The 72,089-nt window shown below is 35.5% G+C and overlaps 1 long non-coding RNA gene and 3 pseudogenes across 2 annotated transcripts; 2 read left to right on the top strand and 2 right to left on the bottom strand.

Annotated features, from left to right (window-relative positions):
• Window positions 1-3,203: 3,203 nt before the first annotated feature.
• Window positions 3,204-3,322, top strand: LOC118610112 (annotated as a pseudogene).
• An 18,588-nt stretch (window positions 3,323-21,910) lies between these two features.
• On the bottom strand, window positions 21,911-22,288 carry LOC107514214 (annotated as a pseudogene).
• Window positions 22,289-29,550: 7,262 nt separating this feature from the next.
• On the top strand, window positions 29,551-50,985 carry LOC107510880. Of its 2 annotated transcripts, XR_004953648.1 has the most exons (6): window positions 29,551-36,808; window positions 37,612-37,643; window positions 38,087-38,160; window positions 47,239-47,397; window positions 49,818-49,995; window positions 50,763-50,985. It is a non-coding gene; the product is annotated as an uncharacterized LOC107510880 (long non-coding RNA). The 2 variants fall into 2 exon arrangements; XR_004953647.1 differs by lacking the exon at window positions 47,239-47,397.
• On the bottom strand, window positions 41,395-41,513 carry LOC118610643 (annotated as a pseudogene).
• Window positions 50,986-72,089: the final 21,104 nt, after the last annotated feature.

Here is a 72,089-nt window from a genome sequence, read left to right on the forward strand (position 1 = left end):
TACTTCTCTTGCAGCAAAGGTAAGAGTCTACTATAAGAATCGGTGCAAGTCATTTAAGATGACAGGCATACCTCAATTTCCTTTAGACAAATTGTTGATTCTTAAAATTGTCATATTTAAGCCACTTTTAGAGATAAGCAAAATATTTATTTAATAAAAGCATAGTAATATGTAGTGAGACTGTTAAGGGAGATTATAAAGTCAAAACTAATTGTGACCAAGAGAATAACAATAAAAACATATCACTTTCATTTAGAAATCTATTTTATTAGTATTTCAAGGTTTTGAACTTCTGCGCTATATGCTTAGATGTCTTCTGTGTCATTACTGATAGAATTCTCTGATACTGATATAAATAGTTATTCTTGCAATATTTGTAAGAACTTTTGAAATGACTATGTTCCATTTCATGTCTCAGAAAAGAAGATTCAGACTAAAAGACACTTCCTCCTTTTCTTCTTCCCTTTCTCCTTCTTTTGTCAGTTTAGTCTAATTCAACAAACTGAAATTGAAAGCCTATCACATACCAAGTCTTATTAACACAAGTTATATTTGAACTTTTCTTGTTCTTTGTCAGCTAGTCTATTGGAAAGAAATTAAGTCATTTTTGTATTATCGAATTAGATGTGAAATTTTTTCCTTCCTATAAGTGGTTTACCTAGCTGTGGCTTTGTGCCTGGTTGTCACCACTGTTTCAGATACAACCCATCTCTCTATACACATAGGTTATCATTGCCTTCATGTTTATACATACAGGTATGTCTTTGCTATTGACCAATGTAAATGTCTGCATGAGAAAGGAAGCTTGGGATGATTTATAAAAGCAATGGAATCAATTTATATTAGCTGAAAATCTTTCTGCTACAAGGGAGGGACATCTCTTTTAAACTCAATTCCAACAGGAAATTTATTGGTCTAACTAAAATGTCCAGGAGTAAACTAAATGTGATTAGAACTTGAATCAGTAGATCTGTACATGCTCACATGTTTTCTCCCTCCCTCCCTCCCTTCCTTCCTCTCTTTCTCTTTCTCTCCTCTTACTTGTTTTCCCTTTCTTCATTCACATGTGAATTCTCTCCCATATAGAAGAAAAACAGCACCCCAGAATTGCCAATATGACTTTATTCTTAGCACCCACAGTCACTGAAGGGAAAAAGAAATATCCTCTTCCCAAGAGATACATCAAAAGTTGTGAAGCTGACATGGATCAGCCCAACTTGGACTATATGTCTTTTTCTGCTCATCACTATGGCTCTGATTGGCCAAGTTTGGGTAACATGCTTATTCCAGGAATGAGAAGTAAGATGAGTTCTATCTAAAACAAATAAATAGAAAATGAAAAGGGAGAGATTCCTCTAAAAAATAAGAGAGAAAGAGATAGGTCCTGTTTCTGGAAGAAGAGAGGGTGGCAGTAAAAACTATCAATATTTACACCAATTAGAATTTGGTTCAATTCATGTATTCCTCCGCTAACAAGATTTAATATTACATGTATTATCTGGAATAGATGCAGAGTTGTGAAGAAACAAATAGTTTATTTTGGGAACATGCTTAACACTTGAATTAGTAAATCAGCACTTCTTTTATATCAACTAACATATGTATCTTTATCATTTTTACTTACACAAACCAGACAAGATGAATTTCTCTAATTAGTTGGAAATTCTATTTTGTGAAATATGTGCTACAGCTAGCCATCAGAATAAAGAGCAGCACAGTCCTTTAAACCTACTACAGAGCTGTCCTAGAAAAAAAAGTAAGCAAACAACATCGTTTACATTTTAACAAGTAAATAGTAAGAACAGCTGCATATACCAAAAGACTGAAGGGAAACTTGCCAGACAAGACCACCATCTGTTTAGGCATGGAAGCTCTAGTTTCACACAGCCAGTTACAATTAAATAACCTGGATCACATTTTGCATTTAAGGAGGCTGGCATTAAGTAGAAGAAAGTAAGACCATAGCCTGTGGTCCCCTGTGTAGAGTTTCCTGCAGACTTTTTTTTTTTTTTAAACTTTGTGCTCTGGCCATGGTGCTGAATTCTGGAGGGCCACATCTTGGGCAACCCCAGGCAGATTTGAAGAATGCAGGTTCAAATTCTGAATTGAAAGCCACAATGTATACTTACTTTTTTGAAGGGCAGAGGTATTACCGTCTCTGATTTTGTTGAAAAACAGGTAGGGTTGTGACATGGGATAAGGCAGGGTCTTGGCTCAAAGCAATGTTATAATAGTGACTCTAAATTAGAGAACATTTATGTTTGCCTTCCTAGAAAACTATGGTGAATACTTCTTGCTTAATACTACAGAGAATCATTAACTAGTTTGGAGAGTAAATTAATTATAGGAATTCTCACTATCTTAATGAGTCAAAAAAAATTCTTTACTTAGAATGTAAGCTCCATGACACTAGTGTTTCATTTTTGTTGCTTTGTTTGTTTTGTATGCTCCTATATATCTCTAGTACATCAAACTGCACCTTATACATAGAAAGCACTATTCTGAACTATCTCTCTAAAGAAGGTATACAGATACCAAAAATATCATGAAAAGTACTTGATTTCATTAATCATTAGGAAAATACAAATCAAAACAACAAGATACCACACTTCACATTCACTAACATTGCTACAATATAAAGATGGACAGTAACAAGTTTTATCAAGCATGCAGGGGAATTGCAACCCTCATTAATTGCTGGTAAGCATGTAAAATGAGACTGTTACTTTGCAGAAGAGTTTGGCAGTTTCTCAAAAAGTTAAACTTAGAGATACCATATAACCCAGCAGTTCCACTCCTAGGCATAGACCTAAGGAAGTTAGAAACACAGATCCATGTAAAAATTGTACACCAATATTCACAGCAGTATTAGTCACATTAGTCAAAAAGTGGATATAACCCAAATATCCATTAACTGATGAATAGATAAACAAAATGTGGTAAATCCATACAATAAAGTAATATTTGGCAATAAAGTATTAATAAATGCTACAACATAGATAAACCTTGAGAACATTATGTGTGTGATAAAACACAAAGGCTGGCATTTTGTATAATTCCTTTTGTATCAAATATCCAGGATAAGTAAGTCTATAGAGACACAAAGTAGATTAGTGGTTGCCTAAGGCCAAGTCAAGTAAATAAAGAATGACTGCCAATGGGTGCAGAGTTTCTTTTTGAGATCATAAAAATCCTCTAAAATGGTCTACAGCCATGCCATCCAGAACATATTCGATCTCATCTGATCTCAGAAACTAAGCAGGGTCGGGCCTGGTTAGTACTGGGATGGGAAACCACCTAGGAAAACCAGGTGCTGTAGGCATTTAAAAAAAACTTCTACAATTTATTTTAATAATGACTGCACAATTCTGTAAACATAATAAAGAAAAATATCTGACCAAATAGGCTCACAAAATGTATGCAAAAAAATTATAAAAACTGACAATATAAGTCAAAAAGGATATAAATTAATGAAATATTTTGTTTCATTATTTGAAAGATCTGATATCATTTTTCTTAGCTTAATATACAAAATTAATGTAGTCCTGACCAAAATCCAAGAACTCTTTTTTTGTCAATATTGACAAACTGATTATAAAATTTATATGGAAAGTTAATGGGTCTATTCATGCCAACACAATAATAAAGAACAAAGCTGGACGACTCATATTACCTGATATCAAGACTTACTATAAAAGTTATTCTAATTAAGCCAATGTGGTATTGGCAAAAGAATAGATGTATTGATAAATGGAACAGAATAGAGACAAGAAAAAGATCAGTACAAATACGGTCAACAAATTTTCAAGAGAAGTGCAAAAACAATTCAATGTATAAAGAATAATCTTTTCAAAATATTGTACTAGAGCAATTGGACATCCATATGCAATAAAATAAAATGAAATAAACATAGACTCTAATCTCACACTTTACACAAAAATAAACTCAAAATAAATCAAAGACCCAAATGTAAAATGCAAAATGATAAAACTTGTAGAAAAACAAGTAGGAGAAAAAATTCTGTGTGACTTTGGGTTTGGCGATGATTTTTTATAAACAACACAAAAAAGTGACCCATGAAAGAAAAAATTAATAAGCTTGATTTTATTAAAATTAAAACTTTTGCTCTGTGAAAAATACTGTTAAGAAGTTGAAAAGAAAAGCCACAGACTATAAGAAAATATTTGCAAAATGCTTATCCAATACAAGATTTGTGCCAGAATATACAGAGAATGCTTAAAACTCAGCAATAAGAAAATAAATCAATTTAGAAATGGACCGAAAATCTAAACAGATACCTCATCAAAGAAGATATAGAGATATTGGGTGACATATGAAGAGATGCTTGCATCATTTGTCATTAGAGAAATGCAAATTAAAACAAGATACCATTAAACACCTCTTAGAAGGCTACATTGAGGTAGTGGGGTTAGGGGGTGGGATTTGGCAGTACCAAGCATTAGCCAAAGTGAAACAATGGGAATTCTAATTCATTGGTGGACAGAATGCAAAATGGAGCAACCCCTTTGGTAGATAGTATGGCAGTTTCCTTAAAGCTAAACGTAATCTTACTATATACAATCCAGCAACTGTACACTTAGGTATTCAACCAACCGATTTGACATCTTATGTCTATGCAAAAACCTGCATACAAATGTTTATAGAAGCTTATATTACCATAGTAATGCTAACAATAGAGGAATCTGGGTGCAGGGTAGTTGGGAATTCTGTAATATTCTCAAACCTTTTCTGTAAATCTATAACCACTTAAAAATTTTTAAGTTTATTAAATGTAAAAAGTAAAACAATAAGTAAAAATCATTTAATTAAGAAAAATTCATTTTTATTGTCCTTAAATCTTGGCACTAGACAGAAACTGTGGGTTTTGTGGTATCGAGAAAAGGTTTGGGGTCGACTCACTAATAATAAGTCCATATTTCTCATTGATATAAGCTTCTCCTCCAACATGTCATTTGTGGTTGTTCAAGTCATCTGCAGGCAAGAGATGTGTTTATCATTTCTTGGTAATAAGTGAAGCCATAAATCTGCCCATTAAGAATGATTTGCTGTTTAATAACTTATTTTTGCTTAACATTTTAAGTCAACGTGGCATTGCACCAACAAGTGTAAAGGTTCCAGACACACAATTATGAATATGATTCCTGCCTAAGAGAAATCAGACTTTATAAAATATGATAATGTGCTTCTAATAAATACTTATAAAGCACTTACTATGCACCAGATGCTCTTGAACACTTTACAAATGCCAAATCATTATAATCCTTATAAAACCCTTCTAGAGTAGGTCTTAGTATAATCTTTATATTAGTATAACTATATATTTGTATACTTATATATATTTATACATTACCTATATCTTTATTAAAGATCTACATTACAGAAAGAGTTCAATTGACTTGCCCAAGCCCAGGTACTTTGCTTCCAGAGTCCCTTCTCCTTATCAGGATGCTGTGATACTCCTTAACTTGAAGCAGTTTTTTCAGAAGCACTTAACCATATGCTTGGCTGTCTTTGAGCACTCTTCTTCTGAATTTTTTTTTATGTTTATTGACAGAAAATTTAAAACCCTAAAAATTAAAGAAGTATTGATTTCTACCACATCATTAGAACTCACAACCTCAAGGAAACGTAAATGTATCTGAATAAGTTTCCAAGAGACAGCAGAGAAGATGAAATTAAGGAGTGTGTCATTAACGAGCATTCCCTCACCAAGTCAGAGTCTCATGGGATTCTAAATACATATGGCCTCTAATATTTAGAAAGTTGTAAATAGCAAGATGTCTTCAAGTGAGATACCAAAAATTATTAGAAATATGATAACAAAGCATTAAAAAGATTAAGACATAACTTAGTAACCACTTAGTAAATACATAAGTTATTGTTTATTAATTTATGTTTCTAACTTTTGTATTTCAGAGAAGGTAGGAGAATAATAAATCAATTGAAGGGCAGCTGTGACACCGTGATTTATAATAAGACATAAATATTTGGTCTCTGTCCAGTTTCTGACACAGAGCTCCTAAAACCTTTGAAATTTCCTAAGTGATGAGAGTTATAAAGGTGTCTTAGTTATATTAATTAGATGACTTTAGACCCTACCAAGGATGGGGGCTGGCTTCCAGGAGAGCAAACCACTAGATTAGTGTTGGAATATTCAATCCAACCCTTCCACCTCCTGGGAGGAGAGAGGTAATGGAGATTGAATTCAATCACCAATGGCCAATAATCTAATCAAATATGTCTATGTAATTAAGTCTCCATAAAGACCCAAAAGATCTGCTTTTATCAACACATTGCAATTAATGTGTTTTTAAAATTTTTAATGTTTTACTATTTCATTTGCTGAAAGAACTTCCTTTCAAAACTGTACTGAAATCTAATTGTTTTATATCACTTATGTACTGTAATATGTGGAAATATGTAAAGCTTTAAAGTAATTTGAGAATGTTGATAGGGTAGATGGTGGTGAACCATCTTTTACATGTTTTGTTTTATTTTTAGAAAAATTTAATATGCATTTTAAATATTATTAGATGGGTATATAACAGCATTGTACACAAAATCTAGATTAACACGTGATAATATTTTTTCAGATTTGCTTCAGATATTTTATTCCTTTTTAAGAAATCAAATCACCATTCTCAACATTTCATCACCAGAGCTTACTACTATCCTGAAATTGGTGTATACTATTTTTGGCATGTTTTTATACTATTGTTATATGCATGCATTCGTGAACAATGGAAATGATTGTTTTGTAAAATTTTAACATTTTGCATGCATGCTTTTGCACTTTTTTGCATCATTTAATATCATACTAATTTAACTTACATTTTCAAATGTATCTATACTGATATATTTAATTTTTAAAATTCACCTTAACTACACTAAAATGCTCTATTGCATAAACAAGCCACAATTCACATTCACATTCCCCCCCAAAAAAACAAAAAATTAGGATGCTTGTTATTTATCAAAATTATAAGCATTATTGAAAGAAATATGTATTTTTAAAATCTTGTAAATGTTTCCTTGAACATGTGTATACAATTTTCCTAGGTTATTTATTTAAGTTGAATTGTGGGTTATAAGGTTATATGTAATCACAACGTTGCTAATAATTGTCCTTCTAAGTGATTTTATTAATGTATATTTTCACCAGAAATGCACAAGTATTTCATTGTGTGGCAAGAGATTCTGCATATTTATCAAGTCCTATTTTCTTTTCCGCCTAAGCATAAAGGTTGGCTCTATTTTCTAGTCTTCCTTCCAGTTGGGTGTTGCCAAAGATCTGGTCCTGGTGACATGAGTAGAAGATATGTCTGGTCCCTTAAAGTTGCCTTGACCAAAAAGTCAGCCTTCACTGTGACCTCTTTCCCCATCTCCCAATTGCATGGAGAGTTCTCTAAACACCTTGAACAGAGTCAGACTACAAGGCGAGAGAGACTGGGCCTCCTGAATGACCTCATCAGAAGCTGTATGACCAGAGGCATGTCCCCTGGACTGGGGCACGAACAATATATGAACTTTGTATTAAGCTACTGAGATTATAAGTTTTTGTTTCAATCGACATTATTACATTTTACCATAATTAGTGAACACTTTCTTCCATCCTTACCTCCTTTTGAAGTTATTGAACTTATAATATTTTTATTTATTTCAATTTTGATAGACAAATGACTATAGATGTCAGTAATGGGTGTATTTGTATTTATATGTACTAGTGAGGTTAAGTAGCATTTCCCATGTTTATTGTCATTTGGTTTCCCCTTCTCAGACTTGCCTATTCATCTCTTGCCCATTTTCTCTTAGGCTATTTATTTTTTCCCATTGTTTTGGAGGAAAGCCTTATGTATTTTAGCCAATAAGTTTTCTGTGACTATGTTCATTGTTAATATCTTCTGCCAGTCTGTGGTGTGGATCTCAACTTTGTTCATGACATTGTTTTGTTTCCACAGATTGTATTCATTTTAATGTGGTCAAGTTATCATTCATTTCCTTTATGGTTTGTACATTTTGTTTTGTTTATGAAATTCTACTTTGTAGCCACCAAGGGATTCTCTTATAGGGTCTCCCAGAAGTTTCAAAAAAAATTTTCGCATTTAGAATTTTACTCTGTCTGCAATTTATTTTTGTGTATCATATGAAGTAGTAATATAATTTTATTTTCATACATAATGCCATCTCTGTCATAGAGTAAATACTCATAAATGTAAATGTAGGCCTGTTTCTAAGGCCTCTATTCCATCTTGACAATTGCAGAAGTAGTGAAAGCATCTTCTCTGACAGTCTTCAGCCGTGCCTCCTAAAGAATCTCTCAGACTACAGTGCGAAGAAACACATTCTCCGTAGCCACCCTCCTCTTGCCACTGAAAGGCACATGTATTGCTATGACACCAAAACAGCCTTAAAGTACATGTTTTTAAAATAGCTAACTAATGTGGGGATAATGGTAGGTGAGCAAAGGAGAAGGTATACAAAGTGTACCAGGAAACAGTATGGTTCCTTAGATAGAGCCCTCCTTTTTCAGGTCTCATTCTTTGCTATTTAAAGAAAAGTTTAGAATAATTTTGCAACAATAATAACAATACTTTGTCAGTGGTCTAGTTTTACACCATCAATTTTATCTAGTGTCTATATCAAAATAACATTGTCTGAATAACTAGAACTATCACCAGTATTAACAGGTGGTAAAACAAATGCCTTTTGTTGTTCTTTTTCAAATTTATCTTACACATCTTAAAATCTACATTATTCTATACAAGTGTTAGGATCTGTTTGTCAAAATGCGTGGAAAACAATCCAATAATTTTTATGATTTTAATTATTAACAATTTTAAGTTAATATTTGCATGGAAAGGTATTATATCTATAGATTATTTTATTGAAATTAACAGTAAATCTTTCTACCCATGAACAGGGTATCTCTTCAAATATATTAAAGTTTTCTTATATGATTTACAGTAAAGTTTAATAATTTTCTTCATAAACTTGTTTTACTATATCACTCCTAGATACCCCCTGGGTTTTGCACACATCGTCAATGAAATCTTTGTAAAATGTATTAAATTTTCTAACTGCTTTGAGATGGTATTTTAGAAAGCTATTGATTTTTATATTTTGATTTTATATTCTCAAAGCCTCTCAATATGTTATTTTCTGTACACTTTGATTTCTTCCTGACAGTTATTTCCAAATATCCATTGAACATATTTTTCAATGTTTCTGGCCTATCTTACTTTTTGCTATTAGATCTATTGTTATTCCTTCCTAGAAAATCAATTTTTCTTTCCAAATTCTTATGCTTTTCTTTGTCTTTCATGTTCAGTGGTTTCACTACTATGTGTCTAATCATCATATGATTAACTATATACATGACTATCCCTCATGGTGGATTGGTTCTTTGTGTCATTTGTAAGTTTTTGCTATCAACTCACTTTCATCTCAGACTGGTAATTTAATGTTTTCTGTGGAATTCTTATATATACTCTTTACTCTCTAAGGTTGCTACAAAGAACCCATCAGGTTCTTTATGTCTTTCATACGTCAAATCCTAGTTTATAGTACTTATAGTTTACACATTTTTAGTATAAACTGAACTTTGAACACACAGAAAAAACAAATAGTCCTAAGCCCTGCATTTTTCATGAGATTTTATTGCATATAGAGATCCAGGCAAAGAGAAACTTTCATTTTTCCCTTCTGTGGACTAGTGAATAAAGTTAATTTACTCTTCCTTTACTAAAGAGAAAGTTCTTGCATGATCTTAGTTTAATGCAAAGATATTGGTTCCAGTGATACACCTTCTAACAAGCACAAGAACAAATAATCTGTCCTAATACTGCATTTGAAGAGTCCAACTCCTCGTTAAAAACCTATGCATAATTTTTCAGGCCCAATCATAGACAATTACAAAAGCTTTGTCAGGCCTCACAGCAGAAGCTGTGCAACAGCCTGGCAGTGTCTGAGGGGAGTTGCAGTCAAAATCTTAGGCCCCTCCACAGGCCACACTCACATATTTGCATTCCTCATTCAAGCAATTTCATTCCTAAATCTCTCAATGGAAGGCCTTGCCACAGGTCTTCTGCAGGTATCCCTGCTAAGCCTCCTTTTTGGGGGAAGAGGGTGAAATCTTGCAGGCTCTTTCCCCACTCTCAATCCCCAATACTTTTTCACTCCTAGTCCTACCCCGTCTGTTGCCCCTCACTGCAGGGGTCCAGAGCTCCCTCAACAGTGAGACAACTCCCACCTCCATGGCTGTGCTGATCTACGTGATAGAACAGGATACCTAGCACTTTCTCTGGTTGTAGCCTATTTAACTATTACATTAAATCATTAAAGTCTTAACTCTTTCATTTTTGGCTTGTTGCTTTATTTGCCTGACATCTGGAAACTCAACTCTCTTTCTCTTGCAGCTCAGCTAAGCTCCTGACAGCATTATGATCTTACCCCCAAATCCTAACAAATATATCAGACCCATATCTGACCCAGGCTACCAGGTTATCAGTTCGTGTTTTTGCCATTTTTAGCTTTCTATTCTCTTCATTTCTAGAGGTTTCATTCCCCCCTCCGCCCCCACTATATCCTATGTTGATATTAGCATACTTATCTAGAATATGTGTTTATAACAAGAGGAAAGCCTACCTGAGAGCTCTGTCTCTAGGTTAGAGGAATGGGAAGCCTCATTTCACTTCTGCTCAAAAAAGAAAAGAAAGAGAATTCTGGTTAAAGTAAAGAGAACATTATAATACATCAATTCCTCAAATCTACACCAGGCAGAGAGATGGAGGAATTTACACTGAATGGCAAGAAACTGCATTAGATTAAAATGAAGAATTTTCAGCTGTGTGAATCATTAGCCATTGAAATGAGTTACTGATTAATATAAATGTTTCTCAGAATCTACAAAAATGGAAAAACACCTAATTCTTAGATATGATTTGGTTGTAAGGAATCCCTAGGTTTCTTTCCTACCATGCAAATCCATGATGCCTACTTTTGAAAGAGTTCTAATTGTATAGATTATTTATGTAGCTCATAAATTTTAAAATATTTACTTCTAGATACAATATGTTGCCATAGGCATTTAATTTCCTGTTGCAGGAAATGAATTTGTCTACATATCCATAGTGTAATGCCTTCGTATCACTGTGTAAGAAGTAACTGCATCTAGATTTTTGTATGACATATACAACTTCTTCTCTTTGCTCAGCTATCTCCCTTTATGTGAAGAGGTACCAGTCTCCTACTATGATTCCCTGATGGCTCTCGATGAGTGTTTATCTTGGTTATATCCCCTAGCTGAGCCAGATATATTTGTGTGTGTAAATGATTTACTAAGGGAATGCACTCAGGATAAACCTATAAGGGAATGAGGAAAACAGAAGAAAGAGGAAGACCACATGTAGACTGATGGTTCAGCTGAAATCTAGCCTCAGCCTAATCTCTTGAGGGAGCTTTCAATGTAAATGGCACCAGGTTACAACTCCAAGCAAAAGGGTAGGGCTTTTATAGCCTTTCAGGAAAGTTTTAAGAAATGGCAGCTTTAAACCATGAGCAGCAAACTCTCAGAGCAGCTGGTTGTACTAGAAAGTAAATGGATACATTTTTGTGGCACTGTAAGGCAGTAAGACTCAAGATAAAATGGAGTCAAGTGTTTGGTTCCTTTTGGGGAGCTGATTTCTTGAGCAGCTTTGCTCTATGTTGAGTACTCAGAATTACCATTACTTGGATAGATTTTTTAAAATGTATTTTAAGACAAGTGTTATTTAATCACTCCTGCATCTCCATTTCTTTGGCTTTTGCTGTATTTGATGTCCTGGGTATATCCTGGACTATAGCTATAAAGAAAGAAAGAGCTCATGTAGCATTTCAGAAGCAGCTATTACTTGACCTCTTGCTAAGTCGACATAGGTCACACTGCAAGCTCCAGCTTCAACTCAGGACTTTCTAGACCCAGAATAATCTCTGAAATAGCAGAAAGAAGTCTGAGTTCCATTATGGGGCTATATCACATGGGATAAAAATCTCTACTCTGTATAAAGAAGAAAGACGCTGATGTGCAGAGGTTCGAGTCCAGACAGAGTTGGAAAGGAATTCATTTCCATTAGTTCTCAGTTGCATGACTTGAGGCATTAGAAGTTATCAGCTGGGAAAACTGCAAGAAAGAGTCTGAATGATATTCTGTTCTCCAAACTTTTGGAAGCAGGACTTCAAAATATGAGTTCATCAAGTAAGTCTTTTGAGAATTAGCTTTTCTTTAAGAAATCAATAACTTTCGGCAAGAAATATCAATAATGAACATTCTCTCATCTGCCTATGATTACGAAGCAAGCAGTTTTTAATTTAAAAAAAAAAGGCTGCAAGGATGATAAAATGCTAAGTCTATATCTTCACACTTGGAGAGAAAAACAAAAACTGTAAAGGAGGGCCATGTGGTTGCTCATTTCCTTACTCAATCTATATCATTCATAAGCTCCTGAAACTCCTAGAACATTGTGGTAGGTTTTCTTTGAACAAGCAATAATTTCTAATAATTTCCACATTCCAAAGACAATGAGGGCAAGGAGTCAATATTCCATGCAGAAGTTCTGTGAACTGAAATAATATACAAAAATTACTACCATTGCTAATTAATACTAATTAAGTGCAAAAACCATTCTAATTTTCAGGTACTTTTTTTTTTCTGGGTTACATCTTATTTATTTCACATTGTAAAATAAAATTTGAATGGGCCCACTTTAGATTCATAATTTACAATTGATGAAAAATCTCCAATGTTCTTAATTATAATACACCATTTGGAAGAAAAGGAAAATAAATGTGAAGCATTCAAAATAGCATCTGAAAAACTTAATTTTCTTTCCCCATTATTATCTTTGTTGGGTACATTGCCAGCATCCACTGGATCATTTAAGTTGGCTTTGTGACATTTTCTTTATAACAAAAAATTATCAAAACTATTTTGAGATAAAGAGAGAATGGGTTAATGTAACTTTACTATTTCCTCATTCTTCTATCCAGGTTGTAGACAAAACCATGTTATTTTCTTTTCATAATTCCATTAGAATCTGCTTTTCTCTGAGGACCACTAATCTGCTCTCTATTTCCATAATTTTATCATTTTGAGATTGTTATGTAAATGGAATCATACAGTATGTAACCTTTGGAAGTTAGCTTTTTCATTCAGCATAATTCATTAAGCATTCTTCCAAGCTGTTGTTATCAATAATTTGTTCCTTTACTACTGAGTAGCCTTCCATGCTATATATGTACAAAAGTTTGTTCAATCATTCACCAATTGAAAAACATGTGTGATTTTTCCACTTTGGGCTGTTATGAATAAAGCTACTATAAATATTGCTATACAATCTTTATGTCAACATAAGTTTTATTTTCTCTGACATAAATGCCCAGAATGCAAAAATTGCTAGAATCATAAGGTAAGTATAAATTTAGATTGTAAACAACTGCCTTCAGGAGTAGCCTTACAATTTTATATATCCACCAGGAATAGATGAGTGATGCAGTTTCTCTTTACTCTCACCAACATTTGGTGTTATCACTATTTTTTATTTTATCCCTCTTAAGAGTATGTAGTGATACCTCGTTGTGTTTTCAATCTGCATTTCCCTAATGGTTAATGATATTAAACATCTTTACATGTGCTTATTTGCCACCTATGTATTCTCTGGTGAAATGTTTGTACATGATTGTTTGTTTTTAAAGTTGAGATCTGAGAGTTCTTTATATATTCTAGATACTAGTCCTTTGTTAAACATGTGGTTTGCAAATATTCTTTCCAGTCTCTAGTTTGTCTTTCAATTCTCTTGTGAGGTTCTTTCACAGAAGGGAAGTTTTAAATATAATGACATCTAATTTATCCATTTCTGATATATATATAGACAATTTTAAGGTATCACTAAATAAAAATTTGGGAAAATAGTATCCAATCATTAATATTTTATCAAAAACTATATAAAAATATAGAGATTGCTGGTTAATTGAAGTCATATAAGTTTAATTTATCTAAACATACTCAAGAAAAATAAATTTAGGTTTGTCATTTTTTTTAATAAAATTATAGATAACAATTGCTGTTTTACAACAACAACGGGATCCTAGGGAGTTTTTTATGGAAGAGAAGCTCATGATTCAAATGAAGTACACCTAACTACATGTGGAGCAGCCGTGTCACGACAGACAGGATTGAGAGGAAACTGTTTTCTATGCTTTTCAGATTAGAAAAAAAGCAGACACTGAGGGCAGGCAAACTAGAGGTAAGACTAGCAGTGTGTAATATAATAAAAAAAAATCCAGGTGTCCCTAATGGTGGAGAGTTTCCCTCTTACCTTGGTCAGAAATTCCCAAGCTAGGTCTGTGCTCAACCATGAAACAGGACTACCAGGAATAACATCCCTGCAGAATTCCTTACCACACTTTTACACTGTGCTGGCTCCTCCACTTACCTTTGGATATAATCCAATTTTTCTCATCCCTCATTAAATGAGTGAAAGAAGCATAGCACCCCAGGTTATGGAAAGAAAATACAATTTGTTAAGAGCAAAGGATTAAAAACCAAGAAGATCCATTTTTAAATCTTAGTTCTGCCAGTTACTTGTCTTGTGACTATCCAGGCATATCTCATTTTATTGTACTTTGCTTTATAGTAATTCACAGATATTGCTTTTTTTATATAAATTGATAGTTTATGGCGACCTGGCAACAAGTAAGTCTATCAGCACCATTTTTCCAATATCGCTTGCTCCCTTTGTATTTCTATGATACATTTTGATAATTCCTACACTATTTCAAACTTTTTCATTATTATTATATTTGTTATGGTGCTCTGTGATTAGCTATGTTACTATTATAATTGTTTTGGGATATTACAAGCCACACCCATATAAGATGGCAAACTTAATAGATAAATGCTCTATATGTTCTGACTGCTCTACTGACTAGCTATTCCTCCATATCTCTCCCTCTCATTGGTGACTTTCTATTCCCTATTGAATATATTGAAATTAGGCCAATTAATAACCCTACAATGACCTCTAAGTGTTCATGTGAAAGGAAAAGTTGTATGTCTTTCTATTTACATCAGAAGCTAGAAATGATTAAGCTTAGTGAGAAAGCTATGTCAAAAGCCAAGATAGGTCAAAAGCTATGCCTCTTGCACCAAACAGCCAAATTGTGAATGCAAAAGAAAAGTTCTTTAAGGAAATTGAAAGTGCTGTTCCAGAGAACACACAAATAAGAAGGCAAAAACAGCCTTATTGCTGATATGGAGAAGTTTTAGTGGTCTGGATAGAAGGTTGACCCAGCTACCACATTCCCTGAACCCAAAGCCTAATCCAGAGCAAAGCCCTAACTCTCTTTAATTCTACAAAGGCCAAGAAAGGTAAGGAAGCTGCAAAAGAAAAGTTTGAAGGAAGCAGAAGTATGTTTATGAGCTTTAAGAAGCTTTCTCCGTAACGTAAGAGTGCCAGGTGATACAGAAGCTGAAGTAAGTTATCCAAAAGATCTAGCTAAGATAATTAATGAACATGGCTACACTAAACAACAGATTTTAGATGTAGGAAAAAAAACCAGCCTTATATTGTAAGAAAATGCCACCTAGGACTTTCATAGCTAAAGAAAAGTCAATACCTCATTCAAAGCTTCAAAGGAAAGGCTATCTTGTTATCTAAAGAGAAGTCAATACCTCATTCAAAGCTTCAAAGGAAAGTTCCACTGTGACTTTATGTTGAAATCAATGCTAATTTACTATTCTGAAAATCTTAGGGCCCTTAAGAATTATGCTAAATCTACTCTGTGTTTTATAAATGAAGCAATAAAGCCTGGAAACAACTAATCTGAATATTTTAAGCCCAGTATTGAGACTTATTGCAACAGAGAGAGAGAGAGAGAGAGAGAGAGAGAGAGAGAGAGAGAGAGAGAGAGAGAGAGAGAGAGAGAATTCTTTTTGAGATATTATTGCTCACCCAAGAGCTCTGATGGAGGTATGAAATGAGATTAATGTTGTTTTCATGCCCACTAACACAACATCCATTCTGCAGCCCGTGGATCAAGGAGTAATTTCAACTTTCTCATTACTTAAGAAATACATTTCATAAGGCAATAGCTTCCACGAATAGTGATTCTCTGATGGATCTAGGCAAAGTAAATTGAAAACCTTCTGGAAAGGATTCACCACTCTAGATGTCATAAGAACATTCATGACTCATGAGAAGAGGTCAAATTTCAATGTTAACGTGACTTTTGAAGGAGTCGATTCCAACCCTCAGGAATGACTTTGAGGGGTTCAAGGCTTTAATGTAAGAAGTAACTACAGATGTGGTGGAAATAGCAAGAAAGCCAGAATTAGAAGTGGAACCTGATGATGTGACTGAATTGCTATAATCTCATGCTGAAACTTTAATGGATGATGAGTTGCTTGTTATGGATGAGCAAAGAAAGCAGTTTCCTGAGATGGAATCTACTCCTAATGAAGATGCTGTGAAGATTGTTCAAATGATAATGATTTACAATGTTGCATAAACTTAGTTAATAAGCGGTGGCAGGGTTTGAGAGGATTGACTTCAATTTTGAAAGAAGTTCCACTGTGGGTAAAATGCTATCAAACAGCATCACATGATACAGAGAAATTGTTCATGAAAGGAAAATCACTAGATGTTGAAAACTTCATCGTCTAATTTTAAGAAATTGTCACCCAACCTTCAGCAACCACTGCCCTGATCAGTCAGCAGCCACCAACACTGAGGTAACACCCTCCACCAGCAAAAGGATTACAACTTGCTAAGATTACAACTCAGCAGTTTTTAGCTATAAATTATTTTTTAATTATTGTATATACATTATTTTTTAGATATAGTGCTATTGTATACTTAGACTATAATACAGTGTAAACATAATTTGTATATACACTGGGAAACCAAAAAATTTGTGTAGCTTCCTTGATATTCACTTTATTGCTGTGGTCTAGAACTGAACCACAATATCTCCAAGGTATGCCTGTACAGAAAACATTAACATATCTAAGGTACTCATTAGTAACATGGAGATAATTGTACTTACATCATAGTGATGTTTTAATCCTTAAAAGAGATAATGCATGCATTGGGCTTGACATATTTTAAGAACTTGTGAAATGTCAGTAATTTTATTATAGCCAAGTACCTATGCCCCATCAACAAATGATCAGGAATATACCATTTATCAACTGACCAAAGGACTGAGTCAAATTGTGAAGGTGCCAAGATAATTTGCCTGCTTTCCAAATTTGAGTGCTCTTCCATAAACAGGCTACCCCTACAAATTCGCAAGTTAAACTTTCACCCAAGATCATGGTTTGGAATACTTGCATAAATGGAAAATGGAAGAAATTAAGGTAGTAAATATAATAGACAGAAGATCAATCATTATTTCACTTCTGGCTAACTTGAAAATGTCAAGTAAATTTATCTTCTTTTAGAGTTGGTCATAATAGCAATTGCCACAGTTTATGAAAAATAGTCACTTAAGTCCAGAATGTTATTTCTATTACTAAATAAATAGGCCGAGAAAATATGTAAGAGTATTATAAATTAATTTTTGCTCTATTCATTAAGTAATTTGAGATTGATCTCATACAACAGCCCCCATTAGATCATTATCTCCATGAGAAGGTCAGCTGTATTAAATTAATTTAAGTGTGTAAGAACACTGGTTATTGTTTTGGGTTGGGTTCTACAAAAGCAGAACCTGAGACAGAGATTCAGATGTGCTCAGAAAAAAAGGGAATAAGGGAAGCAGAATGGGGCAGAAGAAGGAATAAACTGAGCAAGGAGGTGGTCTTAGCGAAAGCTGAGCCTCAACTTAATCCCATGGAAATGTCTGAGGTGTGAATTGCACCACAGACTTGGTGCCTCCTTTAAGCTTGGGGGCAGGCTTCTGGTACTGTGGTCATTAACTGTGGGCTGTTATCCTGTAAGCAAAATTTCATAGTCAGATGGAGTTTAATTCTCTAAAGAAGGTGACAGTCCTCATTTAATAGCTGTCAATATTCATGACAGCTAGAATTTGGGTGTAGCTTCCTCGAAAGGGGATCTAGATCAGTGAGAAAAGAGGGTATTTCTATTTAGAACTCTCCAAACCTTCAGCCCTTATGAAGAACACATTGACTTTAAAGGAAGATTAATAAAAAAAGCAATACAATAAGCGTCCAAATGATACCAAAGAGAATCTATGGTCTTAGTCCTTAAATTTGTGGAGGATTGTGAACAACTGAAAGGTTGTGATAAATACCAGGAACCTGCTTTCAAGAAAATGCACAAGTGTGTATACACATAATATTTGCACAGAATTTCAAAGGTTCTTGGACTCCTTGGTGAAGCTCTCTTATAGACCATTTGAATTAGAAATTTCTGCTTTGGACCACCTGGCCTTGTGCTGGCTTTGACACCAGCAATGGAATGGCAGCCAGTCTAGAGGAATAAAGAAAACCAGTGGAGAAGCAAGATACAGATCTGGGTAACTAGGAAAAACAGAGAGACAACAGTTGAAAGAAATAAGTCATAACCCATAATAAGAAGTCCCCTAGTTATCTCAAGGGACATATGGGGTAAGGAAAAGAACCTGAGGAACAATGAAAAAAAAAAGTGTTTCTAGATCTTATCTCCTGCAGTATGTTTTCGTATAGCTATCCACATCCTGCTCACACATCACAGTGACATTCCCACCCTTCCAGCACAAGAGATAATAGCAGTTCCTAACAGCATTGCAAGCAGCCACTGCGGGCAAGCACAATCTGTAACTGCTTTCATATTCATTACATTTTGGTAGGTCCCTTTCATCATCCTCTGACTTTTCAATATGTAGAAACAATAAAGTCCAACAAAGTCCCATGATCCATTTTTCCTAACAGATATTTCCAAAACCTATGAATGGACACTACCCTCAGGACACTCCAAAACCTAATTTGGGGGAAAATTTTTTTGAAGGACAAAACCAGGGAGTAGCTATGGAGTGGGATATGAAATGGGCCATTGATTTGAGACATTTAATGACAACTTTCTGTAGTTGTTCCAAACAAATATGTTTGGAACTTTTATATGTTTATTTTTACTGACATGTAACACACATACATAAAGATATACATATCATACACTTGATGAATTTTTTCTAACTGAGCATACCAGTGTTAACTGCTCCCAGACTGAGAAACATAACTTTACCTGCATCATAGAATCCATCCCAGAGCCCCATTTTGTGGCTGATAACTTTTTGGAAGCAAGGCACAGCTGACCTAGAATTAATTCTACCAAAGGTATTCCTTTTGTAGCTAATTCATTCTATTTTCATTCTAACTCTACTCAATTATCTCTGAATGCTTTCCTGAGAGTTATCCTTTAAGTGGTGTGGGAGCCTTGCAATGATACCTCATGATAAGAGGTTTCTCACCTTCTCTTCCAAATAATTCCCTTTGTCATTTTAGTTTCTTAGTTTCTAGAACTCTGGCCATTAAAATGCCCTTCACTGGAGAACAACAACACCTTTTCAGGCTGACCTCTATTTGAAGGATCAGTTAAGAAGGTAGGAAGCAGTGGATCTACAAACAGGATGGGAGTACTGATCACACACTGATATCCAAACACTTGGACAGGCAAAGTGCAAGTCTGGGAAATATTACAGTGCCTTGGCCAAGAAAACAAGTTGAGACGTTCATTGAATCTTCTTTACTGATTTAGAACCTAAGAGTAGATGTTCTTTCATTGCTGTGAAATGTAATGACAGACAGGGCTTCAGATAACCATCCCCAAATCCGGATGCTTATCTAAACCAAACCTGCCTGCCTGGAATCCTTTTGACTTTCAAAAATAGAGCCTGGATTCAGGGGGAGCCCTGCTTCCCAGGCAATTTGGGGAAGTTCCTGTGTTTAGTAAGGAATATTTTTAAAGAAAAAACATCATTTCCTCTCCCCTTTCCTCCAGGTTAAACCCAGACCAAGAAGCAAATGTAGGGCAAAGTTTAACAACAAAGATTATATGAGCATTAGTGGGGAGGGGTGTTACAAAAGGGGAGAAATAGAAAATCTAGGATATCACTTTGTGGCTTCTCTATTTTTATATAGAACAACGTCTCCATCTTAGACCTATGTCAGTATTCATTAAACTCTTCCTCTTGGTTATTATTATTTTTTAATGATCTAGGATACCTCTAATAGCTGCTGGATAAAAAGTATTTTTATATAGTAGGACTGGCCTCAGTGAATTAGTAGAAAGATAGGAATTTAAGCTCAGAACCCTCTCACTTTCTCTTTGAGGCAACTGTTGCCTCTCCAACATCCCCCAATATTCATACATCTCTTTTAATGCATTCTTTTATTCTTTTCATTTGTTCCTTCATTTATTCATTTAAAGATTAATTGAACACCTAAACTGTGCCACAACCCAAATGTCCTTATGGTCTTTAGTAAAATCGCCTTAAGGAATTTGGGATTTTTTTGATAACCTCACTCTCCCAGGGCAGAAAATCCAAGCGTCACATAGTATTTCATAAGTAAATCCTTAAGATCACAAAACGCTTCTATGACAGAAGACAATCAGAACCCACTATTATAGAGATGAGAGATAAGTTTTGGGCCCCAGCTTCCCGGAACCCCTTAAATTTAACCCACTGAAGAGTGGATTCCATGCTCAGTCTACTTATAGGTTTAGTACCACTTAACAAAGATTTGAACACATACAAATTGGGACTGGAAACTGGAGTTCAAGTCTCTAACATCCATTTCCCTTTCTTCTAATTGATTTTCTAAAGTGTAACCAAAATGCCAAGGATATGGATTTTTTCACAAATATCTAACTATGACAGTCACTATTTAAAACCTTCCCTTGAGAGTGTTAAGAGATAAACAGGCATACTACAAATTTGAAGAGTTTATCTGAGCAAAAATTAATCCGAATACGGCAGTGTTAAACCAAAGTGGTTAGGGGCACTCTGTTGACAGGAGCTGGGGGAGAGATTGATATTGTGAAGTGTGGAAACAAAGAAAGAAAATTATTTCATTGGCTATCGTTTAAAGCCAAGTTGGCTGTTTGTGATGGGTTGTCCTTAGCATTTCAATTTCACAACCTTGAGGCATTTATAGGCTTAGGGCTAGGTTTGCTTACACAGGCCAACACACATTAGCGTCATCTCAATCAAATGGCTTCCTTGCTTAATTAATTTATCAAGAGAAAGCTCAACTATTTCAGTCAACCCCAGGCCTCAACAGGATTTGACTATTACCCACCTCTTGATTCTTCTTATTTCCAGTTGCTCTGCTCCAGAATTCTGAGCTGAGAATTGATTAATATGAAGAGCGGAGTTGAGTACAGTCCTGAAAAATTCAGGAAATCAGGAGGCTCCTCTGAGGGTTAATAGATATTAAAAGGCACCAAAACTAGGATAAAGATACAGGTCCCTTACCAGTTTCTTCTTCAAATCCTAATGAATGCAGTTTGAGGAAGCCTTTTAACTGTTTACTTTTCATCCTGAAATTTTCATACTAAAATTTTGTTTAGCTACTTTTCAATAAAAAGGTAATAAATATATTTGTAAAAACTCCAAGGAATAATAAAAATATACAATAACACCAATTTTCATAAATACTAAGATTCTTCATATGTTAATATTTCTGAAATAAAAGAATCATTATGGATAATTATAATAATATCAAAATTCATGGTGAGTCATAATTTAATTGGCAGCTCCTATTAGTGGAGTGCTCCTAACTCTCTCCAGTTTGGCACTACCCAATTTGAATCAAATTTTGCTTTAATAAAGTTAAATTTTTTAATATCCCTCAGATTCCATTTTTATTTTAATAAAGTTTATTTTCAAATGTACAATTGGTGGGACCTCTTTTTCATGCCTCTTCATCAGCAGCTGGGTCATTCCCAAACTTGGGGTTTCTGGTGTAAATTACTTGAGCTCCATGCTCTGAAACTAGTTTAATAAGTTGTTTACTAAAGAGCTCCTGAAGGGCTACCCTGGCCAGGGAACCTTGGACCTTCAGACTCTCAGAGACAATGGCTGGGATTATAAGCTCATGACTGGGGACTTCCTGACAGAGTTTGTCATTTCCCACTTTGTCAAACAAGCCTAAATTATTGAGCTTGTCCTGAACTTTGCCTTTGGACCACTTCTTCTTTGTGGCCTTGCCCCCAGATTTGTTCGCTGGGTCTTTGCCTTCAAGTTTGGCTGACCTTCCAGCATCTTTTTACTTCTTGCCAACGTTGGGCATAACAGCAAAGCTCAGAGAGCAGCTGCTACCACTTAGCCTCACTAAGATGTTGGACAAAAAAGCTGCTACAGATTCATCTGACAAGTAAAATCATATAGTCTAACACTTTTGAGGAAGATGGTAAAAGGTAGGTAGTAAATTTTTGTCAGCTGCATCAATTTATTCCATAGAAATTGAACTCTTTCTTCTAGAATCATTATTTTATTTTTTCTAAAAAATCATGCATTTCATCCAGGTATTCAAATATATTTTGGTAAAGTTGAGAAAAGCAGTCTTTAAAGAAATTGTGATTTTTCTCTATCCATAGTTATTTCTCAATCTTTTAAAAATAATTTCATACAGTACTACTTTTTTTCCTGATATTTTTAATTAACAGATTATCTATTTTATCAGCCTTTTAAAAGAATCAGCTCTTGGATTTATTCATGTTTGCAAATTTGTATTAATTTTTTATTATATCCTCCTTTTTAAACATCTTGGTTTAGATAGCTACTGAGTTTTGTTTGTTTGTTTGTTTGTTTTTCTATTCTTTCTGGTTTAGTGTGCTAAGTAATTTAAGACTAAAATTTTTCCTCCAAGGACTGCTTTAACCATGCTCTTTTAGTTTTGATGCATAGATTTTAACTATCTAATTTTGTAGGTGTGTTGTAGTTTAATTTCTGATACTGTATTTTACCTAAGAGTTAATGAGAAAGTTTTCTTTAACATTTTTGTGGTAAGCGTAGTTGATTTTTCTTTTGTTATAAATTTCTAGACTTATGATGAGGACAGAATACCATTGAGATTTTTTGTTGACTCACCATATGTTATGATTTAGTGAATAATTCTTGGGCACATGAAGGAAACATGGTTGATTTCCTAATTACATAATTTATATAATTTGATATATTTTATTAATAGTGTTATTTATATGCTTATGTCTTAAATATCTGTACTATTTTTGTACATTTGGTATATTTGACTCTGAATGAAGTAAACAAAAGCCCCTTGCCACTAATTCTCCCTGACCTCTTATACTAGGGTTTATTTTGCCTTCAGTTTTTGAGGCTACTATTTGTTTTAAAAATATGTGACACACCCTCATTGATTACACTTTTGTTTTTGGGTAATCATACTTGTCACTTGAACTCAACATTGTTGGCTATTACAATCCTTGCTTTTGCTTTTGCTTTGCCTTTTGTTCCTGTCTCCAAATAGTGTCTTTGCCCATTATTTACTTTTTATGCACCTATATCATTTTAAATGCATTTAAAGAGTTTAATAAGGTTCTGATTTTTAGATTTTAATAATATTCTGACTTTTTAATCTAAGTTGAGAATATTTTTCTTTTAACAAGTATGTTTACTTTATATGTATTTATTACTAAGACATGTATTTTCTTAGTTTCACTATCATATTTTATACACTAATTTCTGTTTTTAATACTTTATTTGTGTTTTTAGCTTTCTCTATGATTTGTGTATTTCTTTTTCTATAGTTTGAATGTTTTCTTTCTGATAGCTTGAAGGGTTCATGATCAATTTTTTGTTTCTTCTTATCCGAAGATGGTTTCAGAACCAAGCAACACAAGTTTTTATTCTCCCATGTATATATTTAAAGTGCCCATTGAATTATAGCATTGATATTTTCTTGCACTTCTCTTTTTTCTTCCCCCTCCAGCTTTATTGAGATATAACTGACAAATAAAAAGTGTATACATTTATAATGTATAACTTGATGTTTTAATATACATATACATTGTGAAGTAACCACAGGCAAGCTGTTTAACATATCCATCACCTTACATGATTACCATCATCTAATTTCTTTTCTCTGTGTGTGTATGTGTGTGTGTGTGTGTGTGTGATGACAACACTTAAGATCTACTCACTTAGCCAATTTAAGTATACAAGACGATATTATTAACCATAGTCACATTGTTGTACATTAGGTCTCTAGAACTTATTCATCTTGCATAACTGAAATTTAGTACCCTTTACCCAACATTTTCACATCCCTCTCTTATAAGCTACTGCAGGGTCTTTATACTAAATGCTATGAAGATTGGAGTTTCTTTGGAGCCAAAAGAATGTCATCGAAAGTGCTGAGTATCACCTAACACCACTAAGCTGCTCAGCCCCCACTTTACATAAAGTATCTCTGCTCTAATTGGTTTTGTATATTTGTCTATGAAAGATTATAGTTAACAAAGAATGCATAACTAAAATAAGTTTGAAATGAATAAAATAGGTAACCCCAAACCTGTTCAAAAGTGAGCACATGTAACATCACTTTAAAAAGGTAAATGTAACTCTGTTTCTTTCGTTATCTAACATGAGCAATAACATTCTGATTTCTAGTTCCAAGAAATAATAAATCACTCCTGCTTTCTCAAGTTCAACTACTTCCCTCTTAGTAACTCAAGTTCTATATGCCAAGTATAGTCCACTCCAGGTCAGTTACTTAGAAGTAAGAATGGAAAAACATCAGCTACTCAAAATTGAGTCTATCTTTTGGCCAAGTATTTTTCATGCTTCACAGAAAGATGAAGATTCTGATAAATCATCATTTTCTTAAGAAAAACAGCCACATTTTCTCTATGATTAGTACCAATATCAACAGCAGTGCTTACCCATTCATTTATTTAAATTTACTGAATATCTACTATGTGTCAGACACAGAGAAGTTGAAACAAAGAAGTGAACAAATGGAAGATAGCCCCCGTCACCAAGGAGATTGCTAGTCCTCCAGTGGGAGAAACATGGACTTACGATAACAGAAAAGTGTCCATTAGATTTAGAGACAAGTAAGTCATGGTTGAGAGACAAAAATTAGGAGTTTCTATATTTCTAGCACCTGCCCAGTATCTAGCACTAAATAAATATGTGTTGAAGGAAAAGGGGCTGGGGAAAATGGAGGGAGGAAAGCTTTGAGTTAAGACTCAAAAATTATTTCCTTAAAGATGAGGTAAGATTTCATGAGAATTTAAGGACTCCATGGACAAAGGACAACAATAAAATGATGAAAACACAGTTGATGGTAGGTCCACACAGGAATGAGGAAACATGACAAAGCTAAGAAACAGTCAGATGGGAGAAGTCTTTGAACACCAATCCAGGTGTTACGTGGTAAAAGTTGTGATTTGTTGAGCAGGTATATAGTATGGTTGAAGCCATGTCATAGGAAGATTATTGTGTCAGTATCATTTCCTGATCAGACAGTAAAGTTCCCAGAACCACTTGAGGAAGTCATAGTTATATTATGAGCTCTATTCTAAAACTCAAAAATGGAATCAGTGCTGCAATTGACCTCACTTTTCTCATAGGATTCGATATGAAAAATCCCTCATGGAATAAAACATCATCCATATTATTTTAAATCTCTGACCGGATTGACAATAAAAATGAGAAACAACAAAGTATATTTAAAGGAGTTAATGAAGTCAATTTAAAAAATGTAAATAAATTATATAAGAAACAAATTTGGAATGGAATTCTGTATATTTCCAGTGCTATCTTTTGAGAAATTAACTTCATAATGACATCCCACTTCTACTTTGACATTTTCTCTAATAAACTCCTTTTACCGTACCCCTTCGACCACTGCTACTTCAGACAAAGTTGCTTAGGTTCTCATCTCTTTTGCCCATAGTATTCTTTTAGAACTTATCTAATTATATATATATATATATATATATATATATATATATATATATATATATATATATATATATTCCTGGTCTATGAACTCAAGCGGAGTAATCTTGTCATTTTATCTTTGCCTCAATAGTGACATCTGCAGTTTGTGGTAAGTAGTAAAGATGGAAAAATGTAAACCACCCTTCATGTAAAAAGCTTATTATACACCAATCTAATTTCATTAGAGCACAAGCTTTACCACTAGCAACCTTCTTTCTGATGAAGCTTTCTTTGCCTAGTGGTTTATCACTGGAACTTTCACCCAGCAAACACAATCTTCACTTCTCTGGTGTTATAACATTGACCACATCATGTCCATGTTTCCTAAGGCTGCTCTAACAAACTACCACGAACTCAGTGGCTTAAAGTCAACATAAATTTATTCACTCACAATTCTGGAAGCCAAAAATCCAAAATCAAGGTGGTTGTACTTCCCTCTGGAGGTTCTAGGGAAGATTCGGTTTTTTGCCACGTCCAGCTTCTGATGGCCACTGGCATTACTTACAGTTGCATAACTCCAATCTCTGCTGCCATGGTCATATTACCTTATCCTCTTCTATGTCTTTTCCTCTTCTGTTTCTTATGAGAAAAATTATCATTGGATTTAGGATGACCTCATCTTGAGATCTTTAATTCAATTAAATATGTGAAGACTCTTCTTCAAAATAAGGTAATACTCACAGGTTACAGATTTTAACATGGAAATATATTTGGGGAGGCAACATTCAACCCATTATAATGTCCATTTAGGTTTCTGATCAGTTTTTCATTAATCATTTCAACAGTAAATAGGAATTACAGAATCTAACTTCATCTTACCCAATTTAGTTTCTGCCAACACCCAGATCCCTAAATGAGATAAGATTATTTTCATTTGTTTATGAAGAAATCCAAAAAGATCATTGAGGAAATATAAACATATATACTTATGAGAAAAGCTTCCTTCACTTGAGCTTCTCTCTTTTTGAATGTTAAGCATTTACTGAGAAAAGAATGATGGTTACTTTTCAAATATTTCTGATACTTAACATATCTGGTACTGAATATTTATGTTCAGTATCTGAAAATATACATATGTATGCACATGTATGTTATATATCCCATCTCCCTCTTTTGTCTATTCTTTGCTTTACAGACTTTCTTGTTTTTAATTACATATTAAATTAGATATTAGTCATGTGAATCTAAGTGTTAGATTTTGGGCTAGTGTTAGGGCTCAAATTAGGATTAGGATTAGGATTACGATTAGCAGACAGGGGTATGTTTAGAAGTAGGATTAAGATTATTATTAAAGTTAGAGTTAGGACTAGGATTAGAGCTAGGGTTAGAGTTAGGTTAAGGCAAGGATAGGGTTAGACCTAGAGTAGAGGTAGGGCTAAGTTTAGAGTCAATGTAGGGTTAAGTCTAGGATTTGGGTTAAATTTGGGCTAGATCTAGTGTTAGGTGAGGATTAGATATAAGCCTAGTGTTATGATTTGAGCTTGGGTTAGTTTAGGCTTCATGTTAAGACTAGCATAAGGGTTAGATTTAGATTGTTATCTTGATCAAATTGAGTTCTCTGAACTAGTTTCCGCTTAATGATGACATTTACTTGATAGTGCTTCCAGGTGGAAACAGATACTAATGACTAGGAACGTCTGAGCAAACCCCAAAATATAGTAAAAAATGATATGATTTTTTTTCAATATCTTTGCATACAAAGATTGAAACTATTTGTTCAGAATAAAGCTAGGCTTGAGACTTTTTGATTATGTAATATTCTTTTAAAATAAATATTCTACTTATAGTCAATCCTAATTCATTTCAAAATTAGAAGTTACCAAACTCTGTATGATGTAGATGTCATTATGTCAGTTGTTTTAGGGTATATGTCATAAGATTTATTTATATAGCATGATCCCCTTCCTCAAAGAATTTCCTTATCCAGTTGGTTAAACAAATCCATCTGAAAATATGGTGAACATTTAAAGGCAATATGTGTGTGTGCCTGTGTATATATGTGTAATGTGTTTGATTGAGATTATCATTGGTGAAATGTTTAGCAAAAGGCACGTAAATGAGGGTTAGTGTAGTAACAGCAGGCTTCCTAGAGCACTGAGTTTTCTCTGGGCCTTAGCAATTGGCAAGGTTTTATAAAAGCAATGGAAGATGACATTTTGTTACAATAAATGGAGGGTATAGTCTGTTAGGCAGAAATGACCATTTTGTGCCCAGGAGCTGGTGAATAAACATAGACTACAACAATACTGTGTATGGTGTGTGTTAGATGATAATGGAAATAGTTTGCATTATTGTGGTGGAAGCAAATAATAAGGGGCTTTGTAAACCAGGCCAAGAATATTAAATTAGGTGTTATACAAAATATGAAGTGACAGTTAATTTCTCAGAAGAGAATGAACATGTTCAAAATCAGTGGTTTAAACACCATTATTATGATCTGAGAACTGAGTAAGAGATTTGAAGTTTAGAAACTGAGACAGGGGCACCCAGCAGAATGCTGTGGAAAAGAGTTGAGGTTATGTGTCTGAATTGAATGATGGTGATTTAAATGGTAAGAGGAATGGCTATAGAAACATTTGGAAGAAAAAGATAAAATACTCATAACTAACTGAATGGAAAAGAAGATGGCAGACAAAAATTAAAATTTGCTTTTTGATTTAGGGTAAGTTCGGGAAGGAGCATGGTTAGACAACTGACAAGAGATAGAGGAAATAGCTTGGATTTATCTAACACACACTCATCTGGATTAATAAAATTTTAGCTTCCAAGACACAATAAATTAGTCCTAGAACTCAAACTACAAGAACAAACAAACAAACAAACAAAACTGAATCTAAATCTTCCATAATGTTTTAAAAACTCTCCAAAAGCAGGGATACACACAAATCTTTTTGCTCACAGTTCCCATTCAAATTATATAATCTTTTGGAGGAATGACTGCTTTTTCAAGTACTATATTCCTTCTTTACTGTGCATATGTAATGGAGAGTACATTATGTTTGCTATGTATTCACATGTATTTATAATTGTCATACTGTCTTATACCTATTCTTAGCTTCAACTGTGGGTTGAATGTATGTGTAGTACATGTATTTGCATGAGTGTAATGAAGGGATAAACAAACAGTACACTCTTAGATGAAAAGACTATATTCCTGTTTCCTTTGTGTATTAAAATGAAGAGCAGTTATGGGAAATGACCTTTTCTTTATTTGAGTCCCAATTAAATGTTATTTGGGCCTTTCTCATCAAGCTACAATTTAAGAACCTAATCCTATCTTGGATTCGAGGTGTGGTAGGACCAACATGAGTTTAAACCATTTGCCCTCACTCTTAAGAGTCGATTCAAGGAAAAATCTTGAGGCTGGAACAATGTCGTGTAGTCACCACCCTCTCAATCCCCGGTGAGGATGAAAGGGTCCATAGCTTTTTTCTATTCTTTGTGACAGTTTGGGCCTGTTTTGCTTTTCTTTAACACAGATTTATCCTAGGGCCTGTTCTTTTTCAAAATGATCTACTTGGCCACACCCATTTGGAAGAGCCTATTACTATGGTCAGTGTTGGTTTGGCTTGCTGCATTCTTTTTTAGAGCCTGCCAAATGTGGGACAATGGGTGTGTCTTGTTAACATCCTGCGGTTCATTAGATATGTAGGATCACTCTTCATTGCGACCTCGTTAGAAGCCTGCAGCTGTGCTGAGAGGCCCAGGTCAGCGTGTCTAAGGGAAGCCCAAACTCTGATTCACGTTTAATCAAAATGTTTGTGGGGAATGAGAACCCAGGCATACCTTGCTTTATGAAATAACATGGGGCCCTCCCCATACTTAGTGATTTTTGGTTGCAAATATTTGCCTATCTCTCCAAACCATAATTTATCCCAAAGAGATGACAAGAACCACACACAAAATAGATTTCCTGGGTCAGTTCTAATTTTCAAGTTTCATGCCCCATTTTTGACTTGCACATGCAGACCACAGAGCCCTTTCGAGGATAAGATAGAGATAAAGGGACTATTAGTGTATAGTTAAAATGCATATCCCATGGCCAGGAAGGCTCAGAGGATATAAATGTAGACTGGAAGAGGCAAGCATTACCAGAAGTTTGTTCTTCAAATATATTATCTAACATGCACAAACCATAAACCTTATTACTTCATCTTATTAAGTGCAAATGCTCTCTCAGGTGGTTAGACTTCATTTATACTTTAGTATAAAATATTTTGATAAGGTTTTCCAGTCCTCTCTGAGTACCTAGAACTCCTGGGAGATAGGAGGTATGAAGATGGAGTATTTGTTTTATTCCCAAATCTACTGTAGAAAGCATTATCAACTCAAATGAATAAAAACATAATCATGTTTATGTTTGATCGGGGTCCACTGAATATGGTTAACATGAAAAAACAAATCTAGAGAGAGAGGGATTAATCAAATATGGTAGAAGTTTAAAACTTGGTGAATCTTGGTGGAAGGTATAGAAATACATTTTACCAATTTTGCAAACTTTCTATAGGTTTCAAATTTTTCAAATTAATTATTTAAAAAAAGATTTTAAAAAATGAACTCTCATACCTGAAGAGTTTAGTTTGAAATCATTGATCTTGATCCAATCAACCAATGGTTGATACTAATAATTGTCATATTTTCTCTTTTTATTCATGGAGGGAAAGTAGATTGTGTTAGATAACCAGAAAGAAAAGTATAAAGGGTATCTTGGGGTCAGAAGTAAGGAGGTGGGTTATAGGAGAGGAGATTGAAAATAAAAATAATATAGAGGAAAAGAAAACGTTTGTGTACTGTGTCAATTTTTCCAGAATTCCTGTCTGTGAAATTTTTTGCCATGGCCTGAGATAGCCTGAAACCCGAGTTAATACATTAACCTTCAATTTTGGAGTTGGATTTCTCACCCTTCCTTACTTATCTCCCATGTTCAATTTCTCCAAAACAAATGATTGTTTTATGCATTCAGCATTTTTTCCCTATTTAAAAAGGGGAGACCATTAGATTTGTCCCTCTTCCTCCTCTTATATCATCAATTACAATTTGCATTTCTGAGGCTTTCCTATTTTAATACTACTAATAACAATGAAGAGGAGGAGGAGGATAAAGATAGGAACTACCTTTATTGAGCATCTATTAGTGGCAGATTGTTGCACCAAGCATTTTTAATACAATTAATTTAAACTTCACAAATGAGGCAATTGAAGTTTAGAGAAGTTAGATAATTTATCCAAGGTCATATGAAATAAATTCCAGAGCCTCAATCACAATTCCCAGCTATATATACCATTCTGAAGCCTCTTATCTTATAGTTAAACACTACATTTGGGGGTGGGGGGACAGTTTAAAATGAAAAGAAAGACTGCAGACATGTATAATCTGCTTCACTGTAAAGAAAATGTGAACGTTCAATTACCTTTCATAACAAAATAAATAGCAATGATATGACAAAACAAACAAACAAACAAACTAATGTCCTGCAGAATTCAGTAAGGCAAAGATTAAAGTGATATTCGGTTTCCCTCACATTGGTTTTTGTTGAATCGTGGTGTTAGCCTAATGGTAGTGGGAAAACGGATAGGAGTCACTCACATATGACCCAACCTTGAGCTCCCATCCTGTTCTGTGATCAGGGGAAAGTCTTCAACTATCGCAATCTAGATAGCCCCCTTTGTAAGTCAGTTTAGCAATTCCTCTGCTCCCTTCCTCTGGAGCTGCTGTGAGCACTGAGACAATGTCAGACCTCTTCCTAACCTTTTTAAAACAAAGGGTAGCATACAATAATCATTATTGTTATTATTATCTGTATAAAAAAAAGAAAAGAAATAGGCAGCATTTGGCACCATTTCATGATATTCAGATATTTTGTTCTTTATTTTTATAGCATTAAAAAATCTCAAAATCATTAAAATTTCTCCTTGATTGTGATTTCTTAATTCTGTAATTATAAAATCTCAACTTAACTCCAGTCTTTATTTGGTCCAACTATTTCCAAAACATAGGCAAAAGCAGGATTTATATATTAATCAATATCCTAAGTGCCAGGCTTCTTTTCTCCTACAGAATGTAGAAATTATTGAAAAAAAAAATTGCCCCTGATTCTTTAAACAGACTTTATCATTACACGAAATAGAGCAGAGTTTTCTAGAATTTTGCATTTCATGGAACATGAATATTTTTTAAAATAAAATAATATAAACTGTGTGTTTCACATGTATGTGTATTTTTGGCAAATGGAGGACATTACACACACACAGACACATACAAACTTCATTCACTATCAAAGTCATTTTCTTGAAAAGGGAAATTTAACTCATAAAATATCAGAATAAAAGAAAATCCTTAGATCAGAATGTTATTATAAAAGATATAATTTTTTCCCTAATTTTCCACTTAATTTTTTTTCCTAAGTTCATCATGGTTCATTGGAAACCTTCCTACAGACGCAGGTCCCTAGATGGGCTTTTGGAAGCCACTGAACTTATGCACATATTAAGAATGAACTTCTCCCATGTGAGGTATTTGACCAATGTCAATCCCAGAAGGTCCAGTCCCTTTCATAAACTGCCTCCTTTGGGTCTTTCTTGCTTTCTTAAAGGGGTTTATTTGTACCTCGATATGACTGTTTCCTTTCAAAGAATTCCTTGCTCAACTTCTTTAGGTTCTATCATGGGCCGTACAACCAGTTAGTAAGTAAATAGGTGTCTTAGTTTATAGCTTCTCTTGTACAAAATAAAGGAAATAAACACATGACTTTCAGAGTTTTCCCTTTGTGTTTGCTTTTATGATGTCTTCCTTTTAATTTAATAAAACTGAAATAAGGTAATACTGATTCCTCTAAAGAAAAGTCAATTTATGGAAGAAGAAACATCTTTAAAGTACTGTCTTCCTTTTATTCCTCTCATTTGAAGAGGAGATTTGTTTAGAGGATAAAAGTGCCTCTCATTATTTTGCCTTTTCCCTAATATTTACCCATATATTTTGGGAACTCATTCTCTGAGAACCATGATATAAAATATTCTTGACATAAAAATTATCCATCTAGCTGTGCTACTCAAAACTTGGTTAATTCAAAAGAAAAAAAAAGAACAGATATTAATTTAAGGAAGAATTCAGCCTTCACTTAGGCAAAAATCCTAAAGAAGAAATCAGGTCTCTTTAGAAATTAAAGGAAGTCACGGACTGAAAATGTCCTTCAGTAAGTGTATTAAAATGCAAGAAAATTAGAGAATAGTTCTAAAAATATACATCACTCTCCCCTTCCACACATCACCTCAGTCTCACTAAGTAGCATCTTTTTATTCCTCTGAACACACCGAACAGGATTCCACACTTGGACATCTCTTATCACACACATCCAGTTCTCAAGGTCATGCCCTGTAGTCATTCTTCTCTGCCTCTAAAGTCATTTGCAGAACTGGGTGTAGTCTAGAGTATGCTGATTCTTCATTATTCTCTATCCCAAAAGGTCAAAGCATAATATGGAACTTCTTGAACTTAAAAGAGACATTCAGCCTGGATAACCAGCTGTGCTCAAATTAAAACATCCAAAAATAGCATTTATTCTCCTAATGGCAAGGACTGATACTAAATTCAGGGGAATAGGAATGTCCCCTAATGGGACTTTCAAATTATACTAACTCAGTGACTCACATTTCACTAGTTTCAACAAGATTCCTTCAGAACTAAAAGAGAAACGATTTGCTCTATAACTTCAATATCTGTAAAGAGATAAGTTCATCCACCCAAGTATAAATCTTCAGAGGATTTTGTACTATTTAACTAAATAGACCTCCAAGTCAGACAACCAAATTTTGTTCCTTGGAAAATTTTCATATATCTACATCACCCAATACATAGGGCATGCAGCTAGATGTGCAAGATAAATGAGATGTGGTGCCTGATAAACTTTAAGCTCTGTGAAGATGAGTCTATCGTATGAACCATCACAGAATAGTGCCTAGCACGCACAATGAAATTGATTAAATATGTGTGACATAAATGATTATTGGGTAAATGAATGAATGAATAAGTAAATGGTTTGAATTAGTCAATTAGAGAACAAAAGGAAAGATGTTCCAGTTGGAGAGAATGTCATGGAGGCCGTGGTTAGTAGACTGAATATAAAACACAGTAGGTAGGTTAACTGTTATTAGCCATAAGAAGTCATTAAATATTCTTGAGGAAAAAAGCAGTGTGGTGGAATATGAGAAATATTGTGGTGTTTTTTTACTAGATGGATTGGAGCAAGAAATGAGTCGAGGGAAAAAGAGTCAAATATATCTATAAGCTTTATTACAAAAAAAAGTAAGTAGAGAATGCCATCTTCCAAATATTTATTTTTCTACCTCTCACTCATACACTCATCATCACAATTTAAATATCCTCTTAGCTTAGGTTCTTTCTCTATCAGTCTATTTTATACTTTACCACTAGACTTATTTCCTAAATGCCAGTTGCTTTTCTCCCACTCATCTAATCGGAAATCTTCCACTGTTCTCCACATCCTAACACATCATGTGAAAACCTTGAATCTGTTATTAAAGGCTGTCAATATGGTACAGTTTAAAAAGTTCTGCATTTTTGTTAGGAGCAGAGGAAGTTCAAGTTTTTTAGGGTCAACCACTTTCTAACTAGTTTCCTCAACCTAATGTAAAACTAGGTGGTTCCTAAGAACCTTTCCTAACTTAGCATTTTATATACTATTTGATCTTATCTTTGAGGATACTCTTTTGGCAACTTAAACCAAAGTTTCTCAAACTTCACTGCATCACTTGGGACTCTTGTTAAAATACAGATTCTTATTTAGTGGAATTGGAGTTATTTTGATGCTTCTGGTCCATGGACTACACCTTGAATAGCAATGCCCTAAGTTACAGCTATGTTGTAGAACTTCATGCTGAGAAAATAATGTATATTCTTTCTTTCTAACATTTGCTGAATCAATCGGTCACTTGGGATATCCTCCCATTCACATTCACCTGTCAGAAACTGTCTCATCAATCATCATCTATGCCATTTCAGCTAAAACACTGCTATCTCAGAAGAAATATCGAAAAGGGAAGCCATCTTGTTTTTTGATTTCCCCTATTTCTTTGTGTATCTCTTATAACATCATGAAAACCTGGTGTTCTACTTATTTTTGTTCTGTCTCCCCACTCTAGCTTGTAATCCTCTTGACAATACAAAAAACAACTGTCACTTCTGACTAAGGAGTATGAGGAAGATATTCTGAAGGAGGGGAACATGGTCACACTAGTGTTAGTGAAATTCAAACTTAGTACATATGAGCCCAACATATTTCCTTCTATTCCACCTGGTAGGCACTGTAATATGTACCAGAAGACAGCCATGATACACTGCTAGATCCCCATTATTGTTTATGTTTGGCAATGTAAACAAAGAAGTGACAGTCCTGTTGTTTGTATGCTTAACTTTCAAGTGTTGACAAACAACCCAGTAAAGAAGTTCTCTTTGTGTCTGGAACTTCAAAGGAGACAGATCCAGAGCAGGGGAGCCAGGATTAGTTCATTTGGAGAATAAGCTGCCTTATTCCACATTCAAAGCTGCAGAATTAATGTATACCCTCATTAGCTCATGCCATTTTTATTTCTTGAAATATAAGTGCAGTAATGCAGTACACACAAATGACCTTTTAAATTACAGGGTCCAAGCCTCTTTAGATTTGGCATTTTATATATAGAAAGACCATTTGATGTATTTTTTGGCATGATGGAAGTTACACCTAAAACACTAAAACATCAATCAGGGCAACAAGATGTTTTCCAAATTATGAAAAAAATGTATTGCATTTGTCATGTCTTTACTCCATGATCTACTTCTTTTGCAATACATTTTATTGCTTGGGATTTATAGCACCATTTCTCCTCATGGCTTATGCAGCAACACACATCAGTGTGTCTGCCTTCAATCATCAAAGGGCAGAAATTCAGGTCAGACATCAGTCATTTGCTAAGCTCATCTGGATTAATCAAAGTCTAGAGCCCCCATTCAGCATACGCAGAAAGCAATGTCAGGTATGACTGTAAGTAATGTCAACTTACTCCTAAACTTGTAATGCCCAGATTTATGTCTGCCATGTCCTTAAATCAAAACAATATTGACTATTATGATTAAAAAAAGATTTCTTCCCACTTGCAGCTGTTGTTCCAACTATAGCCTTTTTAGTTTTCACAGAGTGATCAAACAATAAACTTTTTCATAAATCTTACTCATTAATTTCTGATTTAGGTCTGAGGTGGGCCTTTTTTGGGTGACTTTGAATGGAGTTAATGTGATCTTAAGTGGAAGTGAGTCTTGCTGTCTCTGTTGGTTCCATCCTGAACACATGGCCTTAGAAAATGAAAGCTGTCGAAAGCCTACAGAGGGTCTCCCCAATAAAGTAAAATCACTATACTGGAAAGCTCTTTGCACTTTTCCCCAAAACACACAGGATAGAATATTTAATTCTCACCATCACCTTGTGAGTTCATAGAGTAAGTGACACTATGTCCAATCAACACTTATGCAAATTGAGCCCCTGTTATTTGGTTCAAAAGATTAGAAACAACAAAACAAAGGTAATGCAGGCTTTCATTATGACAGACTGGCACCCTCTCATACTGTGAATTTTTAATTTAATAAAAGGCCAAGAAGGAGTAACTGAAATATTAATTTAAAGATCCAGAATGACCTCAAAAATTCTGATAGGATTAAATTCTTGTGAAAGAATAGGATTTTCGTAGCTGATGAGATTACTGGAAATAAGTTAGTGAACAAGCATTTTCCTGAATCCTTATTGAAGACAAAGAAGAACAAGAAGAAATGATCAGCGTAATCAAATCCTCTGGTGAGTACCTAAAAACTCAATTCATCTCCTCAGTATTAGTCAATGTCTCAGAAACTTCTAATTGAAGACTTAAAATAAAAAAAAAAATCCAGAATTGGTAGTTAACAAATGTTTCAAATGTTTTTTCAAGTGATGACTATGTTGGTACCTTAAAAAACAAAAGTAATATACAAGAGGCAATATGTCAAAGAGTATAGGAACACGAACACAGATTTACTTCTTGGAAAAATATTTAAAGTTTCTAGGTATAAAATTTCTGATCTTTAAAATGAAGCTGGTATGAGTTTTAACTTTTGTATTTTGCCAGTAGATATTTAGTGTTCAATGAATGTTAACCATGCAGTCTTACTTGTACCTCTGACTTTCTTCTACATGCCTCTGGAACTGAATAATCAATTGTCCCGCCCGCGGGACCGGTTATTTGGTGGGAGAACCGAGGAGAACCCAACCTAAAGAAAAGAGGGGTAACACGGACGAGAGAAAAGAGTGGAGGCAAGACAGTGTTCTGATCAAGCCTCAAGTTTTATTCTGAGCAGCAGTTGCTTTTATACAGGAAATAAGAGAAAGGGGTAGGGCTGATTAGGGAAAGAGGAGTATATGGCATGATCTGATTGGCCAGCTGGTATCAGCGTCGTTTTGTCCTGCGGTTATTGCGGCTTCCCGTTGCTTAGTTAGAAGGTGCTGAGTGACTTATGCAAAAAGAAGAACAAGTTCTTTCTGGCTACGTGACCTTCCTGGTAATTTATAATGGCGGACCTCTAGTCTTAAGATGGCTCCTGACAATCAATGCTATCTATCTTAAGACACATTACGGAGAGAAGAGAACCAGATTTTGGTGAGTACTTTCCCTCACGCTGTTAGAGAACTGTCAGATAAGCAGGACTGAAGATCAAACAAAAGCCCCTTTGTATTGTTTTACTCCAGAAGAAATTAGAAGGAGAGTCCCAGGGTAATCAGCAGTGTAAATGAAATCTTGAATTTTGCCCAAAGAAGGAAAGGCATCTGCCTTAATTATTCATAAGAAATGGTGGTGTTCTACAGGGATCCTTTGAAATGTTTACCTCCAGAATCAAGAGTCAGTTTTCTACTGATTCTAATAAAGAAAGGAAATGGAAGGAAGGAAGGAAGGAAGGAAGGAAGGAAGGAAGGAAGGAAGGAAGGAAGGAAGGAAGGAAGGAAGGAAGAGGGGAGGAGAGGGGAGAGATGGGGAGGGGAGGGGAGGGATAGAAAGAAATCAGAAAAATTTGGAAAACTGAATACAATTTCATTGACTTCTAGGACGAGAGCGACAACTTTTCCAAGAGAAATCCAGACAAAGCCAGAAATCAAAAACAAAACAACATGCAAATGAGGTACTTGAAAGGGAAGGTGTATTTATAACACAGTAGTCTTTCAAACCTATTTTGTCAGTTTTTTCCACTTACTGTAATAAAGTAAGTGGCAACAAAGACAGACAAACAACATTCTAAAGCCAACTATTTTCTCCTGTGATGTGGTCAAGGCTTTTGACCACAGGTAGATCCTATGTTCCACTAGAGAAGTTACCAATAGTGTTGGCAGGTGAAGTTAATCTCCTTTTGGGGTGAAGAATGGGGGAAAGTTAGAGCTCCTTGCTCATGATATGGAATTCATTCTTGAATGACTGGTTTGGGGATTCTGCTATAGGCTTTTTGGATGACGTGTGCAGTTTGCTCTTTCTTTAGAGACATGACTCTTTTTGACATGGTTTTGAAAACGTCTCATGCAATTCCAAAGCAATAAGAGGAGAATGGAAATTAAGGTAGATCCATGAAGAATTCATTTAAAGACCACATTTTGATTATTTGAGATGTGCCTCTTGAGCAAAGAGTGCTCTTATTAAAGAGGTATGATGAACTTAGAATTCTCTTCTTAATGTACTTTTGTTCAGGCTTTCACAAGAAGGATGATGCAGGCAAGTGCTTAGGTTTTCTTAAGTAAGGTATGAGTACTACAACAGAATCTTTTCTAGGGTCTGGAAAACTGAAATAATTCCTTTATGTTGTATGAATTGGGGTCCTTCATTAGTAATAATGAGATAATGATGGTGATTATGATGAAATAGCATTTACTGGCTGCTTATTTTGAGCTCTTTCATTTTCAGGACTTTGCACTCAATATCTCATTTAACCCATAAAAACCTAATTTCATGGTATCGTTAACTTCATAGGATAGGTGAGTAAATTGAGCAAGAAATCACAATGCAAAATGGTGCAGTTCTTTGCTAACTAAGGGAGAAGTACTAATAGAAGGATACATAAAAATGTCCATCACATACTACTTCACAGCTTAACTCTCAAGGGTGTTTTGGGTGTGGCAAGAGTATTGAGAATACATTAAGAGCTGAAATTGTGACTATCGGTGAACCTGGACAGGTTGTTCAAGGACATACCACCCATGATCACAGTGGCCTCTTTGCTGGCTGCAAAACAATCACTGCAATGATACAAACAAAAATGTTAAAGTAAAATTTGCTATTACCAGTCTGCAATTTTTTCTTTCCCTTCTCTCTTCTTTCCTTTATAATCTTTTATTCTCTTTCTTTCATCAATGACCATCAATTAACTGTTTTCCCATATGGGTACATTTACAATTAGACAAAATTTTCTGACTTGTTTTTTCACATAAGTCCTAGAAAGGTTAAGTATCTTGCTCAAGATCACATACCTAATAAGTAAAGGAACATGTATTTGAACACACATATTTTTTTCCCACTAGATAATCTCCCCCAGAAAAGATCTGAAGTTTATGTGCCTAAAATTAGACTGTAAAGAGAGTTCCAAGTGACAAAAATTGTGGCAATTACTGGTTCCAAAACTGCAAAATTATTCTATTCTTTCTATTCTATTCTTTATCTCTTTCTCTCAAACACACACACACTTCTCACACACAGGCTTCATGTGACTCCCTGTTTGTGATTTCTATTCCATTTCAAGGATTCCTTTGATATTCATTTCAGGAAGATTCCACAAAGACAAATATGTTCATGAAAAGGAGATTGTCTTCATGGTAGTAAAATACAGTAATGATTCCCATAGTATGTAGGAGTGACTTCAGGGGAGGAAAAGAGAGCACCTGGGGCTGGAGCTGAGGCAATATAGGTCATGTATCTATCTAACAGAAAGGCACTGCCAGGCTATACTATATAGTCTGAGAAATATTGCTCATTATGTCTACTCTTCCCCAATGGTTCAGCAGCTTCTCCTCCCCAGTCATCTCCAAAGGTCTTTTTCTCCATCATGGAGCCCCTCTGGCCTCTTGTGAGGTCTCTAACTTTACAACTGCCAAAGCATTTGCAGTTAGTCTTATCATAACTGAACCTGATGAATGCTACTTCCACCTGCTCCTCTAGTTTCAGAGCTTCAAGTGTAATGTCAGTGTCTAAGACCATAGACAGTCTTACTTATGGCATGTACTTGATAAATATTTATAGATAATAGAAATCTGAGGCTTATGTCAAGTGGTCTTCCCAGATTCTCTTAAACCTAAACAAAGGAAAGTCAGTCAGTAAGAAGCAATCAGCAGTATGTGACCAAGCTATTTGATGGCAGAGTTGATCTTTCCAGATGGAAAATAGTCTCGAATTTCTACAAGTCATCTTTTCCATTCTCCATATGTTCTGAATTTTTCCATTCACATACGTTTTCTTGGTGACCTCTGAATGAATGTCAGAAAACATTCCACAAATAAAGAATTGCCAAGATACTTTCAGGTAATGTAGGAGTAAGGAGGAAAATTGTTATAAGGCAGAGAAATTAGCATAGGGGCTGCCCTGATGTTTATCCACAAGGCTGAATAAACAGAGTAAAAATCCAGTCCAGTTAATGGTTAACACTGGGTCAAATCAGAATAAAATCTTTACACTGATCCTAGACTTCGCAATAAACATCTTAGAAGAACCTTGTCCAACTCCTTATCTAATTCATCCCAGCACTGTTCTTTAATAAAACAGCATTCTTTTAAATCTAATTTGATAATGAACTCAATAAATGTGGCAGGGAACTCTAGATCATCTAAAAAGTGTGATACAGGTTTTTGGGTTTTTTTTACTTAAAATTAACAGTGAATAAACTAATCTGATGAATTAATAGCAGAGCTAGAAATAGAATTTAGGTCCTTGGAATTCAAACTTAAGACAACTCTCTTTTGACTCTATTATATATCTCAACCTTTTGAATGCAGCCCAGAAGTTTGATCAGTCCATATTCTGGGACCTCTATTAGAGGGGAAGTTGGGAGCTACTGGTGGCCTCTTCTGTACTGAGATGTCTCTTTGCTCTGGGAAGCCTAGATCATCCACATCCAATAAGTCCTTGGTACCTTATGTGACCATGTCCTTTCAAATATCAAGCATATTTACTATCATCTCCAAGACTGACACAATACTTACCAATTTACTTATTGGTAAACTGCACTCTAAATTACCACATTAGAGTCCACCAGAATTTTATTGCACCTTCAACTGAAAAATTTCTGAGGTCTAGGATGACAAGATTTCAAGAAAAATGTATTTTTTAAAAACTCTTGTTTTAAAAAAATGTACAATTAATTATTATTATTATTAATTTACACCTACAGTACCCAGTCTTCCTGGGTGGTCTCCCATCCAAGTACTAACCAGGTCCGACTCTGCTTAGCTTCCAAGATCAATTTGAATTAGGCTTGTTCAGGGTGGCATGGCCGTAGACAAAAAAATATGTACGATTAATTATTTATTATTAATGCTAATATAAATATTAGGTCTTTTTTCGTAGTAAGATAACTGGAGTTTTACTAAGAAACAAAATCCCAGCCTAGAGTATGCTAAATTAGTTGCAACTATTAACCTACCCATTCAACTCTTAATCAATCAGGGGCTTGTGCGTGAGGCATAAAGACCATAAAGAGCTTTTAAAACACTCATAGGTGTATGATCTCAATCTGGCTGTCTGAGAGTCAAATTAGGCAACAAAATCACAGAAAATTACATGTGCGCACACATACACACACAACACAGAGAATCAGATATCAGATTTCTTCTTGGAATGACCTGCCAACACTGGGTTCACATTCCCACAAAGCTACCAATTTGTAGTAGCTGACGTATTTTGGTAATGTCTGGGCTTTTGACTATGCCACAGGCTATCCCACTCCCAATTGTCTTAAATGCACTGGTTTGAGGAACCTGCCTAACCCAGAAAGGAATTGAGCATAAGACCTCATGATTATTTATATGTACGTATAATATGTACATGTAAATTTTTCAAAAATGGAACTAACTTTGCCAGTTTTGATTTTCATGCCTACACAGCCTAACTACTCCTCTTTTGTACTCAAAATACTCTGCTTTTTCTGCTTTGTGCTAAACCTGAAAAACAGCAAAGTAAATATGTAAAAATAGCAAGCAGTGAAAGGGTCTATTGCGCCTGAAGCAGCCCACGACTGTTTATGCTGGCATCGTTTCTCCCTGAAGATTTTTCCTGCTACTTTCTGGAATCATTCTAACATAAAGCATTTTTCTGGTTTTCAGATTCAAACGCATTCTAGTCTAACCACCTGTGTATGCAATTGATTGGTTTTAACTTTGAGCTTCATCCCTGAACCAGACCTGGCACCTGCAGACGAAAATACTAGGGGCTAAAATAAAGTGAGCAAGGCCACAAAATAGTGTAATATCCTCCCACTGTGGTTCATGGGGGATGCTGTTTCGGGGTGTGCATTTCATCTCACGAGACTCCAGACAACAGAAGAGCTAGACAAAAGGAAAACATGTGATGGAGCACTATTTATACTGCAATCTTTCCAACATTTCAGAAGGGAATGGTTTACAGATGTATACACTCCAGTGACATTTACACATCTATTGTTTTCTTAACCTCCTTCTCCATCCTATTACAAGATTCTTTTGGTGAAAAAGATTACAAACTTCCTGGTGCTTTTCTAATGATAAAGAACACATTTCCTCCTGATTACAAAGGAAGACATGATGAACTATATGATAGGACAAGTGTTAATGTAAAATCAGCTTCAGAAAATGAAATACTTTTATGATTATTTAAGCATTTCTGTTTCGTGCCATAAATTCTTCCCTGTCTGAAACAGACCACTTAACCCAGTCTTAGAACATCAAGCTGCTAATTTACACAGTATTCTGACAGGAAACCATCTACAGCAATGAATGCACAGTAGGGGATTTTAACAGAAGCCCATCTGGACTTTTAGCTATTGAAGGCAATTTTTTCTTAATAATCTATTAAAGTGAGATGCCATAAAGATGAGTTACCATCTCTTGGTCATAAATTTCAGAAGAGACTTTACGAAGAGCCTCTTATTTTTTCAACTTTTTTCACCTATTTTCAAAGACTTAATTCATCAACATTTAACTAACTGTCTTTCTGCCTTATTATGACTCTCAAAGAGTTTATAGTGCTGTTCAGGTCACAGTTGTTGCCTTCAGGAAAGGATTTCTGTCTTGGACACATGCTTTCTATTAATTTATGCCTCTAAATTCCTTTATGATGAAATATGTCTTTGAAAAATCAGATTTCAGAGTTGTGTTTTTTGTTTTTGTTTCGAGATTTTTTGTTTTTATAATAATCCTTTCTGGTCAACCAATACCCAAATAATAAAAATAAAAGTGATTATTTGGCAAATTTGGAATTTTTGGTGGACTTATTTTAAATAATTTTTCATGGAATTATTTTAAATAACTCAAAAATATGAGGACTTGAAGACCTTTTTCTCTTTGTTAGCCCTTTGCTCACTCACCTCCTTCAAGTCTTTGTTAAAATCACCTTCTCAGGAAGGCCTTTCTTGATATGTCCTATTTTATATTATAATCTTGCCCCTCCCCAGCTCTACTGAGTCCCCTCCCTGCTTCATTTCATTATGAAATACTATATATTTAATTATTCATTTCATTTACTATTTTTCTGCACGTGTTAGAATGTGAGCTCCATGAGAACAGGAGATTTTTCATTGGGTCCCCCGATTCTGTGTCCCCAGAAACTAGAACAGTGTATGACACACAGTAGGTGTTGAAAAACCACCCGGTGAATAAGTGGATAGATAAAAGGAGATGACTAATTTCACAAACACAGAAAACAAGCAAAGATTACTAATGACAGATTTAGACCAAGAATGGTGCATGACACATAATAGGTGTCAAGTAAATTGTAAAATGAATGATAAATAGATACAAAAATTAAAAAATTAGGGGGAAAAATCAGAACCAAAGTAAAAGAGTGGGATAATTACATTAAAAATATCTGAAAAGAAGGTATTTGCAATAATTGAGATGGGGTTATGAACACTGGGTTTTCTTTTCAGAGCAAATTTGCTAAGGAAGAAAAAAAGAAAATTAGAAAATCAAATGGATGAAATGTTTTAATGCCAAAATAATGTTTCAAAGCTGCTTTAAAATATTTTACATATGATCGCCAAGTCTACTCTCTAAAAATGATTGACTGTATAGTCATGTGTCGCTTAATGTTGGGGATATGTTCTGAGAAATGCATCACTGGGTGAATTCATTGTTATAAATATAAGCCCTGATATTTAAGGAATTTGCCAGGTCCAGTGAGTATATTAGCCTACCATGACATAATGATTACTGGTAATGACCAATTTAGTCATTGTTACTTGAGGCCCCCCAGGCAGTTGAGGTCCATAAGGCAAGTGCAGCTACAGCAACCAGAAAGCTTTCCTGGTTAGATATCTAAGATGGCTAATCCTCGTGGCTGAGAGTTGGTGTGGGCTGTTGTTGACAGCTGAGGAGTTTGACTAGAGAACCCATCTGTGGGCTGCCTGTGTGGCTTGGTCTCCTCAAACTGTGGCAGCTGCGTTTGGAGAGAAAGTGTCCCAAGAGAAAATATTCCAAGTTATCCAGGTGAAAGCCACAAGGTTTAGTATGTTTGAGCCTCTGAAGCTTCAAATATAACTTATGCAATGTTCTCCTGGTCCAGCAAGTCACCTAGTTTAGCCAGGACCCAAGGGGTGAGGTGGGAAAATCAGAACCACCTTGCAGTAGGAAGAACAGCAAATAATTTTTAAACCATCCTTACCACAAGATTTTTAATACTTAGAATAATTTTGACAAGCCCCATTTTCTGACTATTACACCATACTCAGATCTACCACACATATATAGAGCACTAAAAAGTATGTAATGACATCGGAGCCTTGGTCCTACACAGTAACTTACAAAAATATCACTCCTTCATCTTATGTTAGATAAAGTAAGCTTTTGCCTATATACTTAGATATTTAAGAACTCATTAGTATTCTTTACCTTAAAAGATCCTCCCCTATAACATGGTGATCCTCAATTTCACTCTTCCCCAAGATCCTACCTCCACACTGCCCCGATCAACTCTGTCAGTTGGGCTGCAGGTTTTACCACCTGGGCTACTCTGCTCTTGGGTTTCCATTCGGGTTTGACCAACAGCAGGCACTTGTCTGTCAGCTCTTCCTCTCTTCCTCTCTCCTTCTACAATGCGTTTCTGGCAGTAGCTGCACCCTCTAGTCCTGCCTCGCAGCCCTTCCTCCACAGTTCTACTTCCCACCTGACTGTGAACTCTTTATTTCTCTTTCTTCAGCTCTAGGGGTGATTATGACTTTCTATTGTTACTACAAGATTTCATAACTTTAAAATTTAAAAGTTTTTTTTCTCTAAAGAATACTTTTCCAGAAAAGTATTCTTTAATAGTCAAATATTAAAAATAAAAGTATAATATTTGAACGTTTGATGCCGGGTCAAAAAATAATAATTTTGTGTCAGAAAAATCCCACCCATCATGAGACTCTGACCAGAAAAATCAGTACAGACTTCCTTCACTTGCATGCTTGATAGCCTCTTAGTTTTGCCAGTGGACATTGAAAGAGAAGCATTTCCTTTCTACAAACTGTGACAGGACCCATTAGTAGCTTTCAGAGGCCAAAAACTGCTGTGACTAGCAAATTGGTGCATATATCTCTTTGGTCAGGATTATGTTGTTAGACCATTTAGGTATAAGAATATTAATACTCTATTTTCTAGGCTACTTCAGATATAGATGGTCAGGAAATAAAATAAATACTGAAGAATGGCATTATCAAGATGGTGGAATAAGAGGTTCCTCACCGACCATTCTCCTCAGCAACAATAATTTGATAGTCATTCATGGACAAAGTGCCTTTGTGGGAGCTTTAAAATGCAGATAAAAGACTGCAAAAGTAAATGGAGCCTATGCTCAAGTAGGGCCATTCTGAGAAAGCAGGCCTATGGCCAACTCACTGACCACGATCCCAACTACTAGCCCGGACACAGTTCCATCCCCTTGTGGACTTGGCTACATTTTCATTTCATTCATTGTATTATTCAGATCCAGAATTTATGTATTTCTCTTTTATGATTTCTACCTCTTTGTTAACTTCTCATTTTTCATGTGCATTGTTTTCCTGATTTCACTGAATTATTTTTCTGTGTTTTCTTGTAGTTCATTGAGCTCCCTTAAACCAGTTATTTTGAATTCTTTATCAGGTCCGCTGTAGATCTCTGTCTTTGGGGTTCATGACTAGAAGATTATGGTGTTCTTTTTGTGGTATCAGGTTTCCTTGATTTTTCATGTTCCTGAAAGTCTTGCACTGCTATCTTGGTATCTGAAGTAGCAGTCACCTCCTCCAGCCTTTATTGACTAGCTTTGGGAGAGAAATGCCTTCTATTAGCCTGCTAGGCATTCTGAGGTTTTTCCAGACCTTCAGTGGATATGCCTACTCCATACTTGCACCTTTTGTGACAGAATTCTTAAGCTTGTGACCCTGCAACACACCAGGCCCGGTGCTGACAGACTTCCCTCTGCTTTTTTATGGTCTGTGCTAAAGCTCATGTTTGTGGTCTCTCCCAGTCCTGCAGAGTTGGGCTGGCTTTCTGCACATGCTCAATAATCATCTGCCAAAGTTGGGAGCCCACACAAGGAGACACCACAAGTGGGGGAGAGTATATCAGTATATCAGTGAGGTAAGCAGAGTGCTGAGGGCACCTGTGGACAAACTGAGTGGATCCATGGGCAATGTGTTGAGGACTTTTTAATGGAGTCCAAAACATGGGTAGTAAAATCTATGTCCCTTTAATGCCTTTCAAGAGTCCTCTCTGCTGCTTTCCTAGCCTCTTCCCACACCTCAGTCATGCAGCTTGCCGCTTAGCATATAGTATAGCATAGTCTGGATGGGGTGAGAGAGAAATGAGCCTCTTTGGTGGTGTCCACACAGCTTGGGAAGCTGTGCATTCACTCACATGCTCTCACTTACCCCCACGGGAGAGCCAACAAGGTTCCTCTTGGCCCTGAGCAGTGCCACCGAAGGTGATGCAGGTCAAGTCATACTGTTCCTCTTACCCTCTCCAGTGCATACAACTCATTTTTTAAATCTTTTTTTTTTTTTTTTTGACTCCAATAGTGTGCTGGAGCTTTTCTGCTGGAAACCTGAGCTTCCACAAAGGCTCTCTCGTCCATGCATGATTGTCTGACACAGTTGCTCTCCAGGGGCTCCAGACGACGGCTAAGAGGGGCTGGGGCTGGTTCACAGGCCACTGCAGGGTTCATAGGCCAGATCAAGGTCTGTATGCCTATTATACAATGCACTGGTGCGTGAGGCTTCTTCCAGGTCTCTTGGCAGATGATACTGGATCCCTAAGTTCCCACAAAGGCATTTTTTCCCATGGATGGATGCCAAATTGTTGTTATTGAAAGGGAAGATATAAGTGAGTGACATCTTTTTTGGCATCTTGCTGATGTCAATCCCAAGTAAAAGCTGATGTTTACAGGTCGATTATTCTGTGAGTTTGAAATGGCAACACCATCTCTACAAGGTTGTTATAACGATCCCTGCATAGGATTTTAAGGAAGCCTAAGAGAAAGTAGAGACACTCTGCCAGAATTAAAAGCCTGGCATTCTAACTTAGTACTTAGTGAAAGGCCACATAGTATTACTACATGTCCCACATGATACTGTGATGTGAGAACAAAATACTGTTTATTGTCATAACTTTGTAATGTGAAAACTATTTGTTACAGCGAATATTAATAACTACAAAATAATATATTTTTATTTTATATCACTTTATATTATGTATATTTTTATCTAGTGAAATGATTAAATTAAACATAAATGAAATACAATGTATCAACCATACTGTTTTAATTTAGGAGTCAAAATCTATCAGGAGATATTTTATTTTCTAAATGGCAGTTCGCTTGCTTTTTTCCTTTATCACAAGGAATTGTGCATATAGTATAGCATACTTACAAGATGAATTACTTTACACATTTTAAAATATCACCTTCTCACCTGTTTAACTTAAAATGTATTTTAATTTTAAATAATAGGTAAAATACCTGAAGCTAAAGAGCTGAAGAACTTCCAAGTTCTCTAATCATGTCTCTCTGTTTGGATTTTAAAAATCCAAAAATATAATATAAAATTTCTCAGCAAGAATTATTCCTCTTCCAAGTCCTCCCTCTCCTTGCCCTAGATTATTTCAAGTACTCGACCAAATCCAACCAATAAGTAATTCTTCGAGCCATCATTTTTTAAAAGGCCATTATCTTTTGGTCATTCATACTTACATTAATGGAATGAGCTACTAATTATATTGTTAAGCCCCTAATATTCTTGCCATTAATTAAGGTAATATACATATAAAATAACATAATTTATAAAGGACATGTATAGTAAATACTCATCATACTCATAGCTATTACTATTACTATTCCTTGCTCAGAAGATATTTTAAGAATCTGTTTTAGTTATAGTATACAAAATGAAACCACAGAAGTGTTTATGCTATAATTACAGAATAAAATAGTATATGGAAGTCAAGTATAATTATAATTAACGCTACTTTAAAAATATATTTGATGGTTAAATAACTTCAACATTGGGCCCATTTTTAATATGGAAGTTCTAAAGGAAAACCATATATTTCCTACTTTTTTTTGGCAAATTCTGTATTCACAGATGGTACAGATATGTTGGCATTCTAAAATAAAGCATCTCTATTTATGATTTCGTCTTGGAAGACTCTTACATGGTTAGACCACATTTTGTATACTTCCGATGATGAGCACATCATCTGAACTTAGCCAAGGCAAGGGGTAGGCCACATGAAACATCATCAAGGTTGCAAGCTGCTGCCGCCAAGAAGTTGGAAAAGATAATTTTACAGGTCATGAAGAAAACTGGGACCCAGATTAACCAACAAAGCATTCAGTGAGTAGAAAAAAAAGTATGTGATGCTCATACAGAGCCAATATGGAGCTCAAAAGAAATTTATTTATATGGAACTGCCGGATAGGAATTTCATGTTTAAACTTTTTTTTTTTTTCAAGAGGGGGAAAAGAGTGTTAGGGAAGAATTAATCTGTCTCTGGAGAAAACACATTTTAAAAAATAAATTTACAATTTTATTAATTGGCCACGTATTTGCATAACAGTGCCAAAACACCTATTCTTCTCCCTCCTTTAAAGATATTCCTCTTTGCACAAGGACAAACGCCTTGTTAAATCAGAATAAAAAATGTTTTCATTTTTCTTTTCAAATATTTGAGTTGCAAATTTATACATATATTTGGTGAAAACCCTTGAATCACAATTTGAAATTGTTCACCAAGATAAAAAAGACATGCTTTATATCTTATTATACAGATGTAAATATTCTTTTAAAATTTACATTGACATGGTAAAATAGAAGCATTAAGAAGTTCACTAATTATGACACGATATGCAAATCAATCTTGGTTAATAGGGAAGAACCTAGTACAAAAATCACTAGTTAGAATAGAGATTTCTACCTAACCATGTTTGAGTAACTGCAACTGAATTTGTCCACTCAGCAGAGACAACTCAAATATTGGGCAACATACATGAAAGAGCAATTTTGGACAATGAGCAACTAGCAGTGCATGAATGTGATGTAAGATAGAAAGTAAAACAAATGAGATGAGCCCTACAACCCACCAATTTTGTTGTTGTTTTCAGGAGGCTTGTCACAGACTGTGTCACAGCAAGGGAGAGCTGAAGCAGAGCTAGAAGGCTCCACTGAGAAGAGAAGATAGAGATCAGATTTGGGGATATGGAAGCAGCCTGACTTTGTGGGGCAGAATACTACAGATGAAGGAGCTTCAGTGAGGAAGAGTTCCATAAATCAATATACAAGGTCTTTTTGAGCCTTTTCTTAAATACTAAGACTCACATGTATAGGGTGAAATGTCCTGATGCTTGGCAAAAAATTCTCAGAAATATATAACTTGAACAGTTCCAACAGTGTAGACAGAGCTGGAGGTTATTTAAATTCTATACAGCAGAAGTGCAGTGACCAAGATGTATGCAGGGAACATTCACTAGATAGCCTAGAAGAGTTAAGTTTAGTAGTGAGGCTAAAGCAGCACTATGCACAGACATGCCACCAACAAAAATTAAAAACAAGTATGGAGAGAAATGAACTGACTTACAAATCACTTCTTGCCAAAACAAAGTTCAACACTTTTAAGGTAAATGATAAGATCCAGACTCTCAAAAATCATTACATTCTCAGTGTCTATTATTGAATCAAAAATGATGAGACATGTAAAGAAGCAGGAAACTATAAAACACAACCAGAAGAAATATCTGTCAATAGAAATAGTAGAAATAAAGATGATAGTATTAAGAGACAAAGGTTTTAAGAGATCTATTATAAATAAGCTCAGAGATCTAAAGGAAAACATGAATATCAGGTTGAAAGAAACAGAAAATAAAAAAACTAAATGGCACTTTTAAAAATAATAATTACTGTATTTTTTTTTAAATCATGAGGTGAGTTTAACAGAAGAGGAGACCCTGCAAAATGAAAATAAAGCCATTTTCAAATATGAAAATAAAGTGGTTTTCAACATATAAATGCTGAGAAGTTTATGTATGTTTTTATTTCTGTTTGTTTTACAGCAAAATTAAATGATGAAAATATTAAAGAAAATTCTTCAGGCAGAAGGAAAATCATATCAGATAGAATCTCAAATGCAGTCAAAGAAATGAAGTGAGCAAAAACTGTTAAATGTTTTTCTTTTATTGTTAATAAGAAATAATTTATTGTTTAAAGCAGGGGTCAGCAAATTATGGCTTACAGGCTAAATATGAGCTGTGCCTCTTTTTGTAAATAAAATTTTATTGGAACACAATCACATTTGTTTGTTTATATATTGTCTATGACTGCTTTCATACCACAATGACAGAGTTCAGTAGTTTTGAAGTTTTCATAGGAACATCAAGGCCTGCGTAGTCTAAAATACTTACTATCTAGCCTTCAGGAAGAAAACAGCTGACACCTAGTTTAAGGAAAAAATAATAACAATTCATTGTGGAGTACATAATATATGTAGAATTAAAATATATGTCAAGTCACAAAAAGAACAAGAAAGGAGAAAGGAAGTATTTGTAAGGTTCTTACATTACACTTGAAGTTGTATAATATTTGAAGGTAGGCTGTGAATAAAGGCATATTGTACACCCTACAAAAACATTACTCAAAAATAGAACAAAGATGTATAGCAAATAAGCCAATAGTGGAGATAAAATAGAATAAGAAACTTACTTATCAAGCTAAAATAAGGCAGGACCTAAAGTTCACGTACCCAGTTACAGAGCTCCAAATGCATAAAGCAAAAATTGACAGAACAAAAAGGAACATAAAACTAGCCCACAAATATTAATGATTACTGAAAGAAGTATACAGAAAATGGTAAGAATACTGAAGCTATGAACAACATTTACAACTAGTGTAACTGAATCGATATTTAAAAAACTCCACTGGACAAGAGAATACATATCTTTTTCCAAGTGTAATTGGTCCATTAATGAAGAGACCACACACTGGGTCAGAGACAAATATCAATAAATTTGAAAGAACTGAAATCATGTAGAATATACTCTTCTGCTACCTGCTAAAAAGACACTTATAAAACAAATTTAATAAAGTATGCAACCATTAAAATGTGTTCTAGATAGTAAATACCCTGTTTGGTATGAAGGTTTTAGGTGGAAAAAACCCTAAATGGTAGCCCTTAAAATTTATCCTAACTAATAATCTCTATTTGTTTAATTAATAAATGCTTATAATATTGGGTAGAAATATTTAATTCATTTTTAAAAGCCTAGAATTATGTGAATTAGTTTTCCTTTTATTCTGATGAACTGGTAGAGATGCGTCCTTGGTGAATTGCCTGCTGACATAGCAAAAAACATCAAGTCACCAATCTGCAGCTTGCTTTTTAGCCAGATGCGACACAGCCCAAATATATTTATTATAAAGACTGACAGAACTACTGCCACCAATTGCAGTTCAATTATTTTACAATGTACAGACACTGTACATTGCTACAAATGCAGTTGGATCTTGAGAACCACATTATTCTGTCAGGAGCTATGTCATGCAGAGAAAAGAAGCTCATCAACAAATTATTCACATGCATTCACTCTTTCTCCCTCTGTGCCTCTCTCTATATATGTATGTGTATATGTATACATATATGTGTGTATATATATGTTTACAATACATATATGTGTGTGTACATGTGTAATGTCACAAGAATAAAGATATTTAGGAGAAATATAAAAAAAGAATAAGTCTTAGGGAATCAAGGGAGTTTCATTCAAGGAATTTTAAAAGTAAAGGGAAAGAAAATAAACCAATTTCAGTTCTTTTAAAAATAAATATAACATTTCATCAGAATAAAAACATTTACTTGAATTATTTAGAGTAATATTTCTGGTCCAAAAGTCTAAGTAGGTGCAAAGTATTAGGAAAAGAAAGGATCCATGCTCAACCTGAACACACCAAGATGGCATCATTTAAAAAAATCCAAAGGTTATAATTAATAGTAATAAAGCATCTTATCTACCTCCCACCTCCAGGTGTGGTCACATCCAAACCTGATAGACAGAAGTTGTATCAGCTTTAATAATGAACCTAACTTCTAGGAAATGTTGGTTTAGATTAAAGCAAAATAATTCTCAAGGGAATTAAAATATGCCTTCTTGCTTTACATTTTCTTATTTACAAAAATTACATGTAAGAAGTTGTCCGACTTCCTCTTCAAATCTGGCACACTTTTGCCAATGTGCCATCCGGATTGCTCAACTTTTATGAGAATTATGGTCCCCACAGATGTTCAGGTATGTCATTAATCAGCATAGTCTAGGGACAGAGAATGTGGGCTGCCTGAGTTCAAATCGTAACTCTTCCACTTCCCAGCTGTGTGACTTAAGGAAGTTATTCTACCTCTCTGTGCCTCAGTTTAAATAAAAATGCCATAGAGATACTATGCGGATTAAATTATAATATACTTGTAAAGTGCTCAAAATAGTGCCTGCCATTTAATAAGTCTTACAAAGTGTAATTTAAATTTTTTTTAAAAAAAGCAAACTCATTCAGGTAGATCCTTATTTTTAAAATTTACAGAATGATCATTTTCTTCCCTCTTCTCACTCAGAAAAAAGTTTAAGAAGAGGCTTAAAATAGGGAAACTCCAGTAACAACAATGAAGTTTTATTCTTATAGAAATTATAGCAAAATAATTTCTGAAGACAATAAAGGGAAAAAGCATGCATTTTTTTCCATCACAGAAAAACATGAAGGGTTTCTCTGCCACCTCAACCACTAAGGCAGTTACTGCAATTTTAGCCAAAAGACTTAGTTGACGTGTGCTCTAAGATGATATAACTATCAATTTATAGCATTTCCTGTCTTAGTTTACAGACATAAGTCTCATCTACTCACACATTCAAAATATCACCCCATTACATGTTTTTAAGTGAGAATTTTGTACCTCCTTATGTAAGTTTTATGCAACTTTTTACACTTTAAATTAATGAAAGTATACGTCCATATAATAGATATTTTTAGTTTGCTTTAAGTAAAAATTTGAAATAGGGTAATATGAAGCCACCTTAAGGAAAGGTGGGGAAAAAAATTCTTAAAAAACCAATTAGAAGAAAAAGTATTTTAAAAAGCCAAAGGTCTCCTTAGGAGAAAATCATTATATTGGTGGTCATTTCAAGACATATCAACTGATGGTCATGTAAAAAAAGAGAAGAATACTTTATTAAATATCATTTTAGGGATATCCACACTTTGAGGAAATTTTGGGAGCGTTTCCTTTCATGTACTTACTGAAACACTGACTTTTTAAAGTTGAATTATTAGGAAATCATATACTATAGAGCTTAGTTATATTGAGTTGGTATGAAATAATTTAAATGCGTATATGAGAACATCCTTTACCACCATCCATTTCTCACCCACAGACATATAACATTTTGGATTCAGAAGTACATTGTGGAATGTGCTCACTGAGTCTTTTTCTCCTTTGAATATTAATGTCTTTCCATCTTCTTCCCTGCCGGGTCATTGAGAGATGCTCCTTTCCTGTTTTGTAGTGTACCATGTTTTTTTTTCTAAAAGAGATGAGATTTATATGTGGAAACTAAGAAAAGCTGAACTCAAAGAAACAGAGAGTAAATTGGTGGTTTCCAGGAGCCAGGGGTTGGGAGAAATGGGGAGATGTTGGTCAAAGGGTACAAACTTCTAGTTATAAGATAAATAAGTTACGGGGATCTAATATATAAGCATAGTAACTACAGTAATAAATACTGTACTGTATTCTTGAAAGGTGCTTAGAGAGCAGATCTTAAGTATTCTTATACACACAAAAAGGTAACTATGTGAGGAGATGGATGTGTTAACTGACCTTATGTGGTAATCGATTCACAAGATATACATATAGCAAATCAATATGTTATACACCTTACATTTACACAATGTTTTGTATCAATTATAGATCAAAAAGCTGAATTTTTTTTAAAAAGAGGGAAGATACTTTTCAATATAACTTTAAAGAAGAAAAATTAAATTTTACACAATTTCAAAAAACGTTAGTATCAGATATCATGTTTTACTTTTAGGACACAACAAGGGTGCTCATTGTAACATTCTATGTAGCAGTAAACAACTGAAAACAAATGTCCATTAATAAAGGAATGGATATTCCTTTATTGTGTTATAATTAAATAATACAATATTATGTAACACATAAAATAAATGAAATTTATGTATTTACTTTTACATCTACATATATGATATATATGCATTAACCTGAAGAGATTTTATTTAAAAAAGGAGTAACAATGTGATGCATACAGTATGATGGCATATGTAATATTTAGAAAGAAATTAATATTGTGTATTCTTTGTAAATAAATTATTAACCTACCTAGAAAAAATATAAAAGCACAGAATGGAAAGATGCACACCAAATTCATTATAGTCTTTCCCTCTAAGAAAGGAGATGAGGAAGAAAAGTCAAAACCTTTATTTTTTATGCCCTAATGCTTTTATTTAAACAATATGAAAGTGACTAAATATTAACATTTGTTAAATCTTGATAGTGTATATGTGTATTTGTTTCACTATTATCTGTGGCTTTCTGTATCTTCTGAACTTTTAGAATTAAACAAAACTAATCATCCATTTAACGAGAATTTTTAGCTTTATTGAGGTATATTTGACAAATAGAAATTGTATACTTTTCAGGTATAAAGCTAGATGTTATGATATACATTTACATTGTGAAATGATCACCACAATCAAGTTTATTAATATAAATTTACATAGTTATCTTTTGTTTTGTTTTGTTTTTGCTGTGTAAGTGTGAGGTTGGAATTGTCACTGGTTAAATGCAACTTTAATCTGAAGAGCACATTATCTGGTCAACTCGTGGACCACAAGTAATGAGAGCAACCACTCACACCTCTTGGGAAGATGTAATCATTGATTCTGTTATTTCACCAAAAATCACGGAACACTAAAGTAAGGATTCGTTATGTAGATGATGTGTGGAGGCTTTACCTCAAAATAATTTTCTTACTGCCAAAAATGTGCAATAGCACTCACTACTTTCAAAAAGAATAATATTTATGCATATGAACACCAGGCTTGAAGTTAATCAACCTTTATCTTTAACTGATGAACATACTGTATCATATATTTGGATATGCCCTTGTTAGTATCTGGCTTGAATTCTCGGGGAGATTTGGTAATATAGTATTTGGCCTCTATTCAGAACTGACACTCCAGCCCTCATTTCATTGATCTCAATGTCACATGATCCCAAGAAAATAAAATGGGGAAGTACCCAACACACACATGCTGGGAGGTAAATAGAAATTGTGAATCCCATGATAATTACACCAGTATTCATTATATTGGGATGCATCTATATGATTTTGGGTGTAAGGTACAAAGGTAGGAGAAATTTCACAATGCAATTCATTTTCTGCATTATAAAATAGAGATAATAACTATACCACTTGACTTTGAGCAATAACCTTATTCTTTGAAAATTATGATTCAGTAAGTTCTACAGTGGTTCAGTAAGTTCTGCAGGATTTCTCAGCTAATAAATGGCAAATGATGGATTTGAATACAAGTCAGCCATCATTAAAAAACTGTTATTGATACATAATAGACAGGTGATGGCAGGAGGCAACTATTATAAAGCTGCATGGAATTCAGCATCCTGTATCATTAGGTCTCAGACCTTCATTGTGTTTGAGGCAATAATTTTGTAATGGTTTCCAAAAAAAAAAAAAAAGAAGAAGAAAAAGTAGCCTGGGAAAGGAGGTGAAATCAGGCATTTAGAAATAATGGTACAGAATGTGAAAGCTGGAGTGATCCTAAGGGTGTATCTAATCCTTTTATTTTACATATATGGACTTCATGACTCAAAAGGATTAAGTGATTCAGGCATGATTACACAGCAGCTTTTAACAGGGCCATGGGTATAGCCCTATGAAGCAAACTCAGTAATATAGAACAAAAAAGAAGACATTTAATCTTGAATCTGTGCTACTAGAATGGTCAGTCATTCAAGCTACCTGAGGTTAGAAAGAATACAGCTTTGCACAGATATCATATCTGTCTTAAGCTAATTTGATATAATACAAATACAGATATATAGGTACATTTTCTCTTTATAAGTTCTAAGCTTTGACAAAAAGATAGATGATAGATAGACAGATAGACAGACAGGTGATAGATAACAATGAAACAAGTTCAATAGCCTAAGTAGAGCAATTATGCACTTTCTGCTTCTAATAAGCTTCTAATACATTTTCTATTTTCTTGCCCTCAAAAAAATGAAAGATTAGACTGGAATCGTTCTTTAGAGAACAGTGGCTCAAATAACCTTCCTCTAGATTAAAGAGACTCATTAAAGCTTTTAGCAATCCGCTCCTATTATGTGACCAATTGCATGGCAATTCTTATAAAATCATAACCAAATGCAAGTTCTAGCTAATACTGTATGTTTTGGAAAGATAACAAAAGGTCAACCCGATGCTACAAGGGAATCTTCAACCCTGTTTCATCAAGCAAGATGACTTTTCTATGGACTGGCTGTGTTTAATCAATCAACTAGTATCTATTGCATATTTCCTGTGTTCCGTTGAGCATATACAGAAATGTGAATTGTGCCCTGTTATCGACCAGGGTCCAGTCAGGAAAACAGGCATTTTAATGGAAGAATTTTAATATTGGGAACTAGTCCAAAGGAAGAACTGAAAGGTAAATCAGGGAGTAGGGCAACCCAGAGATGAACAACAGCAAAAAGCCACTACTATCACTAGGATTAGAGGGTCAAGGGCGGGAGGTTGTTCCCAGAGATCAGGAGCTGGCACCATTAGGTACTTCCTCAAAACATTTCTAGGGCTGCCTGGCAAAAGTTGGAACCATCAGAGAGACACAACCACACAAGACACTGCCTGCTGCACAGAGAGATAGAAAAATACCTGATTTTTTCCTTATTCTCACACTCTAATCTGGCACTAATACCTCCTACTGGCTGAAACTATCTTCAAGCTAATGGAAAATGTAACTTTTAAGATCCTCTCTTGCATTCCAGTTATTTACTGCTGTGTAACAAAACTACACAAACACACAGTGCTAAAAAACATAACCATTACATAATGTTCACAGACAAGTGTGACAGCCATGGCTGGTCTCTGTTCTCTGCTCTCTGATGTATGGACTCCTCAGCTAGGATGACTTGAAAAGTTGGGACTAGAAAATACACTTCCAATATAGTATCTTTATACACATATCTGTGCCTACCTGGGAAAGCTAAAGAACAAACTCAGCACAGACTGTCAACTGGAGCATCAAATGCGGCTTCTACAGCGTTGTGATTTCAGGGTAATCACACTTCCTACATGGTATCTGAGGGATCCAAGAATTAATCTGACCAGTAAACAAGGTTGAGACTTTCAAGAGCCACTACTGGAAGTGAGTTGTATTTCTACAGCCGTATATTCTGGGTAGTACAGCATCACTTAAGTGGCACTCTATAGACAGAAACAGTCACAGCCTACCAACATTCACTGAAAGGGAGTATGTAGCCCACCTTTGTGTGAGAAGAATGTAAAAGAATGCATAGCCACATTTTAAAACAAACTCTCCTAGGTGCAGAGAAAACCAAAAGAAAGAAAGGTGAATGAAATTCAAATAAGAATATAAGGATTAAGAAACAATACAAAAAACACTATAAATAATGTATATCGCCACACACTCTGAATTACTGCCGCTGAGTAGCACAGACAATAAATGTTTCACAAGGGATAAATCATTGAAGAAAGGTAAGCATGGCTTCCAAAAAACATTTCTCAGTTTTCCCAAAACCAAAGTAGAGAATTATAAGGGAATCCTTTATTTCCCTCAGACTTTAAAGAAGCATGTTATATACACGTTGGCTACAAACCCAAGTGAATTCTGGACTCTTTCAGGGCAGTTTTTCTGTTTACCTAACGTGCATTCAATTTTATCTTCAGGAGCAGCAATCTGCACTGATAGCTTGCCTTCCATCCTTAATATGACGGTACCTCCCCTTTCTCCTTGTGTGCAGGAGAGGAACACAAGGTCCTCTGTTACTCATACTGAAAGTTCTCTTGCTTTCTCCTGGCTCATCCTCTACACTCTCGATATTGGTTCTTTCTTGTTCTCCCCTCCTCTCTTTCCTTCTCTCCTTCAATCAACTCACTCCTCGCCTTGCAGTCCTTTAAGCTTTTGGCTTACTTTGTGTTCTTAGCCTCAAATTCCAGTGGAAGCTCTCAGCCTAAAGCAGCTATTACAGTTTTTGTAGGATGTGGTGAGTCCAGCAGTCTTCAGTTACCACTTGTAGACCTCCAGACCTCTCTGTGGTGAGTGGAGGAGGAGCCTGGCCATTCTCTGCCTGGGACAGATGACTAAAGCAAAGCACATGACCTAAATTAGCAAAGGAAGGAGCAGGGACACATGGAAAGAATTTCCTTCAAACAAATAAAAGTTTTTTTGGACTTTTCTTTTATGATTCAGCTCTTCTGTTGTTTAGCTGGAAGCTGGAGTCATGGAAAAGAGGAAAAATGACTGGTGAGTAGATGACAAAAACTTAAAAACTGGAAATGATCACCTTTGAGTGAAGATATAAAATCAATGCATATTCAAGAGTCAGTCACATAGGTTTATCATGTAACTATGCAAAATTAAACCATTCTCGTGCTCTCTGTTCCATTTAAATTTCTATTTTGGTTAATGCAAAAGGACTCATGACCACAAGGCTTTTATTTTATGTGCAAACAGAAGGTTCTGGTGAATGTCCATTTGTCCTCTGTTTAACAACCGCAAAGAAATGTAGCAATAAGCTTTGCTAGGAAGCAACCTTCCACTCAATTATACACTGAGGAAAAACTTACAAATCTTAAAGCCTACACTGACTGCCACAGCAAATTAACAGTGGGCCAAGTCTCACATTAAGGATTCCTTTAGATTTAGGAATATGAGCCAGGTCTCAATTGTTGAGAATAACTGCAAGCTAAATTCTTTTAAAAAGAGAAATTATTTCAAACATGATCATGTATTTTAAAGAACCTGGACAAAGGCCTGGCTACATTTAGCTCTTCAGAAACATATCCTTCCCACACAGTATGAAGTAAGACTCATGTCTATAAATTCTCATCTTTTACAATGGAGGTCCTCTGCTTCTGATACAAAATTATTCCAACTCAACTCCTATGCCTTAAGACACTGTGTCTGGGTGTCAGGGGTAGTGCTTTGCTGTGGCCCTCTAGTCATGAGACCAGGTAACATAGAAGTGAAACAGTACCACAGTCTTCAACTTCATAGCCTTGTCTGAATATACTCTTTCCGCTTTGGGATTTTTATCTTACTTCCTTCTCTCATAGTTAAATAAAACCTACTTGTTTAAATGTTCATTCTTTTTGAATGAGAGTCTCCTTGAATAAGAGCCATTGGTGTCATTTAACATGAAGATGCATAATGTTTTGCACCTACCCGTCATCTCTAGATAGAGTATCAGAAGGCCCATGCATTACACTTTGGCATGAATCACCTCTTCCTCTGTGTTGTGGTAAGCAAGGACACCAAACATAGTTGAAGAAATCAAATGTGCAGTACCTCCCAATTAAGTTGAGCAACAGAGAAGAGATACAGCCAAACTCCAACAGAGAACCGTAAATGTCATGAAGAAAATGATCTCCAGAGGGGTTTTCATAATAGATAAATTTGGGCGAGTTTATTACAGCTGAGGACATTTACTCTATTTGACATTGCTACACTAGTCCCCAAGGACAAGTCAGACTCATAAATTCTGATGTCCTGAAAGCACATGGTACTCTCCTACATGAGCAACTCGATTTTTCTCAGAGACCTTGCTAGTGGCATCGGCATCACTGGGTAGGAAATGCCTCTTCCTAGGCTTAATTATTCAGCCAGGTTTACCGAAGGTTTCGTAACTGGTGTTCGCATTAGAATTGGAAAAGCTCTGGTCTAAAAGATTCCCTCCAAATCTGTTGTCCAGAGCGAAGTGTAAAAATTCTGCCACCCCCCCCCCCCGCCACTCGCCGCCAACCCACTGGTTAACAGAGCTTGCTCACCTGCAAACTAGAACAGACAGCATTACATAAACTAAGGCCCCTGTTAATAGTCACTTTGGAAATTCCCAAACTATGAGTTGGATTAGTCCAGGAGCTGTGGTTACCAAGTAAGTCAAGGGCCCAAACCACCTCAGAAAGGTTCCAAAAACACACTCTGTGTCACAGTTTCAAAGAAAAACTGGTAATGTTTTAATCCCCTCGCCACAAGGGTATGTCTAATATAGCTTGTCACAAGGCCAGTGACTTAGAGAAAAGAATCTGGATTTTCCCTGCCGTATTAGCTTTTGAAAAAAAAAAAAAGTGTATGAGAACTGGTCATGAATGAGAGCAGTTCAAACAGATTGCAGACCTGCCTCCAGCACTAATAATTCAAGATCATTCTATGTTATTTAATATTAGGCTTTCCAGATTGTTTTCTTGATGATATCACCACATACTTTGAAAATCCTTTTTAAAATTACCATAACAATTATTGGGGTGGGATGGAGGGGACAGAGCTGAAAATTATCCCACTCCAAAGGATTTCAGAATTTTCATACCCTGACTTCAGGTATTTAAGATAACACTGTTATCTTATCTTCCTGATTCTTCTCTGAAGACATGTCCCATTTTATCCATAAGTCTTACTTTAAGAAGTTAGTGACTGTGGCAAGGCCTGATATAGTGATGATGCCCAAAGTACATAGAGAAATAAGTCTAAATCAATGGTACTGGGAGAGACAGTTGCTAATTTGGTGGTTTTTCCATGAGCAGTACCAGAAATTAAGAACACAGCACCATGGCCTCATCAAACATGGTTGCCTCATTTGCAGCTGGTCGCTTGAGATTGACTCACAAAGGGAGTAATGACTTGGGATTAATCCTCAGGTTCTCACTGTACCATACAGGAGGCTGAATTTTCTGGCACTCTAGCATAAAACTGCTCCTCACGCTCATGTTGAGAATGATTCTTTGATCACAAGTCAGGAGAGCTCCCTTTCATTGTCAGGTTTCCTTTCATAAAAAATGAATCTGGTTTCCATTTTTACATAATTTTTCACATAAGTATCAAGAAATGTTTTAACAACCAGCAGTTTGAGTTTCTGAATCCTCTCCAAAATAACCAGCTCATTGCTTTCTGATTCAGTTTCTTGTTATTGAATTTGGCCTGCTGCTCTCCCTTCCCACCTAAGGTGAGCAACTTGTCACATTTAGCTCTAGATATCTCATGTCCCCAGAAACCCATCAATCTCTGGCAAACAGGGACCCTTGGTCACCTTAATTTCACTTGCCCTGTCTACTTCCACCTGTATCTCTAACTCCTGCTAACAAATACACAACTCATTTTCTACTTGCTGTGATATCCATACTATATTCGTTATTCTGTCTCTTCCTCTTCCTCTTCATCCTTCCTTTTTTTCCTTTTTCAATTTTATTTGCTAAAACTTTCTCTATTCCTAAGTAACAGAGTGAGAGCAGGGTAAAGAGAAAGAAAAGCATAAAAGCAGTTAAAGATTTTCTGAAAACTATATTAATTACCCAGAAATAAGGTAATGTTGGGAGTAAGATAAAACTTTTAAAGGAAGAGCTAATATGTGCTCTCCCCAGTACAGTCATGTATTTTGCACTGGATGAGATACAAAGAATTTTGATGTAGAGATAGCTAAATGACTAGGATAGAATATGTGAGTATGATTTTTAAACTATCTGGGTTAGGAGATATTTACAAATGTCCTCATTTTATCTCCAGACAAGAGAAGTTAGGTAGGTTTTCATATATAATTTAGAGATGAGGACTTCGATATGCAGGAAAATTAAGTAATTTGCAAATTTTTGATGGTCATTAAGTTAATGAGCAATAGAATCAGGATTTTGGAATTACATCTCAAGAAATTACTAGTTTTATTTAGAAGATAGAAGGTAGAGGACATGAACAGCTATGAATGTGGAAAGTATCTGATAAATTATCAAAGAGGTGAATTAGTTTCTTTAGACTAAGTACTATCTAAGAGATTAGTTTGCAGACCAGCTGGCTGAATGAAGAGCTGAATGTTGTGACAGCAATATCTGCATGAGTAAGGTGGGGTACGGTAACTTGGAAACGCCATGCTCAGAAGTATGGACACTTCCTGGATAGGTGGCTGGTGAGATAAAGTGGCATCCTAGGTAATAAGTCTCTGGCCCAGTCACTGACGTGAACTGACAGCATGCCTTCATATAGGTTAAGAGAAAGAGAAGTTAAATGCAGGATCTTTCATTCTCTAGATGCCTTGAAGAGGATATAAGGAAAAGGAGACTGTTGATATTAATCTGTTAGAGTTTAGCAAGTTAAGTACATCTCTGGAGAAGTATTAAATATTACATTTTATTTATATTTACCTTTAATAAGATTATTGTAAAAATGTTGCAAATTAAGTGTGGCCATATGAGCTAAAATCCAAATGAGATCCAAAATAGATCTAAAAGCCTAAATGAAGTATACCAAAGTGGTATAAAGGAATTTCTCATTGGCTTTGCATCAAGGAATCTTGAAATTTTAAGGATTTATAACTGTCTTAATAATTAACATGTATTTGTTAAGTTTCTTTGCTCTCTGATCCCAACCAAGGCATAGAGCCAAGAGGGTGGGGCACATTAGAAGCATAGGATATAAATTTTATTATCTAGTTAAGAAATCAGAACATGCTTAGGAAACCAATAGAGAACAGTATAATAATATGTATAGAACCTAAATATAGTACTCAGGAAGTTGATCCCCCAAAGACAGAAAAGAGAAGATTGATATAGTCTCGTTGGTGCTTGAAGAAAATTTAGTTTTCTACAGTAGTGTAAGCAAGTCCTTGATAATGTCATATAAACTATCACAGAAAAACTATAATAAAATATGAGTTCTTATTATCTGCTAAGAACTTGCCAATGGTTTCAAATATGTTATTTCACTTATTCTTCACAATGATTATAGAAAAGAATGCCACTTCTTAAGATGAGACAATTTAGGAACAGAGAAGTTCATAACTAAGAAAGAAACAAGGGGTAACTTCTCCAAGACTGGTCCCTGCAACCTGGCCTCTCAGAAAGGGAACTTTCCTTCTGCATTGTTCTGTGAGAAACCCTGCCATGGTCACTGTACTGTTAAAGTCAATTAATGTGGGTAACATCAAGGCCTAAATCCCAACCTCTCTCCCCCCCACCCTCAGTCATGCCAGAGTAAGAGTCTGTGCTTTGCCAACCAAGAACACCAATGTGGCTAACCATGCTGCTAGTCTGTCACGTAATCCATCTGTAATTACAGGTCTTGGAATCCAGCTTCCTGATTATGCCAAGGCCGGGGCTTGTGCCTCCCACTACCCCCCAGGCACAGACCTCAGCTGGCAGGAGAAGGTTAGGACCAAGTTTCTGCCATATCATTTTATCACCATATCCTGGTCCCCAATCACACTAGGGAAAAGCCAGTGACTCTCTAATCATATAGTATCAAAGCTCCACAACCCAGGGGTCAAAATTCCTCTTGCAAAGTCTGAAGTCAAGCCGTGCCAAATCCTAGGTCACTGCCCCAGATGCAATGAGGACAGCAAGGGGACATGTCCACCTGCTGCTGATCCAGAGGCTGTTTCTCTAATGATTGCTGCTTAGTCCTCATCCTTGTTCGTGCTATAGTCATCTACCCAAGATTCTGCCTTCAGTAATGCAGACCCATGAAATAAGCATTTCAAATTGATAATGGCCAACTGAATTAGATAATGTAATGCAGATCGTTGTTATCAATGAGTTGATAGCAAATATATCAATAAGTTGATATCATTTACATTATTTACATGAACACGTAAGGGCAGCCTAATATTTCAATTTTTACAAATAGAACCTGTGATTCAAATGTCCAAAAACTGTAAAAAAATGTACTTTTGTGTGGAATTGAGGGCTAAGATTATTTATACTTTTAAAAACATGAATGGATCCCCAAAAGTTCAATTTAATGCCACAGTTATACATGGGGAACCCTCTGCTGGGTGTCAGCATTGCTGAGCATGGGGCAAGGACAACCAGATAGACCTGACTTCATAAAGCTTATAATCTAGTGACAGTTCTCAGATGATGAATAGATAGTTCCAATCCAGGGTGATATGTGCTAGTAAAGGGACAGCTGTGCATGCATGGGGACAGAGCAGGTGGAAATATCAAGGAAATACCTGAGGTTATGAACTTGAATTGGGAAAAATATTACTTTTTTCAATAAACTGTAACTGAATCTTATCATTTCCTTCCATAATAATTGTAGGCAGCAGTAGTAGAATCTGTAATCACAGAACAGGAATCATTGATATTTTCATATTACATCACAATTACTGAAGATATCTCAAACTTCCTTTATGCTTCTCATTACTTCAAAATGACACAGATTATTAGACTCATCACTATATTTTGTCATTTAAAACAGTAATAAAGAAGCACATATATCAAAACTTATTTCCTCTAATATTTTGGTAGATGTATTTCAATAGAACCAGTCACCTTCGTTTAGATGTTTTATTTTATGCATCTAAGGCACTATTCTGAAAAGGGATTAATAGGTATGACTAGATGCCAAATGGGTCCGTGGTGCCAAAAGGGAAAGATCCCTGAAAGGTGGTCTCTAGTAGTGGATAAAAGTTTGTGGGGCCAGCAAGCCCATGGGGTTGCTGGTGGAGGTGAGGATGAGGGAGCCTGAGGAGGCTGGCTTCTATCCAGAGGAAATGAATGATGTTCCAGGTAGCGGGAACAGCACATTCAACCCTGGAGCAACATGCAATGAGAGAGACGGGCAAATATTCTGATTCTGTGGACCCAGCAAGAGAGGAAGAGCATGGAGGGAAGAGATGCAGCTAAGAGAGACCAGCAGGGGACAGGCACTGGAATGTCTGGAGGAACATACAGAAGACTTTGAATTTCATCCTAAGAGTACTAGAAGATAAAACTTTTCAAGCAAAGTTTTCAAAATTATTTCATTCTGTAGTTTAAAAAAGCTGTTCCCAAATAACATTTTATCCTTGATTTTATGTTTTTCAGTATTTGAAATGATCCTGTGGCATAGAATCATAAATTTCCTTATACTACATACAGAAAAATAAAGTCAATCTAGTGTTTTAGAAGATTTTTTCTATGTTGGCCTTATCTTTGTACAATCTTAAGTACAAACATCAACTTGAATATGACATAAATATGACATGGCCGTGCTACCCTGGACAAGATCATATCCCGTCTGATCTCGGAAGCTAAGCAGGGTCAGGCCTGGTTAGTACTTGGATGGGAGACCACTTAGGAAGACCAGGTGCTGTAGGCATAAAAAATAAAAAATAAAAAAATAAAGGATTGTAAGTTGAGAAGGTCCTTGCAATCTATATTGCCTTGCCTAAATATATATATTTATATATGTTAAAAATATAAATATAAATATATATATATATATACATATACATAAAGGAATATCACCTCCCCCTTTAATTTTATAGCTGCTTCTATATTTAGCCTACTGTTCTATCACCTTGCTCTTCTCCCCACAATCGAGGTTGCTCTCCTGTTCCATGGTGACACCAAGGAGGGGGTGTATATTTGGGGACAAGGTCTTGTGATGTTGTCTGTATATCCATGGGTCACTATTGGCAATGGGTCCTTATCTGCCTTCTCATTGCTTGCCTAGTTAGCATCATCACGATATTTACTGTTTGTGGTCTTACTCTTTCTAGTCTTAGTCAGGGGATCATATCCCTTCCTGGTGAATTAGGTCCTCCTTGACTCTTGACAATCCATATCCCCTCCTCCCCAGAATGTCTGGCATGACTACTGCCCAATTCTAGCCAGGCAGTCAACCCTGAAACCCTCAGCTACAGAGGACTCTGTGCCTACAGCGTGGTATCCCTTCTCTCTACCTGTCATCAACAGCGACTTCCATTCTATGATGGAACAAGTGGGAAATTTCAGATGCAACCCATATTATGCTTGCCTACACACACAAACACAGAGAGAGAGAGACAGACAGACAGACAGACAGACACCCCAATCGGGACACACTGATGATTTAGCCAAAAGGCCAATCTGGAGAGCCAGTGTCTTCCCAAAATCCCAAACAGGAAATGAGGAACTATACCTCCTTTCTTTCTCTTGACTAATCTAAGAAAAACATCCTGCAAGGTTTGAGACTGGAAATGTAAAGGTATAGCACATGGATCTGACCAGCCGCTCTCCCTCCTTATTGGTTCTCTTTTCCTTCTCACAGCGCACCAAAGCAAAAGAATTGAGATTTTGCATTATATTCTGCTCTGGCTGGTACTTCCCCTATGTCACATCCTTCTTCCTACCTGCAAAACTAAGCTTCAAGGCATATCCGACACAATGAAAACAACCCATGATCTGAGTCTGCCAGACATAAATCTTGTACAGAATTACCCAGACATATTAAAAACAAGGACATTGGAGGATGAAAGTTCATTAGTTAATATTTTTAAAATAATATTCCCAGGTTATTCTTTTTCTTATAACCGTTTCTTACAACATGCTATTCGGAATGGCCTTAAATTAAACTCATTCCCAGCCAATGTGGCTGAAAGCCTCAAACTTTTTTGTGTCTTATCATGGATAGAAATTTCTGCACAAGGTATTAGTTTGATGCTCTAATCTGACAGCACACAGAATTTAAGCAGGCAGATTTTTATGCTTTTACGTTGTCAGCTGCCAAATCCATATAGCCAGTTTATTGGAGAGGCCCTCCCCTCTCACCTCTCCTTTCTCTTCTTTCTTTTTTGTTGTCTCCTCTTTCCCTCGCTTTCCCTTCCGTTTCCTTTTCTTCCCCTCCTTTCCCTTCTCCCTTACTCAACCCTCTAGCTGGCCCCCCAGTGCTTGTTCACACAGAAAACGCAGTCCTAGAAAACAACGAGCCTTCAACTATAATGTATTACATGTAGTAATACAAAAAATTCTTAGAACAATTATGCTCTCTAAAATATGACTCCTATTCAATGCTTTGGTTTCTCTGCCTTTGTGCTTCAGGCTAAATATTACTCAGATTCCTGCAAGACCTAGTGCTTTCTCACCAATTATCTGAAAGGCCCAAAGAACAGTACTTACATCAAAGCCAGGCCTAATGACAAAGGACACCTGGCCACTGCAAACACAGGCATCTCTCAGCTCCTCGCTCCATTTGGCAAAAAGCTATTTCCATCTCAGTCGCAACGTAACAAAGGACTAATTGATGGGAGCATTTTTTTCCATCTTTCAAAAAATAAATTGAGCCAAGCCCACAAGCTCATCTAGAGGAATTAATTAGGGAATAGGAAATCTCCAAAGCCATCCTTAAATTGAGATTGAACAAAGCCCAGGGAACAGATGGCTTTTCATCTGAATTCTTTAAAACCTTTAGCACTCTTCTAATTCCCCTACAGAAATGGAAAAAAAAAAATGCAAAATAAATTTGAGCAAACTATTTCACCAGGTGTTCAGTTCCCCTAAGGTTCTTTTTGCTCTAGGGAAAAAAGAAAAAAAGAAAAAACAAAACCAACAGGTATCCTCTCTATTGATATTATTATAATTTCATTTATACATCTGAGTCCTTCCCCAAGGACTCACTGCAAACCTCCTCAGCATTTCTGACTACCAAGCTGGGGAAATGATTCCCTTAATTGATACAGCTGATCAGAGACAACTAACGCTCAAAGCACAAGGATTATGTCAACACACACAAAACAAAGTCGAGAACGAGGTCACTGTTTAAGCTAGATAGAAAAATAGGAAACGATTTTCTTATTCTGTTCCAGATACCTGGAAATTTCTGGGGCAAGGGCTGGCAAGAGCTGACCATGACCATTTTAGACTGAATAATTTTACTTAGAAATTCAATATTCCATTAGGATATCGGGACATTCAGGCATCTCTTCTTTTTTTTTTTTTAAATAATAATTTACATTAAACATAATCTCTACCCATAGATTGGACCATGCCAGGGAAGTGCACGATAGGCCAAAGAAACTAAGATAACAGAATTCCAATACAGGTAAGTTCTGACACATAAATTAAAATGTACACTGAGCAATCTTGAGATAGGGGTCATGAAGGGAGACTAAACTCCTAAAGGAAAACATCTGAAGTCAATCAGCAAAATGAAGAGAATTTAGGTTTCCAGTGCTTGACCCCAGCCCCAAGACACTCCACAAACTGACCCAAAGACTAGAGCTTTCACTGGCAACAGCTATCTGGGTCACTTCCTTCCCACCTGCTTGCTACCTCCCCATCACAGCTGCTATGACAGCCCTGTCTTCACTACATAACCTGCCCAGTCCACTCTACCCTAGACAAAGTTCTGACTGTACAGAGGTCCACTTCTATTGAGGTGGATATGAGAATTTCAGTCCCAGGAGTCTTTGTTCTAAAGGGGATAGCTGCTAAATAAAACTGCTGGATGTAGAAGTTATGCTAAAAATAAATAAATATAGTTACATACACATACATGCACACAAGCTTATTGGTTAAAACACTCACTCATTCAATAAACAGTCAACAAGCACTCTACCAGGAGTTAAGGAAAAATTAGTAAGTAAAACAGAAACCATTCTTGTCCTCTAGAGTTCTACATTCCTTTTGGGAAGGCAGACAGTCTGTATATATGTAATTATGAACTATAATGGTATGAAGATTAAAGGATAAGAAGTATATGAAAGTAGAAACAAATCTAGGCAGTAATATCAATCTTCCCTGAAAAACAGGACTGGAAGGAAGTCATCATGGGCTCAGAGTGGCAGAGGAGGGTTGGAGCCTACAAGGCCTCGAGGGACAGTGGAAGACTCTTGTCTTTGTTTGGGCTCCCCAGAAGCAGCCTGTGAAGCAAAAGGGTTCCAGTGGGAGGGGATACCAGGAAGTACCTGTAGGGGAAATGTGACACATAGAAGGGAAGGCAGCAGATAAAGGATGGGTTATGAAGCAAATTATCACTGTGGAAACTGGAGCTTTATCCAGTTGCCAGGAAACCAGGAGCCAGTTCAGAACATGTACCTCACCCAAGGGCCGAAGGAACAGGCGTCTTTATTCACCAATTCTCATTCATCTTTGAGGAGTGCTAGGAGGTGGGGCATATTAATTTTCCAGCACCTGAGGACCACAGTGCCTGTTGCTGGGCACACTGTCCTCAGAGCCCACCAGAGAAGGCCCACAGGCAATGGGAAGCTAGTCCATTGTGCCCCACAGTGGGGAGGCTAAAGGCACCTGGGCAGGTCACTTGCATTATCAGCTACCGCTCCACAGATGTACGCTTGTGCACTTATTCCCACTCCCAAGCAGCATTAGTAACATCAGAAAGCAGCAAAATTCACATCTCCATTTTTAAGATTTTTATTTCTACACTTACAGAAGGATACAGCACATTATGCATTTTGGTTGACTCAGGTACATCCATCTGATGCTCTCAGAAGTGCTCTGCAGTAGGTAGGGATTATTGTTCCCATTTTATATACTATAAAATTGGGGATTACTGAGATAGAGCAAATTGTTCAAGGCCATATATCTAAAAGAGAAGCATCTTCAATTCAAATTCAAGGCATCAATTTCCATAGACATTTTTATTCCTGACATGTCATGATGACACAAGTGATGTGACAAGACAGCCTAAAAACCTGATTAAAACTTAATCATACAATTGACTTTGGGATCCATAGGAAAAGGTAATCCTTGTTATTTAACTTCTAATAGTGGCAGAATTTCATTTTGAATGATAATAAAAAGCAGCCACGGTACAAACATAAAAAGTATGAGTTTCCTCTCCAAAGATTAGTATTTAATATATATTATTTAATGAGCAAGAAGATTAGTTATGGAAAATAATGGAAGATAAACAGGGAGTCCAATATAATTGATTTGAACAGCATCTGAAAATGGAGAAAAATTATATGAGCCAACTCTCTTAGAGTAAGGATAAAAGTCACAGGGAAGATATTATTATATTCCTTTCATACCTAAATTCTAGTTCTTAAGCTTTCCAGGTGAAGGTAAATGAAACTGAACTCGGAGAGAATGACTTTCTGAAACTCTATCTCTGTATGAAAAAGTTCACCTATTCTCCTCAGTCCATTTCTGAAATACACATTTGGGCAGCAGAAAATAATTTCTCATATGCAAGTATTGCAGGTCAAATGTCAGTGTTGGGAGCATAGGTTGTGTTATATAGACGTGTGCTTTAATGTGATTCTCATACTCTTGTTTATGATATTCCTTTTCAAAGTGAATATTTCCACCCTGCTGGCCGGGGTGCAGGTCTTACTCCTGATTATGTGTCGAGTCTTGAACATCATCCCACATTCTCTGAAAAATGAGCCTCACCACGGCTTTGCACTATGCAGTGAGATGAGAACATAAACAATAGCCTGGTCTGAGAATGTCCACTATAAAAAAAAAAAGGAAGAGGAGGAAATCTGTAAGTAAAAAAGCAGATTGTTCTTAGTATCTATATTCTGGGAGATTTTTTGTTGATTGTGCAGCCCAGCTCTGTAGTTCTCAACGCACCTGACTCCATTTCCTGCAGTATACCATTCCTAGATAATTGTCTTATAAGAATGGGAAAATACTGATTTTTTTTTCTCAAGATGACAAAATATTGCTTTCAGAAGAGAAACTGCAATAAGAATTACAGGTTCTTACAAGGGAGGTGTTTGGGGTTGAGGACATTCTTTAGCATGCTTTAACTACATTCACTCTAAATTTTGAAGTGCAATCTATTTTCAATAGTCTCTGTATCTGGTAGTTAAATCTAATGTCAATGTGGTATGAGAAATATTGTGCTACTGATAAATGATAAATGTCAAAAGCTTCTCTAGGCCTCAGAACAGTCTGTACCAGCATTAGAAATTTCACAGAACGCTCATACATATAATAATAATATTCCAATAATAATAGAATCTAAATACTTCAATCAAACCTAGATTGAGATTTTGAGAACCTGTGTATACTGGACCAATGAAAAACTCTAATAAAAGACTGTCATCTTGGAATTTATAGACCACTTAACCCAAATCATCAACAGCTTATTTATCTTGTCAAATATAAAAGTTCCTTTTAGTGTTTCCCCTTCCTACTGTGCCTTTGACACTTTTGAAAATATTTGGTGAAAGAATATTTAACATGTCACACATCAATAATGCATTGTGACTCCATATTTACTTCCTTCAAAGTTTACAGTAGACATAATATTTAAGAGTGGTTTAATTTTATTTTGATTGAACACAAATCTGTTCCATTTAGTTAAATAGGATTGTAGCAGTTAGTGATACTTGGGATGATATTAACAATTTATTCAACAAATTA

Source organism: Rousettus aegyptiacus, unplaced genomic scaffold, assembly GCF_014176215.1.
Source record: "Rousettus aegyptiacus isolate mRouAeg1 unplaced genomic scaffold, mRouAeg1.p scaffold_m13_p_12, whole genome shotgun sequence".
NCBI classification, from domain to species: Eukaryota; Metazoa; Chordata; class Mammalia; order Chiroptera; family Pteropodidae; genus Rousettus; species Rousettus aegyptiacus.